We start from the raw sequence: 72,089 nt of genomic DNA, 5'->3' as shown, positions 1-72,089 counted from the left end.
TTCTATCTCAGACTATGTATAACTAGTATGCACTATGTGATTATAGACGTGACTGATAAGGATCACCCCCTATAAGTAATCATAGGATTAGACGCCTATTAATTATCTCCCCCACTCCTATTCTCGCACATATAACATAGCAAGATCCTACTTACCAGGCGACCCCTATTTTCCCAACCAGAGAAATGGTGGATGGTTAAGAGAAGAATCAGAACCGGAACCGGAGGTAATCAACCCTCTATGCATAGTCAGGGTTCCCGCGAACCGTTTCGACTACATCGGACCTGTGCCCCGTTGGGCAACCGTGATCGAGGGTTGGAGTCGACGGCAATGACAGCAATCACCATGTGGAGACCAACGAGGGTGCTATGACCTCAACCACGGGGGACCGACTGACAGATCCCTCCCGGCAAGGACCCGGCGGATCGCGAACATCGGGGATTAAAACAGGGAGACTGCAAACCGAGTTCAAAAACTGCGCGCTACTACAGACCCTACCGTCTCACGTACCCGAGACTCGGAAAGAGACTACTATTTTAGAGACCAACTCTCTTTTTTTTTAGACCTTATCTCCGCTCGGGCAGAGGCAAAAGAGTAGCAGGGTAGGCATACGGCATTCGAAGAGAGAATGGTTGCAGCCAAGCGTCGATTGGCAGAGCTGCAAGGTGCATCGACTTTGCCTTAGGCATCGCAAGGGACGGATCGTCGTGAGTAGAGTTCATACCGCTCACAAGACCTTGTAAATTAGGTTCATGAGTATGCATTGGTGCTCTTCTATTCTATGTGTAAGCACAACACTGCGATTTAAACGGTTATACTAATCGAGAGATCTATTTGCTATCAAAACTTTTCCTTGCATGGATGTGAGGTATACCTGCATCGAGGTCAAAATTTTCTCCGAAACCATAATTACTAGAATCATATCAACAAGATAGGCTTAGGACATACCTAACCGACTCGAAGGTATATTTAGTCTTAATTATATAACTAAGCATACATCAGTTGGTCGTAAGAAGGACCTAGCTTGGACCAAATTACAAGATTTCACTTGGATACAGAACTACTAAAATACATGAGTTTATTATATATATACTTTCATTATGAACTGTTTGCAGAACACCATAAACAACCGGAACACGATACACTCAGAACTAAGATAAATAACTCCCGACGTATAAACCCTTACTCAAGACTCACTATCATCTCACCTTTTTAAGCCTCATAGTTAAAAGGTGCCCTTCTTCGTAGACCTATAGGGTGCGATCATACGAGCGCTAATACACCGGATCCCATCAAAACTCCTCAGCTAAGTGTGTTGGGACAAACATGATCCTAAGATGAGTAAAGCTTAACGCCTGTACGAAACCTACTTCTACCCACTACCATAACTCCGTCTCAGGAACGTTAGCAGAAACACTAAGAATAGTACAGCAATGTGCAAAAATTTATATATGTGAATATAAATCGTAAGAATGCACTTGGAATAATTATCCCCACTCACGAAGTCATTTTTCATCGTGAAACAGAGCTATGTCTTCACCAAGAGGCAACCAACCAACTAGCAAGGCGCCAACCCTGGAGATAGACTCTGCTACTTTTCAAGCTGCAGTCACGGCAGCCGTGACAGCCGTCATGGCTCAACTCAATGCTAACAACGCCAGAAGAGATGGAAGCGGTACCGACAATATAAATCGTTGTAACGATCAGGAACACCGGCGGGTGTCTGCCAATGGAGGCGCCTCAGGCCGCAAACCTACGAACAAGAAGCGAAAGTTTTGGAACAAAAAGGAGCGCAACCAATCTCAAAGATTTGCTAAAAGACGACAACCCATGGCCGCCCCTGCCATTACAACACCAGTCACGACACATGCCCCGACACTAGCCACAAGGTCTGTCACCCCCGCACCGGTCAGACCATATATGGGAACACTCCCAAAGTGTAACAAGTGTAACTTCCACCACAATGGGGCTTGCCGAGTGATGCACTGTAAAAACTGCAACGAGAACGGACATACTGTCCGCTTCTGCAGAAACCAAACCCAGCACCTCCCTTCAATCACCAACACCAAGGTAGGCCCAGTATGCTACCTATGCGGTAAAAAGGGGCACTTCAAGAGGGAATGTCCAACTAAGAAGAATGACGGGGGAGCAGGAGGAGTGTGACGAACAAACCAGCAGGAGCAACAAGGAAACCTTTTTAGGACTTTTGTAATGTTTCCAACGGCAAAACGTTTAAGTACCATAGGTTTGTAATGAATTTGGTATGCTTACTAAAATTTCCGTCTTTCAAAAGTAGTTAAAATACTCTCTCGTTCAAATCAAATCAAGGACAATCATATATGACCTTAGGATCATTACCTGTAAGCTGTGATGACTTGGTGCATACATCGGGGTTAATTATAATCAAAATATTAAAGACTTAAAGCGAATAATTCCGTCTTGACTCCTGTTCCATGTCTAGTAATAGGATTAGGATGGAGCCACCCACTCGACGATTTCACCAATATCAAATTTCATGCGACGTACATATACCGCTCGATCATAGAGTGACCTGTCAGGGATCATTATATCAAGTATCATTGCTAGCTATCAGAACACACTCACTACCAGTGCTAGACGCTGTGGTAGGAATCATCTGCAGTAATAATAACATCGAACAAAACGGAACACACTGAAAAGAAACACAAGATACTCTATCACCCTAATGAGCACTTCTTACGAATACAACTTAACACATATCGTACCTAAAAAGATATTGTTGTCATCATTAGATTTCGATCGGTATAGTCCTCACCTTCCCGATTTAACGACTATGAAAAGACCCTTCACCTAACCCGCTAAATATCGGAACCTTCGTCTCTCATAAACATAAATCCGACACGGACCTCCGGGTCATCTCTCGCTGTGAAACCCCAAACACTCACCAGAGGAGTATTATACCTTCCGAAACCTTATCACAAGTATTTCCAGAAGACCCTTCGGGAATGTCACGCATACAGCAGATAAGGTTCAAGCACAGAAGCTTGGGTCGAATACGGTTAGCCTACCACTACTACGTGTATACGCGAGGATAATGTATAAATAATATTCTACGGACATTGGATGTGTGCTTCCGCCCTATTTCCTGTTCCTCGTCTGGTTGTGAACTTGGGGCAGAGTCACCCATCCAACCACCTTACCAACCTTAATTACATATGACCTATATGCGCAAGTAAATGATGGATGGACCAGGTACGAGTCCTACCTCGAACTGTGGGACAAGGCTACCCAGGAGTACGAGTGAACGTTCTATCATCCGAATAAGTTTAGCCGTGTAAACCAAACCCATATGTTCCCTACCGATCTAATCAAACGAGAAACACTAAAGCAGACCCTAAGCAGTGCTCCGAGGAGAAGTTATCACTTATGACTTAGTACAAATTCGAGAAAGGCTGAAAGCATCTCGAGAACACGGCAAAACCCGAATAAGTATTATCCTCTATATAAAAAAAACACAGGGGTTTTTACTAGTGAATCCATGATAGCTAGTGTAAACATTATGGTCATATATCATTAAGATTCTATGGACTTAAAATGTGTGATTCCGCCTCATTTCTTGTTCCTTGTTTGGTTGTGGGCTTAAGGCGGGGTCACCCATCCGAATGCCCTTGCAATCTTAATGATATACGACTAGTTTACACCAAGCGATTATAAAAGAACTGGTAGGACTTATAATGCAAATTTCATCACAAATTGTTGAACCATTTGTAATGCTGGAACTCGCTAACTACATTATAAAATATTCATAATGGTAATACCAAGTATAAAGCGGAGAGCATAAAGGCACACGTAAAATACACTATCATTCCAAAACAATAACTCCTTTAAATCGACTCAACTCAAGTTACAATAAGAAATTCCAAGGTCGTCACTTAACATCAAGCGGGTTGTTCCCCACCATATCAATTCCTTATACTACGAAAATTTCCCCCATCTTTCCTCCAAATTCTTCAAGTCCTAGTCGAAACGCTAATTTCGGGATGAAATTCCTTCTAACGGGGGATGATGTGACAACCGTCAATTTTTGGCCAAGTCAAAGTCAACCAAAGTCAAAGAGTCAAACCGGTCAACTCATCTAACCCTTGTACATTAGGGTTTCCATTATGTTTCTTATTGAACAACTCACAATCTTAATACAAAGTATCACTTAGAGTTTTCACGTGTTCGGAAATTCTAAACCCTAATCAGGGCAAGTGATGAAACTACTCGATAAAACATTATTCCTTAACCCTCAGGGGCATATAACAATCATAACGAGACTTAACGGGATGTACAAACCTTGCGTTGCAAAGCCAAACACTCAAAAAGGTCACAAAAGAAGTCTCTCCCAATCTCTTTCACTCTAACTCTCTAAGTAAGACAAATCTCACCAAGTATGTGGAATCTCTCCCAAATCTCTCTTTGTATGAGAAATCTCTCCAAGAATGTCAAATCTCTCCTAAATCTCTCCAAGTATGTGGAATCTCTCCCAAATCTCTCTTTGTATGAGAAATCTCTCCAACAATGTCAAATCTCTCCCAAATCTCTCTCTGTATGAGAAATCTCTCCAAGAATGTTAAATCTCTCTCAAAACTCTCTAAGTAAGACAAATCTCTCCAAGAATGTGAAATCTTTCCCAAATCTCTCTGTATGAGAAATCTCTCCAAGAATGTCAAATCTCTCCCAAATCTCTCTAAGTATGTGAAATCTCTCCCAAATCTCTCTAAGTATGCCAAATCTCTCCAAGTATGACAAATCTCTCCCAAATCTCTCTTAAAATCTCTCTCAACTTCTTATAATCCCTCAGGGTATCCCGACCCTCGAATTTGACGAAAACAGCTCGAAAACGGAAGTCTACGTGAAAAACAGCCTTAAGGAGCCGAAACTCCTCTTTGGAACCGAAACTCCTCTTAGGAGCCGAATCTCCTGAGAACCGAAACCCTCTCAACCGAAATGGACCGAGCGGTCGGTCTATTTCGGTCCCATGAAAATTTCGAGCCGAGACCTGACCTTCGGCTCTCCCTTCCTACCTTCGGTCCGAGAAGACTTCCCACCTTCTGTCCGAGGAGCGAGCCTGCGCAGCCGAAGCCCTCCACTCTCGGTCCCTTCTGATGAGCAGCCTGTGAGACCTCTCGGTTCCCATGCACAACCGAGCCTCGCCTTCGGTTCTATGCTCCTAAGGAGCCGAACCTGCGCACCTTCGGCCCTGAAGTTCGGATTTCAGCAATTCCTACCCGGTTTTCAATATTTTTAGCGTTTTAAGCCCGTTTTTCGTGATTTTAACGCGGCATTTTCACCAAAACTCGTATTTTAACATAATCCACCCCAAATATTCATATTTTAACTATATTTTGGGGAAATCATTGCCTAAGAATAAAATCTAATTGGTGAGATATTTAGGTGGAGTGTTGACTTATCCTTTGAACAAGGACACAAGCAACCTCCCCATACCTTCATAATACAACCCCTAGTCACTATTCACCCATACCTAGTCAATCATTGTCCTTTTCCCACTCTTTTTCAGCCATAATCTTGAACAAAAGCTGGAGATATCCTCCTCTCTCCTCCCACTTTATTCACTCTTTCTTAAGAAGAACAAACACCTCTCTTCCACTTTCTCTCTCTAAAAATTCGAGATTCAAAGGCTGGTCTTGGGTTTTTCCTCCACATTTGGTAAGTATCTTCCTCCTACACTTAGATATTCTACTATCCTTCATCCAAATCATAGATTGCTTACACAAATATTGTCATATTTGTGTTAGATCTTCAAATCTTCAAGCATCTCCCAAGTATTCTTGAGTTGAACACTACCTTTCTCCATCATCCATCTACTGAAATCACTCAAGGTGAGTTCATACCCCTATCTTTTCATGTTTTCTTAAGTTTTAAGGGGGGGGGGGAATACAAGTTAAAACACCAAGAACACAACTAAACTCATTTAACAGCCTTCATCAGAAAAGTTCAACTCCATTCACGGACTGTTTTGGTCAACTTAAACATTTTAGTCTTCAAAACTGTATTAGGTACAAATATTTCAGGTTCATACCTTTAAAATGACTACTTGCACATCACCATACGATTTTTCTACGATTTATGGTGATTTTTACAAAACTGCCTATCATTTCAAAAACGAATTCGGATCAGTCTGTGAATATGAACATTTTAACACAAGTTAAAGACTTCCAAAAATCATAATAAAAATTATGAACAAACTACACATATTTTATGAACTCTCAGAATTTACAGATTCAGTTTTTGACTTCGTATGATTTTTCTATGATTTTTCTAAAACACTGCAGAACGGTTAAAAACTAGTTAACAGCTTATAACTTTCATAACACTTTGTAATATGTTGAGCAAAGTGCATAACCATAAGTTCTAAATATTGAATGTATTATCTTGTTAGTTTATCATCTTAAACTGAAATTTAGTCATTCATGATAAGGTTTACTCATTCGCTTCGAGCACATATAATAAACTTCAATAAGTATAGTTTATGGATTTTACTACACGAAAAAGGTTTTACTCTCAAAACAAATGGGTTTTTCATATCCTACGTGATAAACTATAATAGTAATAGTTTAAGGATTTCATATAACTATTTATTCAAAGAAGGTGATTTTTCTTCTTCCACGGAAGAGGTTTTAATATCAAACTATGTGTAAACTAGTTAACTTAGGTTGTGAGGCAATTCTCTCCCCGTACGTTCGAGTACGGGATCCCAATTCCTGTAAGTTATAACCAGAGTCTCTTGTAGGGAGAGCGTGATAATTGTGTATAGATCTATATTGGGTTTGACACCCCACACCTTGCTGCTAGCTACAGTGGGACCTGCAGGTCTACGGGTGACAAGAGTCATAGTATCTTAACGTCTGAAAAACGTTGTGGATGTTATTTCTCGTCATAGTATGGTTATAGCGACTCACATAGGTAGTTAACAATCATTCAAGTTTACATGGAAATTTCTACTTTGAAAAAGGGTTTTACTTCTAAAACTAAACGAGTTTATGTCGATTTAAACTTGTAAAAATTACTTTAAGTGTGGGAAAATACTTGTTCATTTTCGGTCCTGGGATTTAGGACTACCTAACTTTAAAAAGGGTTTTATGCCGATTTAGAACCACTTTTATATCTTTAAGTATGGAAAATACTTGTTCATTTTCGGTCTTGGGATTTAGGACTACCTAACTTTAAAAAGGGTTTTATGCCGATTTAGAACCACTTTTATATCTTTAAGTATGGAAAATACTTGTTCATTTTCGGTTCAGGATTACTGCCCGAGTGGGAAAGGTGGCTTATCGCTTGGATCTGCCGGACGAGCTTAGCCAGATACACAACACCTTCCACGTGTCCCAGCTTTGGAAGTGTGTCACAGACAAGGCCGCGGTTGTTTCTCTAGATGTCATTCATGTGGACGAGAGCCTGAATTACATTGAGAGGCCCGTGGCGGTTCTGGATAGGAAGACTAAGGTCATTCGCAATAAGGAATTGAAGCTACTGAAGGTGCAATGGCAGCACTGAAGAGGCTCCGAATGGACGTGGGTGCCGGAAGATGAGATGCGAGACCACTACCCGAATTTGTTTACACAGCAGACTTCGAGGACGAAGTCTAGTTTAATTGGGGGAGGTTTGTAACGCTCGTTTCAGGTAGCATTATTTTTCAAGATTTTTATGGTTTTGCACCAGGACTCGACGACTTGGGGAGCCCCAACTCGACGAGTAGAGATCGTTTTGGGGACGCGGGACTTAGGGTCTACTCGACGAGTTGGAAGGCCCCAACTCGACGAGTAGACACTGTAAAAGATAACCCTAATTTTTAGGGGTTTATACCCTATTTAAGGAACTTATGGCTCATTTGTAGCCTCCCTCATCGTCCTTACAGCCAGAGAAAACCCTAGTTCGAGCCTTATACCTTCTTGAGTGTGTGAGAGAGCTTTAGAGAGTGATTTTGGTGTGGTTGTGAAGGAATTTGAAGCTTGAAGAGCTTGGAGTAAAGAGAGAGGCAGTAGATCCGACATCCACTCTGTTTTAGCAACCTTCTTGAGGTATAAAGTTGCTACCTTGACCTTTATTTGCTTAGATCTCATCTTATGAAAGTATATGGTCATTTTTGGTGCATAATGGTGTCATTCTTGGATTTGGACTTGTCATGAGGATGTGGTTCCAGATCTGGACACCTCTAGGCCTCCATGGACTTAAAGTTGCTCACTTTAGCTAGTCTAGGCCTTTCTCCATGCCCTAAACCTTGTATGAGCCTTAGTTTTAGTGTTTTAGCCTCTTGAGCCCTTGCATGTACGTAAAGTTTGCAACTTTATATGGTATTCCAGTCCTAAGGGACTGGATCTGTAGTTTGCAGCTTTAGTTTCGACTGGAAGGACTGAATATGTGAAGTCAAGGGAAAACTCGACGAGTTGCACCGAGAACTCAACGAGTTGGAGCGGGTTTTCCCGTTTTCGGTCCACACCGAGAACCCGACGAGTTGGATCGGGTTTTCCTGTTTTCGGTCCGCACTGAGAACCCGGCGAGTTGGATCGGGTTTTCCTGTTTTCAGTCTGCACCGAGAACTCGACGAGTTGATAAGATAACTCGACGAGTTGGTTAGGGTTTTCCCCGGTTTTCTGAACACTGAAGGAACTCGATGAGTTGCTAGATGCACTCGACGAGTTGGGTCAACATGGACTGTTGACCTTGACTTTGACCATGGTTGACCAAGTTTGACCTTGAGGGTACTTTTGGTATTTCGGGATGTTGACAAAGCTAGTCACCCCGGCTCATTATTTGTTATGTGATATGCTAGTTGGTTATGGGATATGTGGTATGCTAGCTAATTGAGATACTTTCATGAAAGACCTCGGGGGGTTCCCGAGGCATTTAGGTGTAAGACCTCGGAGGGTTTCCAAGTCATCCTTGGGCTAAGACCTCGGGGGGTTCCCGAGGCACCCATAGTAAGACCTTGGAGGGTTTCCAGGGCATCCTTATATGTTTGTATGTATGCTTTATATGGTAGTGGGCTAAGACCTCGGGGGGTTCCCGACGCACCCAGAGTAAGACCCTGGAGGGTTTCCAGGGCATCCTTGGGCTAAGACCTTGGGGGGTTCCTGAGGTACCCGGAGTAAGACCTTGGAGGGTTTCCAGGGCATCTCTATATGTTGTATGAGTGTCTTATGTGGTTTATGTAGCTTTTATAGCTATTATGGATTATGTGATTATGTGGATTGTGTGGGGTATGCTCTAGAGAACTCACTAAGCATTAGCTTACAGTTTGTTGATTGTTTTAGGTACTTCTGAGCCTAAGGGCAAGGGCAAGGTTTGATGGCACAGCATGCACTCTCTCAAGCATTTTTATGGGGACACTCTGATATTTGAAATATAATGTTGATGTTATGAATTTGAAAACAATTGTCATTGAGATTTTATGGTTTATGGGAATGTTTTGATTATTTTAAAAATGAAAATTTTGTTTGGAAAATTTGGGTTGTTACAGTATTCCCCAAGATACCCACACTTGTTTTTGTGTATTGATGATATGATAGAATTGTTGGATTTGGTGTCTAAGCCCATAACTATAACTGGTATGTACTTGACCCAATAATAGCATGGTCCTTTTGGGTTGCCTTCACCAGTGCAATTTGATAGGATGGACTTTTGAGAATAAGGTTATTTGTGATTTATTAATATATTATAAGTATAATATATTAATTGAGAAATCATATTATTTAATTAGTATTAGTCAAGAATTAATTTAGTGATCAAAAGAGACTAATTAAATCTAAGGGGTTGATTATGTAAATCAATCATTCTTATAGTGTGGGCCAATGATCCATTAGGATGGGCTAAGTGGTTCATGGATAGTCCATGGAGCTTTAACCCATGGAGCCTAAGGGATATGGAAGGTCATGGAGCTTTAGGGTTTCATGGATGAAACCCTAACCTTTGCAACACTATATAAAGAGCCCCTATAGTCAAAATCGGGCCTAAGTAATTCTTAAAGAGAGAGAAACGATTTTATGCAAGATGACCTTATTCTCTCAAGCCTCCTTTTGCATATGGTGTTTGTGACACATTAGAGGCATCACACTTGAGGTGCTAAAGCTTTCAATTGCCAAGAACTGCAAGTCCAAATTAGAGGTAAGTCATCTAACTAGTTGAATTGTTCAAATTGTCATATTGTATGCTAGTTGTAGGCTTAAAGCTTTGGAAACAATATTGCGTGTATAATTAGAGAAAACATAGATCCAAAGCTTTTAGGGTTTTATCTGCACCATAGGATGTTGTCGTACTCAAAACCCAACAGTGGTATCAGAGCCATGGGTTGTTTTCTGTTATATTTGATGCATGGCAAAGTTTCAAAGTTGAAAAAATCGACTTTTCTGCATTCTGATAGAAGAACTCGCCGAGTACATGAATAGAATCGACGAGTCCACTCAGTAAGGCATTCACTCGGCGAGTCCAGTTCATGTACTCGACGAGTTGGTGTTCCTGTGTGTAGAAATTTCGAGTTTTTGGCCAGAAATGGATAGGATCGTTACCACAAACTGTTTTGTAATCATAAAAATTGTATTTTCTGAATTGGTAATGATTGGCTTCATCCATCTAAAAGGCAATTTTCAAATGTTTAGATAATAAAGTAATTATATGTAGTATTTGATATGAATTGTCTTGTTATGAGTTAGTTTCGATCAATAGGAAGAATTATATGATAATTGTGCTTGATCTAAAAATTTGATCTAATTATTCATGTTATGTGTTATTGTAACTTGTCCTTAAGTTATATCAAAAGTCACATTCATGGATATTAAAACTCATAATGGTTCATAAGTTATGAAATACCAAGAGTCATGAAAAGTTCATAACTTGTCGTCAAGTTATGTAATTGGAAGGGTCTCATTTATGCAACTTTAAATCCATAAGTTATGAATTTCAAAAGTCTTGACAAATTACAAAACTTGCCCTCAAGTTTTGGAACTTGAAAAGTTACATTAATGAAACATTAATTCCAAACCCTCGAGTTTTAAAAGTTAAAATTCAAACCTTATGGATTTTATTAAATTAATTGAAGTGTTTAATTAAAGGAGAATTAATAATTCCATAATGACATGGTTTAATTTTAATTAAATTAAGAGCATAGTTTAATTAATAGATTAAACCTCTAAATATTTTAAATGTGTAAAATACACCCTTATACTATTATAATATTAAAAGTTAATACTTATATATATATATATATATATATATATATATATATATATATATATATATATATATATATATATATATAAGAATAAGTCAGTCTTACCGTTAGTAGGCCTCATTCACAAAGCCGGTCTATAAGGGGTATAAGGTTACTGCCTATAAAATGGCAGTTTAATGGGTGTCCACTCTCACCCACCGCTTCCTTGACTAGTGGAGGGTCGTTAGCCGAACGGGTAGGACAAGACACTAATCCTCATCATAAGTATAATGATAATTATAAAGTAACTAAACTTTTATTAAATTCCTAATCTTAGTTACTTTAAGAAAAATGTGGAAAATGGTGTTACCCCATGAAATTGCACTTAGCACCTTGTTAAGTCGTTAGTGGAGCGTGTGTGGTTAACCGACACACTAATCTGGGACTGACAGTGCGTGGCTAAGGGTAGCTTGATGTTAATCATAGATCAATGGATTGTGTGTGGTTAACCGACACATTGATTAGGTGATTTGTAACATTAAGAGTACCAAGTATATTTGCATGGTTATTCACACCTTGTTTGTGATCCTCGGCATCCCAGTCACAAACTTGAGAGGGCACAATCGAGATTTAAACATGTCATTGAAAAGTTCAATGAATCTCAAAGGATCTAGGAATTTCAAATCCAATTAAAACTTAATAATCAATTTCGTTTTTCATGGTGGAAATTGGTAAATCGTCATTTACCTACCTTCAAATATTTTACAATTGGATTACGGCATCCCTCTTCGCAATTGTAAAATATTGTGATGGGTCCTAGCCTTAATATTTCTTTTTGGGTGTTATATTAAGGACTTAAATCAACTAACTTGAATTTCCCTCATAGATGTCTAGTTCTGACAACTATGGTCTTCCTTATCCTTTTGGAAAAAGGGTTTCCTAATGAAGATGATATCCCACATGGAAACCAAGGTGAAAGATTAATCCTTTTGTTATACATTAATGGGACTGGAAATCATACTTCACTTCCTCCACCTCCTCCAATTATTCTCCCTAACCCACAAGTTCAAAAAAAACTTGAAAAAGTTCAATGTCACTCAATCCCTATTGGCAAGCAAACACAAAGATGGAAATTATGTATGTGCTTACATATTGACAAGCCGGGAGACTTGGGTGTCGAAGTCTCGGGAAAGTTGGCTGTTGACTAGGTTCTTCAGTCACTTCCTGAGTCATATAGTAGGTTCTTTAAGGACTACTATATAACAGACCACGACATGACCCTTATTGATCTAACATATTTGCTTGTTGCTGCTAAATCATAAATGGTTTGGCGCACTGGTAAAACAAATTTGATTGGAAGATCCACTTCCCAAGTTTCCATGCCTGACCACCTAAGAGATCTAAGAGATGGTAAAGTAAAAATGTTTGACTCTACTTCAGGAAAGTTCACTATCTAACTCTATTAAGTTCCTAATTCTTAATACATGATGTGATGAGATTACATTTGGAAGTTTTGTATAATCAAAGGAAGCTTAAAGGAAGAGTATGCTGAGTCTAATCGCGAAGAAATGAATTTCGATTGCATGGTTCGGTGATCTGATTTATGAGCTGCTGCTTAAAGAGTTATGATAAATTGCTTAGGAATAGATAACAACATATGTTTCACTTGTATTTGCATTGTAAGGACAAGTTTTCCGCAGTTTTATAAATAAATAAAATTGTTTTTATCTTATTTTAAAAGTATCCTTACAATGGCATTTGTGAAAAATTGTTGCTTATGTGTTTCCATTGATGGCAATATTGGAAAGTGGATTTGATTCTTTCGTTTGTGGTAGTGTCAAAATTTACCAAATAAGGAAAGATTCTCATCACCCAAGTTTCAATTGGATAGAAACTTGGAATCATGCAACTTTTATTGTATGATGAATGAGAATTTTCATCTTTGGAAAATTAAGACTAATTCATTGTTCACATGAAAATGTGAGTCAAGTGAAGGACTGGGAGAGCTAGTGCACTTGGTTGTGTTGGTTAGGTCCACCACAAAGATCGATAAGACTATTCGTCATGATTTACTAAAGTTGAGTAAATATGGTTGTACTTACAAGTTTAAGTATAATTCTGAATCATTGGAAAAGTTTCAATGTATAGCAGGACAAATAAGAAGAATCAAATTAGGCAGAAAGATAAAAGTTTCTTCAATCTGAAAAGATGGGAGAGTACTTTAGTATCATGTTTTACGATTATCTTAAGGATTATGGAAAACCATATCACAATTGATCCTCTAAGGACATCTTAGTGCATTTGTATGGCTAAGAAGAGGAATCGTGAATTGTTGGAATGGTTAAATCTAATAGATGAATCATACTTCGTTCCAAAATCAAATCTTAGAGTTGTACTCCAATATTGTAACTTGAGTGACATAATCTTAAGAAAGGTTTATAACACTTATCAAATGTAGAGTAAAATTTTTCTTACTATTGTACATTTGAAAATTGGTAAGATGTGATGTTTTGGATAAAACAAAACCCAACTAAGACCAATTGTTAGAAGTGTTAGTCTTGATAAGAAACCGCACCAACTCTTGAATATTTGTTTTTCAAGTAGTGTTCCGTGACAAAATGAATCTTATATGTCAAGAGGTCAATGGGAGTCCTTAAGATTTTGAATAGTTTCAAGTACTAATCAAGAATAAAATTGTTAGTTAACACTAGCACATGACTTGAGGTTTATAACCTATCGTGTTGACATATTCTTGTTTATGTTCCCATTCCAATCAAAGTTGAATATGCAGGAGAGTTCTATGAGTTCTCATTTGTTTGCATAAGGCAAAGCACCTTAATCAATGGAAGGTACATTGATCTGTACGGGTGAGATGCTAAACAACTTGGAAGACATGGTAGGCCCTTGTGCTACCAGATGGCAAGAAACTAAGATTAAACAAGTTCAGTCCATATGAGTTTGGATTTTTCATAAACCTTATCTTGGGATAATGGTTGAAAATGACAGATTTATATGGATAGGAACACATACACCAGTAAATCTAAGTGTCATAAGGTTTCTCTCTAATTCATGAAAATGATTGTAAGGAAACGCTTTCACTAAGTAGATTTTAAAGGATTAGAGTTAGCAATTGTGATAGTTGCATTCTCAAATTCGTTTATGATTATGACATCCCTTTTCGTAGTTCGAGTTGTGAGAAATGGAAAATAGATTGAACATTCGGGACTTATTAGGTTAAGTTCTGAAAAGTTCAAACACACACTTGTGCTATTTAATCTAAAAGGTGTATGGGCTTGAGAAGTCTGGTATAGACTTATCAAAGCACCGAGTATCGGAAATCTGAAATTTGGTAAGAAAGTCAATAAGTATTGATTTCTAAAATTCCAACTAATTTATGGGTACATGTCAAAGCTAGTGGGAGCATAAGTGTTATGCTGGTAAAAATATAATTATCATGTTAGTGGGAGCATGATTATTATGGTAAGTGTTGCAAGTTAGAAATGCTAATTATATAAAACAAAAAGTTTCAATTTGCAAAGATGCAGGGGTTGAAAAGTTGTTTTGCTATAATTAAGGGAGAGAAAATTATACTTCATTCCAATTCTAAAAGCTTAGATTGAGATTTTATTCAAATTTAGTCATTTATATATATGAATGTTATGTTGGAATGGTTCAACATAATAAAATTCTATATATGGAAATGTTAATTGCATTCTCAAATTCGATTATGATTACGACATCCCTCTTCATAGTTCGAATTGTGAGAACATGGCAAATAGAAACATTATAGCAAAAGACTGGTCAAGGATCATGTCTTTATGTGAGACATTATGAGTCGCATCCCATATGCTTCGACTATAGGATCGATTACATATGCTATAATATTTATGTGTTCTGAATTTTCCAAATGCCTAGGGAATTAAGAGGGAAAAGGGAGCAGAACTGGATATAACTAAAATGGTTAAGTAATTGTCGAGGACAATCTGAGGTTTACCAAAGATTGGTTGCTTATGGACAGTTGGAAGTATAAGTTTTAGAAGGTCCATATTGACAGGTTCTGAGAAAGAGGTAACTCTTGTTCAGAAGTGCTAGTCATATGGAATTATGGAAATGTTCCATAAGTGGAAGTTAGTCATAAAATGTGTGTAAGATTAGAAACCTTAATGCAAGAAGGATGTTCAAAGGAATGTACTTTAAATATGAGACTTCACTCCCGTGGAATTGGTTCAGTAACCAATGTCAAAAGGGAATGCTTTGTAATATCATTTGTGACATTTGTGCATTGACATTACAAAAGGATTATTTCATTTAAGTTTAGAATCTAACAGATTATAGTAAAAGGCAAGAATTTGGTATTCTTACACTTACTATAAGGATTTGGAATTGTGAAATGAGCATCATTGAAGTGTTTATAATTGATCTATTTCACAAAGAAAGGACTATAGATCAAAAATAAAAAAATAGTGTGCATGCTTGGAGCATGGGATAACTATTGTTTTAATTCAAGTATAAAGTTGATAATTCGAAACATTGTACAATGAAAAATGAGTAATCAATATGGCGATTAAATAAAAGGTGTTTTATTTACACTCAAAAGTTTTGGGGCAATATAGGATTATGTATTATTCTTGTGTTTCACTTTGCATGTTTTGACTTCTCAAATAATAAGATTATTCAAACCATCCACAGTCGATCATACTTTGGAAGTAGGTATGAAGCAAGACTGTCATGAGTTGGCTTGTAGATGTCTATGGTGTTAAACATAGCAAAAGTCTGCTACACCATTCATGAGTGCTTGTGAAATAAGATTTAAGCATTGGATCAACCCGCACTTACCTGAATCACTTCATGGAATTTATCACGAGTGATTGTGAGATGATAATATCATATAATCTTCAAACCAAGATATATGAGTTGTTGACTACGAATTGGTTGTACATTGATGATACGAAAACGCATCAATAACTTGATGTTATAAAACGTATCGTTGTGCATGATTTAACGAGTAGTTAGTACAAGCATATAATGTCGAAGTTTATCTATTCCTTTTATCCCAAGAGGATTTAAAGCGATATCTGGGCCCCTCGATGATTTGTTTTGACCTATGTACCGGCTGGTCAGAACTAAATTGATGTGTTCAATTATGTTCTATGTCAAACTAATCGGAAATCGGGAAACAAACTGCAGGACAATAAGTATGACTATGTTCCATGTATTTGTCCGTTGATTTCTTGAAGAACAGAGGAATATATGATCACTTATCTAAGGACAGTCACTGACTAGGTTAGAGTTAGACAGCGGCTTTTGAAATCTTACGATTGCTAATCGGTTCTTGAAGTCGTATTTGCAGTTATAGTTATTAGACTTATCCAAGTGGGAGACTATTGGATTTGGTGTCTAAGCCCATAACTATAATTGGTATGTACTTGACCCGATAGTAGCATGGTCCTTTTGGGTTGCCTTCACCAGTGCAATTTGATAGGATGGACTTTTCAGAATAAGGTTATTTGTGATTTATTAATATATTATAAGTATAATATATTAATTGAGAAATCATATTATTTAATTAGTATTGGTCAAGAATTAATTTGGAATTAATTTAGTGATCAAAAGGGACTAATTAAATCTAAGGGGTTGATTATGTAAATCAATCATTCTAATAGTGTGGGCCAATGATCCATTAGGATGGGCTAAGTGGTTCATGGATAGTTCATGGAGCTTTAACCCATGGAGCCTAAGGGATATGGAAGGTCATGGAGCTTTAGGGTTTCATGGATGAAACCCTAACCTTTGCAACACTATATAAAGAGCCCCCTAGAGTCAAAATCAGGCCTAAGTAATTCTTTGAGAGAGAGAAATGATTTTATGCAAGATGACCTTATTCTCTCAAGCCTCCTTTTGCATATGGTGTTTGTGACACATTAGAGGCATCACACTTGAGGTGCCAAAGCTTTCAATGGCCAAGAACTACAAGTCCTAATAAGAGGTAAGTCATCTAACTAGTTGAATTGTTCCAATTGTCATATTGTATGCTAGTTGTAGGCTTAAAGCTTTGGAAACAATATTGCATGTATAATTAGAGAAAACATAGATCCAAAGCTTTTAGGGTTGTATGTGCACCATAGGATGTTGTAGTACTCAAAACCCAACAAGAATTGCATGCTAGTTTGTAGTCTATGTATCTTCAGGAATTATATAATACAATTGCCTGATTTATGATGTCTGATAGCATGGGATGAATCTCTTGACATGGTATATGGAACTGACATTATTACTATGGTTACTTAGTGTGTGTATCATAGTTGTACATAAGTAAGATTTTATAGCTTAAAAATGTTTGATTTAGCCTTATTTCCTGTTCCTTGTTTGGTTGTGGGCTTAGGATAAAATCAATTATTCGACTATCTATCAAATCCAATGTTATGTATGATTGGCATACACAAACAGTTTCAGGGTAAGTGGAAGTTTCATGATCGGGTATGGTTGTTAGGAAGCCGGAATAAGGAGCGATTAGCCACTCTTGAGAGAGTGGTTACAGGATGTATACGTGTCCTAGTTGTTTGGGTTTCATGGCCAAGAGGTCTGTGATGACCCTTTGAGACAAATACGGGTAGGTGTGAAAGGTAGTATGGGTCCGTACTATTGGAAGCACAGGACCCATACACGTATCAAGGGAGTCACGAACCCTGAGGATTTAGTGATCTCATAGTTATGTTTAGTATGAATTGTGGCTTTTCTTATGTATTCTGATTTGTTTTTAGTATGACAATCACTAGAGGTTTGGGATCAGGAGCTGACGGCCCGAAGAGGCCATCATTGACTGATAATGAGATTCGTCCAAATATATTTCACATCCTTCAAAATCCAGGTAGTACCCATTGAAGTTTTTAAAGCTACATCTCCAATACCAGTGATCTTTAGAATTTTACCATCTGCCAAAGGAACATTACCACTGTAAGGTTTGAGATTTCTTATGATTTCTTTGTTATGTAAAGCATGAAACGATGCTCCTGAATCCATCACCCAATACTCGACTGAATTTTCTACACAGCAAATCAGAGCATCATCATAGTCTTCGGCCACACTCATATCCTTCATGCCATTATCTGCAGGAGGTTTAGGACATTTATTTCTGAAACATCCTATTTCATTACAGTTCTTGCAGACAATTTTTTCTGCTTCTTCACTGTCCTCTCTTCCTTGACTTTGATATTTTTCTTCCATATCCACCTTTGTTTTGTTTTCTGCCCCTCTCTTCCGTATTCAGTAAACTGGTGGAACCTTCTCCTTCTCCAAACTTCTTCGCTAAGAATCAGATCTCTGATGCTTTCGAATGTGAGTTTCGTAGTTCCTGAAGAACTACTAACTGCAGTGACTGTTCCAACCCAGCTTTCGGGCAACGAAGATAATAATAATAAAGACTGGACTTCGTCTTCGAATTTAATTTCAACAGATCCTAACCTGGATAATATCAGTTTGAACTCGTTGACATGGTTTGTTACAGACACTCCTTCCTTCATCTTCGTGGTTACCAATTGTCTGATCAAGAAAACCTTGTTTGTTGTGGATGGCTTTTCATACATGTTGGGCAACGCCTTTATCAATCCAAGCGTGGTCTTCTCATTGACGATGTTGTACGCGACATTCTTCACCAGTGATAATCTGACAACGCCTTGGGCCTGTCCGTCCAGCAAGTTCCATTATGCCAAATCCATCTTCTTAGGTTTCTTTTCAAATAACAATAAATGTAATTTCTTCTGGTATAAGTAATCCTCAATCTGCATCTTCCAGAATCTAAAATCATAGCCTTCAAATTTATCGATCTTCACCTTATCGTCTTCAGCCATAGCTCTAATACCAGTTGTTAGCTATAGAAGAACACGATAAACAAAAACATATATGAGAAATAAGAGAGATCAAAAAAAAATCAAAGCACACAGAACACATGGATGTAAGTGGTTAACACTATCTTGTGATAAGCTACGTCCATTGTCGTACCAAAGAGAGATTTTATTCCATACATGCTTTTCTGCTACAATGTTATAGATACGACTATTCATAAATATATAAACAAGAAAATATGACCTAAACCTAAAAGGCCAAGCCCGACTGAAAAAACACAAAAACAGCCCAAAAAATTTCAGTCTTTAAAATTCCTGATCGAATGATAAGTCTCTAGATCTAACAGAAAGTTGAGATCTTCAATTGTCAGGCTTCAAGGATCGGTGTTGTATGAAAACATTGCTCCAAAACCACAAAAATTCCAAAAATGGATGATAGAGGAGATGGGAGGCTCAAAGTGGTGAAAAGGAGGCTAGGGTTTCTCTTAAAAGGCTTTAGGTGTGATGGAGGGTGGAAAAATATCCCAAAAACACGGAACCACCATTTAAATACCTAAAAAACCCTAAAATCGGTAGGCTTGGGTTGCCCAGTTCTCACCTCATGACAGCCTGCTAGTCATGTCGTGAGAACATGCTCCTCACGTCATGAGAATATGCTCCTCACCTTGTGAGAACGGTTTTTCACACAAATCCATTCTAACTTCAAACAATCATAACTTCTTTGTTTCCACTCTGTTTTCGGCGATCTTTATATGCACAAAGGGCATTGACGAGCCCCATAACCCTATCTAGTTACTTTTTACATAATACATATCGAACTAAAATCATAATCATTGCAAGAATCCCGGAATATTACTTTTCCCATTTTATCTTTTTTTTCTTTAAAGCACAAATCGAAGGCTTTAATCACTTAACCAACATTATCAACACCCAATAAGATTAAACCCTATTCGCTTGAAGTCCAAGGCCTTTACTCGATCCATTTATAGTCTACAATCTCGAAATAAGAAACCTCTCGAAACAGGATGTTACATATATCTATAGCCTTCAATCTCTCTATTACTGATCTACTTATTGCTGATTTGGAATAAGCTTCAACAGTACAAGTAGTAGTACCCCATAAAGTATTTGTGTACTCTTCTCCTTTACATGTCTTCTTAAAATTTATGTCTATATGTTAAATGCGATGTCTATGATCGACAATTGAAATGACTTCCTTCACTGCTTCAAGTAGCCCCTACAAGATCAAATTTACGTAATACATTTAGCAATATACTCTTATGTCACTAATATGCGATGATAGTTGGTTTGACACTTTTGAAGGTTAGTCTTATTTGATGTAATAAATTTACAGTGTACTTTTATGTCCCCTAATAGGGTTTGATAATTGGTTTGACACTTCTGATAGTTGGTCCCAATTGAAGCAATAACTTTAGCAATATACTTTCATGTGAACTAATATCGTTTGACAATTAGTTTGACACTTAAGAGAACTGGCCCCTACCTTATGTAATAAATTTAGAAAATGTACTTTCATGTCACCAAACACTTTGTCTAAATTCAAAGTACCTTGCAATGTACTTTGACATTTTCTTTGAGGCTTATGACCCAACTCAAAGTACATTGCCAAATGACAATAAGTTTGGCAATTATAAGCTAACCCTTAAAGTTATCGGAAATTACCTTATGTTGGTATGATATAATCGTAAGAACTCCACTTTGTTGTAGTCTAAGATCATTAAGTATCTCCAAAAACCATTTCCATTTTTTGTTTGTTCTTAATTTCCACCATATCCCAACATATATGATATAACTGATTGTTGGCATCCTTTCATATAGTTTTTAGGAGTTCACTATGTATATGGCCTTTTAAAAAGCACTCATTTATTTATATCACTGTTATACATCCATTTACACATCTAGTTTTCAATTCTTGAAAACAAAAATATAACATATGGAAGTAATGTATTTCAATCAGGGTTTATGTTTACATAAACTTTCACAATACTACATGGGTTGGATCCATCTACTTCTATTACTTAATCTCAAAATTTAGCATAGTCATCACTAATATCTCCTTCAGTCATTATCATTGGCATTTGTCTTGCTCTGTGATTTTTGCTGGTAGATTTGGTACACTTAAATTTCTTTCTAATGAATTCCTTCATTTCCCTAAGTTTAAAAGATGAATTCAAAATAAGCTCATTCATAAGATGAAAAATAATCTATTCAAGGGATACAAGGTGTCCAAAGGTGAAAGTTCACGAACATGAGTTCTTATTCTTGATCCATTTGTATTCATCTATGATGCATTCATACAAACCAAAAGGAAATTCAAGCTTCATAAACCTTAGAGACTACCCATTGACCACATATGGAAACTAACATGTTCAATCTTCTCAAACCTTAGAGGTGCCCATTGGTCACAACATAGTTGATAATGCATAGTTTCAGTTCTTGAAAAATCTCATGCTTCTTACTAACCTATGGTTTCTTGAGATTCCAGTATTTGGTGGGATTATAGACAATAACTTCACCACCATTTTCATTCTCATCATCATCAATATGGGCTATGATCTCATCATCATCAAGATTGGTTTCTAAGTCCTCTAAAACTCATATTGATCTTGAAAAGGGATTGTAAGAAATGTATCATTATAAGATCTAAAGGTTTCATGTATTGCCTCTTCCTTTTTGTAATCCATGGGCATATTTTCAAAAAGTACCTCATCCTCATAGGACTCCACTTATAAACAGGATCACCATTCTTAATTCTATTATCCTTCTTCCTTAACTTGCTTCACAATTTGATCGCCTTCTTCGATTTCAAAACATTAATGCATGCTCTAAGAGAGTACACCTTTGCTTGCAATATTTACTTTTTCAACTCTTTCGAGTGTGTTTGAGAGAGTGACTGGCCGTTGTGTTCTAAATATATGCACACATGCATATGTTTATTTGATGCATTGATTTAAGTTTGAGTCCTTTTTTATAATTATGAAAACAGTTTTTGCAAACAGCAAAACTAAATATATAACTTATTTTTTAGTGAGAAATTATATATCTTCATACTTATTCTTCCAACCCATCCTCCTACCACTTGTAAATTATGACAAGTGTAATAGAAATTTATTAATTTTATTAAATATGGAAAAGGCCACAATATTAAGTGTGTAGGAAGATGGTAGGAGAAAAAAGTAGGAGGATATTTTATTTCTTTTTTGAATTTTTTATAATCTATAAAAAAGAACTTATTATTTGATTTAAAAGATGTGGAGTTTATTAAACCGAATAAAGCATTGTTTCTACTGTTATTATGAACTTACATGTTGTGTGAAAAATCCATTTTAAACTGATTTGGTTTTGTTGTAATGTAGTAGAGAATTCATGTTTACAAGATAAAAGATAAACACAAATTACCTTTTTATGACCTAGAATACTAGAAACAAGGTTGTCTATACAAATAAAGATACCCCTATAAACGTGGGCGAAGTTGGATTCAATACAAGATCTTACGGTTATGTTTGACAGAAAGAAGCTAATTTATTATAATGTAACATTTAGGTGAGACCAAAATAGCTTATAAATTAGTTTATAAGCTAGTTTTTTGATAAACTAATGGTATAATTTATTGATAAGCTAAGTTATTAGCTAAAAACTAGGTTTTAGTAAACATACCAAACAAAACTTAAATAAAATTAAGGTCCAGTTTGATAGTTGTTATAGTTGATAATTGTGTTAGAACTTCTAATTGAGTCCATATAAACCATGTTGTTTGATTATATCTTTGATTGATTGTGGTGAATGATGAAAAATAAACATATTACCCTTATGTTGTCTCTTGTTCCGGATAAAATAATTATAAAAAATGGTTAATTTGGTATTTAATGTTTATGCTTTCACAGCCATGATACATCATCTCATTATACTATTATACTTTGTTCAAGATTACTATTGATTTGTCAAAAGATTACATACACGATCTCTCTGAGATATCATCCCCCGCTACATTAAAAAATAGATTAGATTAAACAAGTTAGATCAAAACAACAAATAGATCTTGAACAGGGACATAAGCTCTTCCGAAAATGTTACACCAATAGGATTATCATATTTGACAGTGAATATGACATCAGAAGCAAGATGAGCACAGTAAATGTGGAAGGATTCATACCACCTTAGGTTCTCGACCTCATTCTCAATCTTCCTAGTCCTTCCAGTTCTAACTTTTTCTAGATCGATTGTTGTGACAACCGTCAATTTTGGCCAAGTCAAAGTCAACTAAAGTCAACAAGTCAAACCGGTCAACTCATCTAACCCTTGTATATTAGGGTTTCCATTATGTTTCTTATTAAACAACTCGCAATCTTAATACAAAGTATCACTTAGAGTTTTCACGTGTTCGGAAATTCTAAACCCTAATCAGGGCAAGTGATGAAACTACTCGATAAAACATTATTCCTTAACCCTCGGGGGCATATAACAATCATAACAAGACTTAACGAGGTTTACAAACCTTGCATTACAGAGCCAAACACTCAAAAAGGTCACAAAAGAAGTCTCTCCCAATCTCTTTCACCCTATCTCTCTCTACCTCAAATCTCTCCCAAATCTCTCCAAGTATGTGAAATCTCTCCCAAATCTCTCTCTGAATGAGAAATCTCTCCAAGTATGTCAAATCTCTCCCAAATCTCTCCAAGTATGTGAAATCTCTCCCAAATCTCTCTCTGAATGAGAAATCTCAACAAATATGTAAAATCTCTCCCAAATCTCTCTCTAAATGAGAAATCTCTCCAAGTGTGTGAAATCTCTCCCAAATCTCTCTCTGAATGAGAAATCTCTCCAAGTATGTGAAATCTCTCCCAAATCTCTCTCTAAATGATAAATCTCTCCAAGTGTGTGAAATCTCTCCCAAATCTCTCTCTGAATGAGAAATCTCTCCAAGTATATGAAATCTCTCCCAAATCTCTCTCTAAATGAGAAATCTCTCCAAGTGTGTGAAATCTCTCCCAAATCTCTCTCTGAATGAGAAATCTCTCCAAGTATGTGAATCTCTCACAAATCTCTCTCTAAATGAGAAATCTCTCCAAGTATGTGAAATCTCTCCCAAATCTCTCTTTGAATGAGAAATCTCTCCAAGTGTGTGAAATCTCTCCCAAATCTCTCCAAGTATGTCAAATCTCTCCAAGTATGTCAAACCTCTCTCGAAATCTCTCTCAACTTCTTATAATCACTCGGGGCATCCCGACCCTCGATTTAGTCGAAAACCGCTCGAAAACGGAAGTCTACGCGAAAAACAGCATTAAGGAGCCGAACCCTCTTAAGGAGCCGAACCCTCTTAAGAACCGAAACCTCCTGAGAACCGAACCTCACCTTCGGTCCGAGAGCTTGACCTTCGGTCCGAGATCCTGACCTTCGGTCCGAGAATGCTACTTTCGGCTCCTACTCCACTCTTGGTTCCAATGCACCAGCCGAACCCTACCTTCGGTTCTAGTGCTGCTAAGACCGAGCCTTCGCGACCTTCGGCCCCAATTTCGGATTTTCGCCTTTTTGCCCGGTTTTCGACCACGACTCCATTTTAAGCCCGTTTTTAATTATTTTAACGTGGGATTTTCACCTAAACTCGTATTTTGACATATAAAACCCTAAATATTCATATTTTAATCATATTTTGAGGAAAATCATTGCCTAAGAATAAAATCTATTTGGTGAGATATTTAGGTGGAGTGTTGACTTATCCTTTGGACAAGGACACAAGCAACCTCCTCATACCTTCATAGTACGACCCCCAGTCACTATTCATCCATACCTAGTCAATCATTGTCCTTTTCCCACTCTTTTTCAGCCATAATCTTGAACAAAAGCTGGAGATATCCTCCTCTCTCCTCCCACTTTATTCACTCTTTCTCAAGAAGAACAAACACCTCTCTTCCACTTTCTCTCTCTAAAAATTCGAGATTTAAAGGCTGGTCTTGGGTTTTTCCTCCACATTTGGTAAGTATCTTCCTCCTACACTTAGATATTCTACTATCCTTCATCCAAATCATAGATTGCTTACAAAAATATCGTCATATTTGTTGTTAGATCTTCAAATCTTCAAGCATCTCCCAAGTGTTCTTGAGTTGAACACTTCTTTTCTCCATCATCCATCTACTGAAATCACTCAAGGTGAGTTCATACCCCTACATTTTCATGTTTTCTTCAAGTTTTAAGGGAGGGGGGGGGGAATACAAGTTAAAACACCAAAAACTTAACTAAACTCAAACAACAGCTTTCATCAGAAAAGTTGAGTCTTATTCACGGACTGTTTTGACTATCTTAAACTTAATATCTTTCAAAACTGTTTCATATGCAAATAGTTCAGCTTCATACCTTTAAAATGACTACTTGCACATCTCCATACGATTTTTCTACAATTTATGGTGATTTTTACAAAACTGCCTATCATTTCATAAATGAATTCGGACCAGTCTGTGAATATGAACATTTTAACACAAGTTAAAGACTTCTAAAAATCATAATAAAAATTATTAATAAACTAGACACCTTTTGTGAACTCTCAGAATTTACGGATTCAGTTTTCGACTTTGTATGATTTTTCTATGATTTTTCTAAAACAGTGCTGAAAGGTTAAAAACTAGTTAACAGCTTACAACTTTCATAACGCTTTGTAGTATGTTGAGCAAAGTGTATAACCAAAAGTTCTAAGTATTGAATGTATTTTCTTGTTAGTTTATCATCATAAACTGAAATTTAGTCATTCATGATAATGTTTACTCATTCATTTCGAACACATATAATAAACTACAATAAGCATAGTTTATGGATTTTTACTACATGAAAAAGGTTTTACTCTCAAAACAAATGGGTTTTTTCATATACTACATGATAAACTATAATAGTAATAGTTTAAGGATTTCATATCACTAATTTATTCATAAAAGGTGATTTTACTTCCTCCACGGAAGAGGTTTTAATATCAAACTATGTGTAAACTAGTTAACTTAGGTTGTGAGGCAATTCTCTCCCCGTACGTTCGAGTACGGGATCCCAATTCCTGTAAGTTATAACCAGAGTCTCTTGTAGGGAGAGCGTGATAATTGTGTATAGATCTATATTGGGATTGACACCCCACACCTCGCTGCTAGCTACAGCCGGACCGGCAGGTCTGCGGGTGACAAGAGTCATAGTATCTTAACGTCCGAAACACGTTGTGCATGTTATTTCTCGTCATAGTATGGTTATAGCGACTCACATAGGTAGTTAACAATCCTTCAAGTTTACATGGAAAATTCTATTTTGAAAAGGGGTTTACTTCTAAATTAAACGAGTTTATGTCGATTTAAACTTGCATGAATTACTTTAAGTATGGAAAAATACTTGTTTATTCTCGGTCCTAGGATTTAGGACTACATAACTTTTATAAGGAAAATATTGGATTTTCTTTGGAAACATATTTCTATTAAAACTACATTTCATCTAGAAATGTTAGACTTCAGCTATAATTGCTAAGTGTATATGCTAGAGTTATATAAGAATTTAGTCACAATCGACTTAGAATTTATGGGCCTGCCTTATCTCATGTTCCTTGTTTGGTTGTGGACCTAGGGCAGACCCATTATATTCAACGGTTTATTTAACTTAAATTTTATATAACTTATGTACGTTGGGCGATTATAGAAGGAATCTATGGGTCCTTCTAGGTTTCATTATCGCATAACATAGGAGCATTCATTCCACACTTAACTAAGAAAATATTGGATTTTCTGGAAATCATACTCTATCGCTTTTACAAGGAAAACGGTTTCTTCCTCAAACAAAACTCTTATGAACTCACCAACTTAATTGTTGACACTTTTCAAAACTACTTGTATTCTCAGGAAATCAGTGAAACAGGAAAACATCAGCACTTTGAGGATGGGACGTTAAATCCTCAAACAGTTTATTTTGTCATCATAATGTAATTGATTTTGAAACATGTAAACATATACTATGGTGTAACCTTTTCAATTATATTTATGATGGTTGTATTTACTTTGAGCACTATTATACTCGTTGTTGTGACACTATACATGAAGTCCTCCACCCCCGGACGTTTCCGCCATCCTTGGTTTAGGGGTGTGACAGATTGGTATCAGAGCATTATTTATAGTGAACTAAGTATATCGAACCACATAAGATATACAAACTATAAATGCATTGGGACTAAAGTCTCTGATTAAACATTTTCAAATAACTATACTTTTAGAAATAAATAGTTTCTTGTTAAAAGTACATACATGCATACCGGTTTAGTGTCATGTCTAAGGAAAACGCAAAAGTTAAAATAGAGGAGTTGTGCAATGTGAATATGCCCTGGGATATGCAATCAAGTCTGGGAGGGATATAGCCTGATCAATTATATTCGTCCGAGAAATGACTAGCATGTGCCGGGGGATAGTCATGGTGGACAACAAGTCTATCAACTTACCAACACCCATACAAGAAAATCGTTAAGAACCAAGCATAATATTAAAATACTATAGGAGTATTTGGTGATACTATAATCAACTTATGTGAAAACTAAAGACCCCTATTAGTAGGTCTATAATGACTGAGTGAACCTTGCGGAATAATACTTCGTTTGACTAAACTATTCCCGTCTTGAGTGAACCTTTAGAATGCAAACAAATAGGATATTTTCACTTGCAACAAATCATCCCCAATGCAAGTTATATGATCAATATAATCAACCCAAAAAAATAAGTAATCAACCAATAAAGACACCAAAATTTTAGCATGGAAACCTCTAAAGAAAGGAGCGTAAAACCACGGGACTACTAGAGCCACTTCAAATCCAGTATCATCAATATTAGAGAAATACAAAGTCTTCTCTAGATGTACTAGAGGTATACAATAATCATCATATACTTGGAACTAAATCACATCAAGCATATGGAATCAAATAAGCAAACACAAAGAATAATATCACCAAAAACGTTCCTGATTTCTACAGCAAACAAAACCGACAATTCCTGAGTCTCTAGAGCTGATCTCAACAATTCAACCGTTGGATCTGAAGGCCTCGATGTTAGGAAGCGGCTGTCCAAAAATCAAAGAAAATTGACCGTCGGATCTCCGAAAATTACCAAACACTGAAGGTGTATCTTCAAAAACGGGAATTGAGAAAAAACTCTCTTTTGCTTCTTACTCTCTCTAACTCTCTTGGTGGCTTAAAAATTTTGTGTGTTAAAGAAATTAGGGCATGGAACACACACACACACACACATATATATATATATATATATATATATATATATATACATGGGCTAAAGAAGTGGGCTTTCCTCATGGGCTAAAAAACCCAAGAGAAAACCCAACAAATCTCCCCCTTTTTGGTCTATGAGGACGAGTTCGCCATCCCGACGATCGAGCAACATATCTTCAACTTCTCCCTTGCTAAAGATTTAGTCAACATATCGGAACCATTATCATCAGTATGAACTTTCTCAAGTTCAAACAAGTTTTCTTCAAGAGCATCTCTAATCCAATGATACCTCACATCGATATGCTTTGTTGTTTTGTGAAACATAGAATTCTTAGCAAGGTGAATGGCACTTTGATTATCACAAAGAACCACGTAGCGTTTTTGTATAAATCCAAGCTCTTGCATAAATCTTTTCAGCCACAATAACTCTTTGCATGCTTTTGTTGTTGCCATATACTCAGCCTCAGTGGTGGACAAGGCAACACACTTTTGTACTCTTGACTGCCATGACATAGCTCCCCCTGCAAAAGTCATCAAATATCCAGAAGTGGATTTCATGTTGTCTTTATTTCCTGCCATATCAGAATTTGTATAACCAACAAGCATAGGTGCTCCATTTCCAAATGTTATACTTAATTTGGAAGTACCACGTAGATATCTGAAAATCCACTTAACTGCTTCCCAATGTTTTTTTCCCGGATTTGATAGAAACCGACTAACAACACCAACTACATGGGCAATATATGGCCTTGTACATACCATGGCATACATCAAACTTCCAACGACTGATACATATGGAACTCTATCTATCTCTTCAATCTCCTTCTTAGTGGAAGGGTAATCTCTATCAGTCAGCTTAAAGTTGGTAGTTAGAGGCAAACTAACCACTTTAGCTTTATCCATGTTGAATCTGCAAAGCACCCTCTCAATGTATTGCTCTTGTGACATATGTAACTACTTTGAAGCTCTATGTCTAGTAATCCGAATGCCAAGAATTTGTTCTGCTGGCCCCAAGTCTTTCATAGCAAAAGACTTGCTCAATTGTTTCTTCAACTGAACAATTCTCTCTGCATTCTTGCCAACAATCAACATATCATCAACATAAAGCAATAAAATGATGAAATCATCATCACCAAACCTCTGGAAGAAAACACGGTGATCTGAAGTAGTCTTGTGGTAGCCTTGTTCATCCATGACTGACACAAATTTCTTGTACCAGTCTCTTGGTGCTTGCTTCAACCCATAAAGACTTTTCTGAAGCCTACACACATAGTCTTCTTTGCCTTTAACCTAAAAACCTTCAAGTTGCTCCATATAGATTTCCTTGTCCAAGTCACCATGAAGGAAAGCTATCTTGACATCCATTTGCTTAACCTCAAGATCAAGGCTAGCAGCCAAACCAATAATCACCCGAATGGAACCCATCTTCACGACTGGAGAGAAAATCTCATCAAAATCAATACCCTTTCTTTGACTGAACCCTTTGACCACCAATCTATCCTTTTACTTAGGTTGTGATGTATGTTCTTCAGTCTTCACTTTGTAGGCCCACTTGTTCTTCAAAGCTGTCTTGCCTTTAGGCAACTTCACCAACTCAAAGGTATTGTTTTCATGTAAGGAATTCATCTCATCTTTCATAGCTTCAACCCACTCTCTTTTATGCTCGTCTTCCATAGCTTCTGCATAACAATCAGGTTCTCCCCCATCAGTGACTAAAACATACTCATTTGTAGAATAACGGGTGGAAGGATGACGATCTCTCGTAGACTGCCTAAGTGGGACAAAAGGTGGTATATCATGTACCGACAACTCTGGATGAAGATCTTCATCCAACTCCGACTGCTGTAGAACATTATTGTCATCAGTACCATGTTGTTCATCATTCTGAACATCTTCATTAATTGGCTCAAAATGTTGAGGGGGAACCGGATCCAAATCAACACGATCATCAGTAGATTGAGGAACTATCTTTGTGTTCTCAATATCTTTTAAACTCTGATCTTCAACAAATACAACATCACGACTCCTTACGAGTTTCTTCGGAACTGGATCATATAACCTGTAACTGAATTCATCTTAGCCATAACCAAGGAATATACATGGCTTGGTCTTCACATCAACCTTTGATCTTTCATCTTTAGGAATATGCACAAAAGCCTTGCATCCAAAGACTCATAAATGACAATATAAAACATATTTGCCACTCCAAACACTGTCAGGAACATCAAAAGACAAAGGAACACAAGGAGTAAGATTAATAATGTGTACCGCCGTATTCAAAGCTTCTCCCCAAGAAGAATCAAGCAATCCTGCATGTGAAAACAAACATCTAACTCTTTCACCCAATGTTCTATTCATCCGTTCTGCCAAAACCGTTCAACTGTGGTGTCTTTGGAGGATTCTTTTGGTGTCGAATACCTTGCTCTCTACAATAAGCATCAAAAGGATCAATGTATTCACCGCCATTATCTGTCCGAACACACTTCAATTTCTTCCCAGTTTGTCTCACAACCAAGGCGTGAAACTGCTTAAACACATCCAATGCTTAAACACATCCAATACTTGATCTTTAGTGTATAAACCCAAGTGTCCTAGTCTTCATGGGACCACATACATCGGAATATACCAAATCAAGTATATTCACCTTCCTGGAAGGAGGATGGCTCTTAAAGGAAAATTTATTTTGCTTACCTGCCAGACAATGAGAACATCTCTTCAAATTCACATTATGCACATCGGTCAACACATTTTTCGTCAACAATAAACACATCCCCTTTTAACTCATGTAAACAAGTCTCTTATGTCACAAATCGGTCATGTCACAATGTATCGATGCATGGATCGATTCTTTGGAGATCTTCGGATGTGTCATATATAATTTTCAGCCTCTTTCACCTCTTGCCACGATCAAAGAACCACGAGTGAGTTTTCAAATGCCACCGCCATAGGTACTATGGTAACCGTCATCATCAAGTAAGCCAGCGGAGATCAAACTAAGTCTAATATCTGGAACATGTTTTACATTGTGTAAAACCAACTCCATCCCAGTCTCATACTTCAAACAAATATCTCTAACACCAAAAATCTTTGATAACCCATTATTACCCATCTTAACATTCCCAAAATCACCAGGAGTGTAAGATGTGTAAAAATCCCTTTTTGATGTCACATGACTAGTAGCACCACTTTCAATAACCCAACTCGAATCATCATGTGCAAGATTAACCATATCATAATCACAGCAAATAAAGAACTCTTCGGTAGTAGTGTTAACTTCAGCAGTATCATTACCACTATCATCTTTCTTGTGGTTGTTCTTTTGATTGTTGTAATTTGCCTTCTTGTTCTCCCTTTTCAACTGTCTGTAGAATCGTATTGTGTGCCCTTTTCTACCACAATGATTACACTCATAGTCAGCAAACATTCCTTTAGATTTACTGCGATGCTTCCCTTTGTTATTCGGACCTCTACTTTGACTTCTCCACCTGCTTTCTGTGACCAAGACTTCTGAATGTGAAGAGGAACCTTGTGAATTTCTTCTCATCTCTTCATTTAAAACACCGCCTTTAGCTAATTCCATGGTGATAATACCATCTGGTGCAGAGTTGGACAAGGATGTCCTAAAATTTTCCCAAGAATCCGGTAAAGTGACAAGGAGCCGTAAACCTTGTAACTCATATTCAAACTTGATACCCATTCCTGCAAGCTGATTAATAATTCCCTGGAAAGAATTCAAATGATCACTAATAGGATTTCCATTATGGTACTTCAAGCCAATCAACTGTTTAATCAAGAACAATTTATTGTTCCCGATCTTCCGAGCATACAACTGCTCAAGCTTGTTCCACAAAGTACGAGCATAAATCTCCGCGCTAATATGGTTCAAAACATTATCATCAACCCATTGTCGAATATACCCACAAACCTTTCTATGCAAAATATTCCACTTTGCATCTATTTTATCTTCAGGTTTTTCAGTATTAAACACAGGCATATAATAACCATTCACATAAAGAAGGTCTTCCATCTTGACTCTCCAAACTTGATAATTGGAACCATTCAAATTTACAATCCTATTTGTATTAGCTTCCATTTTTCAAGCAAGTAACCTAATAACAAGAACCAGGCTCTGATACCAATCTGATGGGAAAAAGACAGCCACAACGGTAACTAACAATGCGGAATAATACTTCGTTTGACTAAACTATTCTCATCTTGAATGAACCTTTTAGGATGCAAACAAATAAGATATTTTCACATTCAACAAGTCATCCCCAATGCAAGTTATATGATCAATATAATCAACCCAAAACAATAAGTAATCAACCAATAAAGACACCGAAATTTTAGCGTGGAAACCTCTTAAGAAATGAGAGTAAAACCACGGGACTACTAGAACCACTTCAAATCCATTATCATCAATATTAGAGCAATACAAAGTCTTCTCTAGATGTACTAGAGGCAAACAATAATCATCATATACTTGGAACTAAATCACATCAAGCATATGGAATCAAATAAGCAAAGACAAAGAAGAATATCACCAAAAACGTTCCTGATTTCCAACAGCAAACAGAAGCGACAATTCCCGAGTCTCTGGAGCTGATCTCGACAATTCAACCGTAGGATCTGAAGGTGTCGATGTTAGGAAGCAGCTATCCAAAATTGAAAGAAAACGCACTGTTGGATCTACGGGAAATTACCAAACACTGAAGGTGTATCTTCAAAAATGGGAATTGAGAAAAAAACCCTCTTTTGCTTCTTACTCTCTCTAACTCTCTTGGTGACTGAAAAATTTTGTGTGTTAATGAAATTATGACATGTAACATATATATATATATATATATATATATATATATATATATATATACACACACACATGGGCTAAAGAAGTGGGCTTTCCTCATGGGCTAAAAAACCCAAGAGAAAACCCAACATTAATTTCATTTAAACTCTACAAATTTTCATGTTTTGGTTTAAAAAGTTCCTTAACTTTTTTTTTTAGCTTTATAAGGGTTTAAACTTAGATTTTACATGTTAGTTTAGTCTTTTTACCCACTATAGTCGGTTTTAATGGAACGTAAGCGAAATTGAAGCAGGAACACGAGGCACGTGAGGAGGAGCACAAGGTTGGTGATTGACAGTGGCATCCTGTGATTACGAAAACATGATTTTTGAGTTTCTAAAATCAATTTCTAGGGTTTTCTGATATCACGTGTTTCTGAAATCGTGTGTTTTGCATTCTAGGATTTTTCTGATATCGTGTGTTTTTTAATTCGAGTTTTGTGTTCTAGAGTTTTTTGAAATCGAGTTCTAGTATGGGTGAGCAAAAACCGCACCGCAACTAAAATTAACCGTAAAAACCACAACCGATAAACCGCAACCGCAATAAAAAACTTATGGTGAGGTTTTCTGTTTTTCAAAAACCGCAAATTTGCGGTGCGGTGCGATTATTAGTTTTCAAAAACCGCAAAAAAACCGCACCACACCGCATATATTATCTATATATTTTTTTTATTAATTATTAATATATTAAAGGGATAATGACTTGAAAGAGTAACGAACTTTTGACTTTGTTCACATTTAGTCACTAAACTTTTTTTCGTTATCTATTTGCCACTGAACTATTGAAACTGTTCACATTTTACCCTTATGACCGGTTGTTACCGGTCATAAGGGTAAAATGTGAACACTTTCAATAGTTCAATGGCAAATAGATAATGAAAAAAAGTTTAGTAAGTAAATGTGAACAAAATCGAAAGTTCGTTTCCCTCTAAAAAAAGTTTAATGACTAAATGTGAACAAACTTCCTCTTGTATTATGTTTTAGCAAATTATTTATTTTTGTTAAATTCTAGCAACATTTGTTGATGAAGAAATCTATGAAATAAATAAAACAAAACCCCAAAAAATATATTTAAAAAAAAATGAAAAACCGAAACCGAAATAAAAAACCAATGTCTCTCTCTCTCTCTCTCATATGTCACAAGGTTACTTTACCACATGCAAGTGAGTCTATAAAAGTCAAACCATTTATAAAGTCATACATGGATAACTTTGTACCCAACATTCTCCCTCTCAAAGTTAGGAATGGATAACCCGCTTCAAATCTTCCAAACTCGAGAAACTTCACGAACCGAGCCTCAAACATGACACATGTAGAGATGAACCTCAAATCTTCAATTCTTCCATGACTTTTCAATCTAGGTTCTAGAATGTGAGACCATACAAACCGAGCATCAAAAGGTAATTAGGAGTTTCTCATTCTCCAAAAAATTACCCAAAATTTAAGTCCAAACCCATCATGAACCGAAATCAGTTCCGAATCTCCAGTCGAATCATTTTATAAACTTCAAATACTCGAGGTCACTTCGGTCTTCAAGTCCGCATAATATGAAATTTTCAACTTTCGAATTTCCATATCTAAATCTCTCCCCCTTTTTATAATCAAAAAATGATTATAAAACCAAAAAGGGAATGAGAAAGCGCTCAATTCATTGAACTTTTTTAGAGGGAAACAAACTTTCGATTTTGTTCACATTTAGTCACTAAACTTTTTTTTCATTATCTATTTGCCACTGAACTATTGAAACTGTTCACATTTTACCCTTATGACCGGTAACAACCGGTCATAAGGGTAAAATGTGAACAGTTTCAATAGTTCAGTGGCAAATAGATAACGAAAAAAAGTTTAGTGACTAAATGTGAACAAAGTCGAAAGTTCGTTACCCTTTCAAGTCATTATCCCTATATTAAATATTGAAAGTAAGACAAGTTTCATGGATGAAAGATGGATAAAATACTAGAAGACAAAAGTGTTGGTTTTTTGTTATGTTTAACTTTGAAAAATTGTGAAATTAGACAATTTTAAGATATTTATTGTTAATTACTATTGATTTGACGTTTTTAAGATATTAGTTGTTTGTGATTTAAGTTAATTGTCTTATACCTTATGATTTTTTTTATCATTACAAGTAATATGTTTGAACTTTTAAAACCGTTTGAGCTCTAAACTGTGGTTAAAAACCACACAAAATAACTGCACCAAATCAATGCAGTTAATAACCACAACACAAAAAAAACAAAACCGTACCGCAAAAATAACCGTCAAACCGCACCGCAAAGATAACCGCCTAACAGCAACGCAAAAATAACCGCACTAAGCGGTTTTGAAAATGGATTAACCGCATTTGCGGTTAGTGGTGAGGTTTTGACTAATAACCGCACCGAACCGCACCGAACCGAACCGCACCGCACCTGCCCAAAGTTCTAGGATAGACCACGTTTTCTGAAATGGTGGATGATGAACAAAAACCAAAATATGAAAGTCGTAGTCCACAGTGACATAACCCTTCGTGAATTTATTTCCTCCACCACTCGAATGAAGATTAACTTCGTAGATTGTCACATGAAGTTTGTCATGGAGCAGTATCTGAGTCATTATGTATCCTGCAGCATAAGTTACAAAACGAGTCAATAACTTGAAAATAGCTTGATTATACAAATATGAACTGAATTAACTTAAAAGTAATCAGAATCGAGTGATACGGTGTTGCAAATCAGATTATATTCCTATCAAATATACATAGAAAATTGCGTATCTGGTGAGATAATGCCATAAGTGTTGGTTCCAAAATCCATGTGAAACAAAAGCATCTTCAAATTCCCAGAAATTAAAAATGTTAAACTCAAATCCACATAAAGCTATATATTAAAAACAAAACAAAAAATTTCGCACATAAGTCGAAGGAAGGGTGGTTGAATGAACAAACATTTTTTTGTAAAAATCGATTCATCAAGCTTGAATGAACGATTGAAAGAAATCGATTCAGAAATCAAATCACACATAAGTCGGAGGAAGGGTGGTTGGAGGCTGCGTGGTCGGAGGAAGACGATTTTCGCACCTGAGTCGGAGGAAAGGTGGTCGGAGGCTGTAAAGTCGGAGGCTGATATGTGGAGCGACGATTAGGGCAAAATGGGAATAGTCGATATTTGCCCAAGTTTGTCCAATGTTGCGTAGGGGATCGAATCAGCAAATGGACCAGGTCCAAGGTTTGGACTGACTATCAAACATTTCAATTCCAATTGAATATTTTGGATCCAGCCGATATTTGGATCCGATTAGAAGGCAAATCAAAGTATCAAACACACACTATTTGTATATTATGCCATGAAAGCCACGAGTTAATTAAAATATTCAAGCGTTCCTATTTCTATATTATATACTATGAAAGCCACGAGTTAATTAAAATATTTAAGCGTTGGGAAGTGGATATTAACACGGGTAGTAGACATATCTACAATTATGCAGTCGTATAATGGTATTGACCCGGCCAACTCCATATATCCAAGCCTGGGTATGTGCTGCCAGTTAGTTCACTTGGCTTTTATCTCTGGGTTATGTTTTATGAAAATCTTTAAATCTTTTTCTAAAATTTCAATCAACAATCAACATAAAAAAAACATTATCATTAATGTTTTTTTATTATATTTTTAAATTAAACTCTTATTAAATTATTATTTTTTTGAACGGCGAATATAATATAAAAAAGCTAGCCCGGAAAACAAGATGTTGAAAGGGGAGTAGTAGTTACAAAATAGATTGTTTTAGAGAGAAAATGGGGAAGAACAAAAAATTTCCCAAGAACAGATAACTTTTTTGCTCACATATTTCAACTACATTAAAACCATTGCCTTGATGGACTCCACCACTTTAGTTGGATTTGTAAATTTTGCTTGAAATAAACGATCATTCCGAGCCCTCCATAGTAATCCATAGCAAATTATTGTCAATCTCTCCTTTTTCTTTTGATTAGAACTCCAATTCACAGTAAAGGTTAGTAACTCTGCTATATTTTGAACATGTACATTCGTAATACCACACCACCGAAGAGTATTGTTTGTGATAGCTTAGCAAAAAGGACACGATACCAAAATATGGTTTGCATCCTCAATATCATCATTACAAGAACTGCAAGCACACATGTCAATATTTATACCCCTGTTTGCGAGGGCGATGGCGATGTCTGATGGAATTCGATTCAATAAGGCTCTCCAGATAGGAATCAGTTTGCACCGGTTGATTATGGTGGGGTTATTGGTCACCTCAGTTTCCGCCTCAATTTTCTTTCTCATGATGTCAACTCTGTATGAGCCATCGGGTGCAATAACGCATGAGATGTGATCGTCACCTGGAAGGAAGCAAATTGATGTAGTGACCGCTAATAGGTTCTCAAGATCAGTGGTGAGACCAGCGTCAGCTGGGTTGGATGACCATTGCCAATTGTTCCTATTTGAATTGAGTCTTTCAGCCACTTTACATGACTTATTTCTGTCTAGCTCGTACAACCTTGGATATGTGACTTTTAATTTCTCCGCTCCAACCCATATGTCGTGACAAAATTGCGTTTTATTACCCGTTTTTACAATCTGTTTAGAGAGATCATTGAGTTGAATTCCCATTGTCTCAATGTTGTTTTTCACTCCAGTTATGTTCTTCCAAACACTATTAATGTTCTTTTTGGCAAGATAGTCTGTAGGTTTGTTCTTCAAATTGTGATTGTCTATTATTATTTTTGCCCATAAAGATGTAGGTTCAGTTTTAATTCTCCACTACCATTTGATTAGGAGTGTAATGTTGAGCGCACGGATGGATCCTACCCCTAGACCACCGTTAGCTTTGGATGCAACCACCTTTTCCCAAGAGACCTGATATATTTTTTTTCTTTCAGAGTTACCGCCCCATAAAAATTTTCTTCTAATTTTTTCCAACTCTTCAACGACACCAATGGGGTCCCGAAATAATGACATGTAAAAGGTGTGGAGATTTCCAAGTACCGCCTTTATTAGGGTTAAACATCCCCCAGACGAGAGGGTTCTAGATTTCCAATGGGAGAGCTTGTTATGAAACTTTTCAGTGATAGGTTTTGTAACATCCCAAATTTCGAGTCCAAAAATTTCATTTTAATTAACGGATTATAAAACATTCATAAAAAAACTGCGTAACAATGTATCATTTTGTGAATCAATGTATCATGTCTAAAAACCCAAAACATATAATAGCAACATGTCAGAGTACAATCCCAGAATATCTCAAGTGCGGAAAATCAATGCATGTGTGTATGATGTGCCACTACCGCGCCAGCTCTTTCCCCTTCGTTGAAAAGGTAGCTGAAACCAAAACTGTAAACTGTAAGCACGAAGCTTAGTGAGTTCCCCCCATCGTACCACACATATACAATACATACTGTCAGGCAGTTCTGGGGTGCCTGACTACCCAGGTCAAGCCATTCTGGGGTGATTGACTTACCCAGGTCAAGCCATTCTGGGGTGCTTGACTTACCCGTCGGTCTGTTTCACCCGACTACCGGGGACTATTTCACCCCTACCACTACCACATAACACACATATACTGCCAGGCAATTCTGGGGTGCCTGACTACCCAGGTCAAGCCATTCTGGGGTGCTTGACTTACCCGTCGGTCCTTACGACCGACATCCGAGGACTATTTCACCTCCTACTACTACCACATAATATCATAGCATGAACATACTGTCAAGCAATATTGGGGTGCCCGACCTACCCTTCGGTCCTAACGACCGAACTTGGGGACTATTCTCCCCCTACTAACACTATCACATATAACACATAACATATCATGCTAGCACATAAACATATCAGGTAGCAGCAACCCTAGATGAATATCACAAAGACAATCATCTAACATACAACTCCTACTGGTGGGCCGCCATTGTGGTCGTACACCCACCGCTACTGAAAGGTAACTCACCTCGAACGAGTAGTCGCTGATAATCTGTGCGGGAAATCTCTGTCTGCTGCTGCTCCGGAAATCCTCCGGCTATAATCCCCACAAAACACTCAATCAGAGTCTGATAACTATTCTTAGGGTAAAATGACCATTTTACCCCTGACCAAGTCCAAGTCAAAGTCAAAGTCAACTTCCAGTTGACCCGACTCGCCGAGTTGGGCCGCCAACTCGTCGAGTCCCTATCTCTTCAACTGTCCTCATCCACGACTCTACTCGTCGAGTTTAGCAACGACTCGACGAGTTCTCCTTCTACACAACCCCTGATGAACCTTCATCCGACTCGCCGAGTTGTATGAACAACTCGTCGAGTCCATCTTCATCCTATGAACACGTCCTGTCCTCGACTCGCCGAGTTGTATGAACAACTCGTCGAGTTCATCTTCAAAAGTTGGGAGATTGCCTTGGACTCGCCGAGTCTGTTCATGGACTCGCCGAGTCCCATGAAGTCCAGGTTGAAGGCTAAGTCCAGTACGTTGGGTCACTCCTTTGGACCTTCTACAACCCTTCTAACACCCAACTGTGTTCTTTTGACCCTCAACAGATATGGGGACTTTCTGCCTTGGACTCGTCGAGTCCCAAGAACGGACTCGCCGAGTCGATAGCGTCCAAGTCCTATTTTCTCGATTTCTGATGTACAACTTTTGTCCAAATAATAGATCCAAGCCCCTAAGCTCGATCTAGCACATAAAGTCACGAACTTTACGTGCATGCATGGGACTTTTGAGCCTAAAAGGCCCTAAAATGGCTCTTATGTTGCATGGGGCCTTCCTTGAGTGCAAAAGCAACCCCAATCTGCCTTGTGACTCTCCCCAAGTCCTAGATCCGAAGTTTTGACCCCTAACCATGCTTGCAATCATGGTTGGTTACCAAGAATGGCTTATAAATGCCCTAAATCTCCCCAAAAAGGGATCAAACGAATAAGCAAGCAAGGTACAGACTTTATACCTTTCAAACACTGCAAATGATGCACCAAACTCGAATCCTTCAGTCTCCGCTTGATCCTTCTATGCTCTTCCTTCTTCCTTGTGGTCAAAACCCACAAAAATCACTCAAAAGCCTTAGATCTTGCACCAAAACACTTAGGGTTTGCTATGGAGGGTTTCTGGGAGCATAAAGGGGCGATGGAGGCTGTATAAGGTTGTTTAAATAGGGTGCAAACCCTCAGATTAGGGTTTTGTCCAAACAGAGCCTACTCGTCGAGTCCAGGACCCGACTCGACGAGTCCCATACTTAAATCCCGCGTCTCATCCCGCTTCTACTCGGTGAGTTGGGCCATCAACTCGCTGAGTCCCAGGCCAAAAATGTAAAATTACATAAATGAAATACATACCAGGAACCAGGTGCTACAAATCTCCCCCACTTATTTTTAGACTTCGTCCTCGAAGTCTGCTGCTCGATCCTGGAACAGCTCTAGGTAATGCTCCATCATTTCATCCACCGGCTCCCAGATCCATTCCGAGCCCTTCCGGTGCTGCCATTGCACCTTTACGAGCTCCACCCTCTTGTTCCTCAGATCCTTCGACTTCCGGTCGAGGATTGCTACAGGTCGCTCAATGTAATTCAGGCTGTCGTCGACCTGAATGTCCTCTAAGGGTACTACTGCTGAGTCGTCCACCAGGCACTTCCGCAGCTGAGAGACGTGGAAAGTGATGTGGATTTGGCTGAGTTCGGCTGGCAGATCTAACCTGTACGCCACCTTGCCCACCCGGGCTAGGACCCTGAACGGTCCAATGTACCTGGGGCCCAACTTGCCCCGTTTCCTGAATCGGATGACGCCCTTCCATGGCGACACCTTCAGGAGAACCATGTCCCCGACCTGGAACTCCAGGTCTGATCGGCGCTTGTCGGCATAACTTTTCTGCCGACTCTGAGCAGTTTGAAGTCTGCTCCGAACCTGCTGAATCCTCTCTGTCGTCTTGAGCACCACTTCGGTGCTCCCCATGACCCTCTGGCCAACCTCACCCCAACATATCGGGGTCCTACACTTCCTCCAGTACAACATCTCGAAGGGAGGACGATCGATACTCGCATGATAGCTGTTGTTATACGAGAACTCAGCCAATGGGAGGTAAGTATCCCAGCTACCACCGAAGTCTAGCACACATGCCCGCAGCATATCCTCCAAAGTCTGGATGGTCCGCTCACTCTGACCATCCGTCTGCGGGTGAAATGCAGTGCTAAAGTGCAGACGAGTACCCAACTCGTCATGAAACTTCTTCCAAAACCTGGAAGTGAACCGCACATCCCTGTCTGAAATCACCGAAACTGGCACCCCGTGCCGCGCCACCACCTCCTTGATGTAGATGTCGGCCAACTTCTCGGCCGAGATGCTCTCCTGAATTGGAATAAAATGGGCGCTCTTGGTCAATCGATCGACGATGACCCAAATCGAATCCACTCCCCGCGCGGTCCTAGGAAGCTTTGTGATAAAATCCATCGTGATGTCTTCCCACTTCCACAGCGGGATATCTAACGGCTGCATCTTGCCGTGTGGTCTCTGATGCTCGGCCTTGACCTTCCTGCAGGTCAAGCACCGCTCCACGTACCATGCCACATCCCGCTTCATGCAGGGCCACCAATAGTCCAGACGAAGATCCCTATACATCTTCGTCGCCTCGGGATGAATGGAGAATCGAGATTTGTGCGCCTCCTCCATCAGAACCTGACGCACACCCTTGTGGTACAGCACCCACACCCTGCGGTGGAGGGTCAACAGCCCTCGGCTATCATAATCGAAGGAGGAAACCTAGCCTACAATCCGCTCACTCTTCCGATGTTCCTCCTTCATGGCCTCCTGCTGGGCCTCTCGAATCTGCTCCAACAGTGGAGTAACCACGGTCATCCTCATGCAGGTATCCCTGATCGGCGCTGCCTTGCGGCTAAGCGCGTCGGCCACAACGTTGGCCTTCCCCGGGTGGTAGAGGATTTCACAATCATAATCCTTGACCACATCAAGCCACCGTCGTTGCCTCATATTTAGATTTGGCTAGTCCATGAGATACCTCAGGCTCTTATGGTCCGTGTAAATGGTACAACGAACCCCATAGAGGTAATGACGCCAAATCTTGAGGGCGAATACAACAGCCCCCAGCTCCCAATCATGCGTCGGGTAGTTCGCCTCGTGAGGCTTCAGCTGCCTCGAAGCGTAGGCGATGACATGCCCTCTCTGCATCAATACCGCGCCCAAACCTGATATAGACGCGTCGCAGTACACAACAAAATCCTCTACGCCCTCTGGCAGGGCTAAGATCGGCGCCTCGCACAACCTCTGCCTCAGTGTCTCAAACGCTGCCTGCTGCTCAGGCCCCCAACGAAAGACTACGGCCTTCTTCGTCAGCCGCGTCAAGGGTACGGCTGTCTTGGAGAAATCCTGGATGAATCTCCGATAGTAGCCGGCTAATCCCAGGAAACTCCAAATCTCAGATGGAGACTTCGGAACCTCCCATCTCATCACGGCCTCCACCTTGGCCGGGTCGACCAGAATACCGTTCTGGTTGACAAGGTGCCCAAGAAACTGCACCTCGCGCAACCAGAACTCACACTTGGAGAACTTGGCGTACAAGCTCTCTCTCCTCAGAGTATCCAAAACCTCTCGCAGATCCTCCTCATGCTGCTCCTACGTCTTGGAATAGACCAAGATGTCGTCAATAAAAACTATCACAGACATATCCAGCATCGGTCTACACATGCGGTTCATGAGGTCCATGAACGCGGCAGGAGCATTGGTGAGCCCGAAAGGCATCACCACGAACTCATAGTGGCCATAGCGCGTCCGGAACGCAGTCTTCTGTACATCCTCCTCTCTGACCCTCATCTGATGATACCCTGATCGCAAATCAATCTTGGAGAACCAAGATGCTCCCTGTAGCTGGTCAAAGAGGTCATCAATCCTCGGGAGTGGGTAACGGTTCTTCACTGTTACCTTGTTTAGCTCCCTATAATCTATACACATCCGATGCGACCCGTCCTTCTTCTTCACAAACAGGATCGGGGCTCCCCAGGGTGAACTGCTCAGTCTAATGAATCCCTCTTCTAACAGCTCCTGCAGCTGTGTAGACAACTCCTGCATCTCAGGAGGAGCCAACCGATACGGTGCTTTGGCTATCGGGGCCGCACCAGGGACTAGGTCGATCCTGAACTCCACCTGTCGCTCTGGAGGTATCCCAGGAACACATCTGCGTAGTCTCGCACCACCGGAACGTCACTCACCGTCGCCTTTCCCGCCTCCCGGGTATCCATGACATAGGCGACATATCCTGCGCAACCCTGCTGAAGGTAACACCTAGCCCTTGCTGCCGAACATAAAGTCGGTCCTCACTGTGGCCTCTCGCCCTGAATCACCAGCTCTCCCCCACTTGGGGTCCTGATCCGCACCAACTGCTGCGCGCAGTCGATCACCGCCCCATTGGGGCTTAGCCAATCCATGCCGATAATAACCTTGTTCCCCCGCAAAGGTATGGGAACCAAGTCTACCAGGTAGCGCTCCTCGAATAATCTCAACACACAATCTCGGAATACCGCTGATGCTCGCACCGATCGATCATCGGCAATCTCTGCCTCTAAAGGGCAATCCAACACGCCTGAAGACTTGGGAAACCTCTTGCTGAGCGCAAGAGAAACAAACGATCGGGTAGCACCCAAATCAAACAATACCTGAACTGGGATACCATTCACATGGAACGATCCTAAACAGAGCACATATCAATATCATAAACATCATATAAATAAATCAGAGGGAAAGAATCATACCCGTCACCACATCGGGTGCGGCGCGTGCCTCCTCGGTCATCAACTGGAAAGCCCGGCTCCTCACCACTGGAGCCTCTGCCTTGCCCTGCCGGCCATCAGTAATCCGCAGGGTCGCTGGACCTGGCGCCTTCACTGGCACTGCTGCTGACAACTGGGGGCAACTGGCCTTCTTGTGGCCCCTCTGGTTGCAGTGGAAACACAGCAACTCAGATGTCTGAATAGTGGGTGGAGGGGCGGTACAATCCCTGCTGAAGTGCCCCGTGTTGTCGCACTTGTAGCAGCCCAACGATCCCAACCTACATGCTCCCTCGTGCTGCCTTCCGCACTTCCTACAGCGGCCCTGTCCTGGCTGGCCTTTCGGCCTACCATCTGGTCCCTTGGGCTTCTTCCCCGAAGCCCCAGTCACCTGCCCCTCCTCTACCTTCCTCTTCCGGATGTGCTCCAGATCAATCTCCCTTTCCCTTGCCCTGGCAATCATGGAATCCAGGGTAGGGCAAGCTGAAAAACTAACATGCTCCCGAATGTCGGCTCGCAGCATGTCATGGTAGCGGGTCCTCCTCATATCCTTATCTCCCGCATACTGGGGCACTAGCAACGCCTTATCCCGAAACTTGGCGGTGATCTCCGCCACAGTCTCCGTAGTCTGTCTCATATCTAAGAACGCCCTCGCCAACTGTTGGAGCTCCACTGCAGGTGCAAACTCCGCTCTGAACCGAGTCACAAAGTCCGGCCATGTCATAGCCTCAACCGTCGGGGCTCCTAGAGAGTCACCAACCGACTCCCACCAATCCCTGGCCCTATCTCTCAAGCATCCTGCTGCATATCTCACCTTCGACCCCTCAGGGCAGAAGCTGGTCAACTGTGCAGACTTAATGTCTGCAATCCACCGTCTGGCCACAATGGGGTCCTTCGCCCCATGGAAATCTGACGCACCACTGCCCCTGAAGTCCTTAAAGGACAGTGTGCGTGATCCCGACTGGCTGGTCGCCATGTCGCTCCTGAACGCTCGGAGGCGATCCTCCATCAGCTCGACAATCCCTTCCTTGATCGACCCAAAGATGACCGGGGTCGCATCAAGGATGCCTCTAGTGATCTCGGACGCGATAAACTCGCGTAGCCTATCATCCACTGGTTCGGAACCTGAGCCCGAACCCGATGCCTCTCCTGAACTGCCAACTGCTGGCCTCGGACGTAGTACCACCATTCTGCAATACATAATGACAACCGTCAGTGATACTGATACATCTAGAGGGATCACATCCATCACGAGCTCCTTGGTCTTGCCTCAGCCTTTCTCGATTCAAGTACAAATCCTCTGCTTTCAGTAGTACGGGCCCATACTACCTTCCACATCTATCCGTACTTTCCTCAAGAACCGCCTCGACTCCACCAAGTCACTACTATTGTTACTGATCTCTACTACTCTCATCCTAGGCTTACCCTAGGGAAAATCTCTGACACCACCCAAACCGGTCCTCAGCTGCTGAAGGCCTCCTTGTAATGCCAATTAGCCATTACCTGAATACCATCACATGTAACGAGACTCAGATAATCCTTCGAGTAAAAGACTCGTCCCTACAACGGTTAGACTCAAACAAGAGCTGCGCAATAGGGTTAAATCCAATCCTCTAAGATTATCCAACCCTTATCACATGTGACTTAACGTATTCACCTAACAGCTAACTCCCATCACTCAAAGTCCCACAAAACACAAAGCAAGCAGCATTCAGACCAAAAGGGATCGATCTCAAGCAATCCTATCCTCAGAACAGGAAACTTTACTAGCATACAATGCTGAGCTCATACTACCAGGCATAACCTAAACAGACTATCCTATTACTGTCTACTCAATACTAGCATGCAATTCTCATAAGCTGAAGCACATAAAGCAGGCACATAAGGCATCATTCCTAGATCCTTAGTCCTATTCTAACATGCTATTCTACTGAAACTGATAAACATAATATAAACTTGTATGGGTACTTTGGGGAATACTTACTTGAGCTCGGCCGGTCGCGCACATCACACACTTCGTTCTTTCTCAAAACTCTTTTAACTTAGCTTTTAGAAAACCATTTTTCTTGTAAAAATCTTTTAAATCCCTTGATTTAAGTTCAGACACCCCAAAGGTGTGTCCGAATCCCTCAAACCAGGGCTCTGATACCAACTTGTAACATCCCAAATTTCGAGTCCAAAAATTTCATTTTAATTAACGGATTATAAAACATTCATAAGAAATCTGCGTAACAATGTATCATTTTGTGAATCAATGTATCATGTCTAAAAACCCAAAACATATAATAGCAACATGTCAGAGTACAATCCCAGAATATCTCAAGTGCCGAAAATCAATGCGTGTGTGTATGATGTGCCGCTACCGCGCCAGCTCTTTCCCCTTCGCTGAAGAGGTACCTGAAACCAAAACTGTAAACTGTAAGCACGAAGCTTAGTGAGTTCCCCCCATCGTACCACACATATACAATACATACTGTTAGGCAGTTCTGGGGTGCCTGACTATCCAGGCCAAGCCATTCTGGGGTGCTTGACTTACCCAGGTCAAGCCATTCTGGGGTGCTTGACTTACCCGTCGGTCTGTTTCACCCGACTACCGGGGACTATTTCAACCCTACCACTACCACATAACACACATATACTGCCAGGCAATTCTGGGGTGCCTGACTACCCAGGTCAAGCCATTCTGGGGTGCTTGACTTACCCGTCGGTCCTTACGACCGACATCCGAGGACTATTTCACCTCCTACTACTACCACATAATATCATAGCATGAACATACTGTCAGGCAATATTGGGGTGCCCGACCTACCCTTCGGTCCTAACGACCGAACTTGGGGACTATTCTCCCCCTACTAACACTATCACATATAACACATAACATATCATGCTAGCACATAAACATATCAGGTAGCAGCAACCCTAGATGAATATCACAAAGACAATCATCTAACATACAACTCCTACTGGTGGGCCGGCATTGTGGCCGTAGACCCACCGCTACTGAAAGGTAACTCACCTCGAACGAGTAGTCGCTGATAATCTGTACGGGAAATCTCTGTCTGCTGCTGCTCCGGAAATCCTCTGGCTATAATCCCCACAAAACACTCAATCAGAGTCTGATAACTATTCTTAGGGTAAAATGACCATTTTACCCCTGACCAAGTCCAAGTCAAAGTCAAAGTCAACTTCCAGTTGACCCGACTCGCCGAGTTGGGCCGCCAACTCGTCGAGTCCCTATCTCTTCAACTGTCCTCATCCACGACTCTACTCGTCGAGTTTAGCAACGACTCGACGAGTTCTCCTTCTACACAACCCCTGATGAACCTTCATCCGACTCGCCGAGTTGTATGAATAACTCGTCGAGTCCATCTTCATTCTATGAACACGTCCTGTCCTCGACTCGCCGAGTTGTATGAACAACTCGTCGAGTTCATCTTCAAAAGTTGGGAGATTGCCTTGGACTCTCCGAGTCTGTTCATGGACTCGCCGAGTCCCATGAAGTCCAGGTTGAAGGCTAAGTCCAGTACGTTGGGTCACTCCTTTGGACCTTCTACAACCCTTCTAACACCCAACTGTGTTCTTTTGACCCTCAACAGATATGGGGACTTTCTGCCTTGGACTCGTCGAGTCCCAAGAACGGACTCGCCGAGTCGATAACGTCCAAGTCCTATTTTCTCGATTTCTGATGTACAACTTTTGTCCAAATGATAGATCCAAGCCCCTAAGCTCGATCTAGCACATAAAGTCACGAACTTTACGTGCATGCATGGGACTTTTGAGCCTAAAAGGCCCTAAAATGGCTCTTATGTTGCATGGGACCTTCCTTGAGTGCAAAAGCAACCCCAATCTGCCTTGTGACTCTCCCCAAGTCCTAGATCCGAAGTTTTGACCCCTAACCATGCTTGCAATCATGGTTGGTTACCAAGAATGGCTTATAAATGCCCTAAATCTCCCCAAAAAGGGATCAAACGAATAAGCAAGCAAGGTACAGACTTTATACCTTTCAAACACTGCAAATGATGCACCAAACTCGAATCCTTCAGTCTCCTCTTGATCCTTTTATGCTCTTCCTTCTTCCTTGTGGTCAAAACCCACAAAAATCACTCAAAAGCCTTAGATCTTGCACCAAAACACTTAGGGTTTGCTATGGAGGGTTTCTGGGAGCATAATGGGGCGATGGAGGCTATATAAGGTTGTTTAAATAGGGTGCAAACCCTCATATTAGGGTTTTGTCCAGACAGAGCCTACTCGTCGAGTCCAGGACCGACTCGACGAGTCCCATACTTAAATCCCGCATCTCATCCCGCTTCTACTCGGCGAGTTGGGCCATCAACTCGCCGAGTCCCAGGCCAAAAATGTAAAATTACATAAATGAAATACATACCAGGAACCAGGTGCTACAGGTTTCCAGTTCTTTTTCACTTTTTTCAAGTTTAAATTTGCTCCAACCGGGACTCCAAGATATGCGAAAGGTAGAGAACCAGCATCACAATCGAGAAGGTGAGCGCATTGTGATGTTTCAAATGCGGAAGCGCCAACACTAATTACCTTTGATTTTTGAAGATTAACATTCAATCCGGATGAAACCTGAAAACATTTGAGAGTGGAAGAGAAGTTTTTGAGATCTAAAGGGGACCATTCACCAATGAATAGTGCATCATCAGCATAGAACAGATGGGATAAGACTGGGTCGTTTCCTAGGACTTTGATTCCTTTGAAGATTCCTTTGTGTACCTTGGTTTTCATCACATAATTTAGTCCCTCCATCGCTATTATGAACAACATTGAGGAGAGTGGATCTCCTTGTCTGGTGCCTTTCGTGATGTTGAAGTCCTCAGTTAGAGAGCCATTGACAACTACCAAAGCACATGAGGAGGACAAGCAACCACAAAACCATGATCTCCATTTGATACAAAAACCCATATGAGAGAGCACCGAGTCTAAGTACCCCAATTTAATGAGTCGAACGCTTAGAATTTTTTGTTTTACTACAGATATTACTTACTTGGTAAAAATGTAATGATTTTATAAAGTTTTACATAAATTTCGTTTAAAAGCTCAATACCTTTCTTAGATGTCATTAATCAGGTAAAGTTATATAAAAATATTTTATTTTCATTAGCTACAATGTATATATTTTATACAAATTTTATATTTATTTTGAAAAGCATTTAAATATAAATTTTATATGATCTTGATTATCATGAAGAAACTTATACTTACACTAACATGTAACATTTGACACCATTAGCTTTCGGTACAATTTGTATTTGTGGGTGGTAGTTGTACAATTTTAGTTGTAGGTGAAATGTCATATCTATTCTATCTATCTAATAGAGTAAATTACGGTTTTAGTCCCTGTGGTTTGTCCCAATTCTCAAGTTTGGTTCAACCTTTGGAATTTTGATAGGACCAATCATTGTGGTTTTAAAAAAATTGCAGTAGCCATCCTTGAGGCATATGGCGTTTATTTAAGCCATCAAACACCATCACATGCCCCTCACATGAGGGGTATTTTTGTCAATTTGCTTGTGCGTTTTACGTTGCCGCCACCCTCTTAACTTCATTAGTATCCATCATTATCCTACTCTAACGTACCTGCTCAAGCATCCCAAGAAACCCCATTATCCTTCCTTCTTCCTCATCTGTTTGTTAGGGTTACTTCGTCTGAAGATTGAGAATGGGTCCAACGTTATGGAGTATACGACCTAGAAGTTCTCCCACTGATGTCGACAAAGTGTATGGTAAGGATTCATATTTCTTCAAATTACCATTCATGATCGTTCTTTTTCTTTTTTTAGGTTTTAATATGAGGTTATTTTGCCATTATGCATAAGGTTTGCCCCATATTTTCGTAATGTGTATTTCACATGGGGGGATGTTCTCAAAATCACCTGGTAGAAGATACGTGCTTGGTAAGGTTAGTTATGTTGACTTTATTGACATCGACGAGTTCTCAGTGCACGAACTCGATGTGATATTCGAGGAGTTAGGATATGGTAGATAGGATTGTATTTACTACCACTATTGCTTTCCTAGGATTGACTTGGACTGTGGACTTCTACCTTTAGGTAATGACCAATATGTCATTAGGTTGTCAACATATGTTGGAAAGAATAAGGAAATTCGATTTTATTCAGAATATGGGTCAAGTAATCTAAATACATATTTGATGTCTCCTACAAAAGTGGTTATTAAGGAGATTGGGGATAACCCTTCACCAGAATTACATACAGGAAGGAAAAAGATGAAAGAGAGTGGGTCATGTAGTAAGAAGATCGATTTTGACATCAATATCCCAAATCCAAGCTCATTAGCATTAGTTTTCTATAATAACCAAGAGAAACAAAAAGCCAATACTTCTGACCCATTTGAAAATTTCCCACATGTACAACCTATAAACGAACCTGAGTAAGTGGAACAAGATTAAGGAATTGGTAACATTGAAATGGATTTCCTTGATCCATTGTTTGATATTGGTAAAGAATATGAGCCTTACAATGGTAATATAGAAGAGGATTATGACATTGATTTTGGAGCGAATGTGGAAGAACATTTGGACAACCAAGATGATATGGACGTGAATGATGGTTCTAATTCTGAGAAGGATGGTGGGTCTAGCAATGATAGTGACTTTCTTATGGATGAAGAAGACCTAGTGGTTGACTATGAGGTTGAAATGTCATAGTTTCATAGTGTGGTTGATACAAATGTCGAAGGGATAGAAAATAAGAAAAAGAAAAAGCCAATGGATGTAGATCATGAGGAAGAAGAGATGGAAGTAATTGATGAAGACAAATTTAAGTTTGTTGGGTATGAAGAGGATAAGAGAGAAAGGTTGTTGAAAGACTTGAGTAGGCCAAAATATTGTTCAGATGGTAAGGTGCATGGGAGTGAATTTATGGTGGATCAAACTTTTCAAACAAAGAAGGAAGTCACAGGCTTGGTGAAGGAACATGCTTTACAGACTCGGAGGGACCTACACATAGAAAAAAAATGATAAGATAAGGGTAAAGGTAGTGTGTAGAGGTGTTACTCCAGAATTTAACTTTAGTGGGTTGCTGGGATGTAATAAAGGTAAGGGTAGTTCTGTCAATAAAGAAAAATGATCTTTTCCTTGGGTTTTGTTGGTTTCTACGCCATCAGACTTAGATATTTGGACTGTGAAGATTTATGAAGAGAAACATTATTGCTTGCGTACAACAGATGTTAAGAGTTGCACCCAGAGTTTCATAGCTAAAACAATTGCTTCTCAAATAGAGATGAACCCTACTTGTCCAACACATGCTTTATAAGAGGAGTTTCAAACGAAATATGTGTTGGGGTTTTGAAAAGCAAAATTTTCAGAGTGAAGTCCATAGCTCAACAAAAACTACATGGCGACTATGAGAAGCAATACTCAATGCTTAGGGGATATGTCTTGGAGCTACAAACAACAAATCATGGGACGACAATCAAGATACAGGTTGAAAGTCAACCAAACATTAATTTGGAAACTAGGAAATTCCAAAGAATTTATTTTTGTCTTGGTGCATTGAAACATGGTTTCAAAGAATCTCAAAGGGAAATACTTGGTCTAGATGGGTCATTCATGAAAGGCCCTTACCCATGCCAACTCTTGACTACAGTTGGTGTTGACACAAACAATGGTATGTTCCCTGTTGCATATGCAATTGTTGAAGCAGAGAATTTGAAGTCATGGTCATGGTTTTTAGAATGTTTGGGTGAAGATCTGGACGTACCCACAAGAGCCAACTTTACCTTCATTTCAGATAGGGTTTAGGTCATTTTTGGTCATTTAACTTTTGGTTTTGTGCTCATTTAGCCACTTAACTCTTTTTAAGTTTTAAAAGGTCATCAAAGTTTTGACTTCGTGCTCATTTAGTCACTTAACTTTTGGTTTGGTCACATTTAGTCAATTAACTTTTAGATTTGTGCTAATTTAGTCACCTAACTTTTAAAAATGTGCTCATTTAGTCACTAAACTTTTGAAAAAATTTAAAATTTTAGTGACTAAATGAGCACAATTTTAAAAGTTAGGTGACTAAATGTGACCAAACCAAAAGTTAAGTGACTAAATGAGTACAAAACCAAAAGTTTGATGACCTTTTAAAACTTAAAAAGAGTTAAGTGACCAAATGAGCACAAAACCAAAAGTTAAGTGACCAAAAATGGCCTAAACCCTTTCAGATAGACAGAAGGTACCCTTTCTATACTCTGTTTTTTCTTATAATATATGTTTTTATGGATATATTATAATACTCTATATTGTTATTTAGGGGTTATTACCAGCTATTGCAAAAAACTTCCCATGTGCTGAGCACATGTTTTGTCTCAGACACATACATGAAAACATGAAACTAAAGTGGAGAGGAAATCAATTAAAGGAGATGTTATGGAACTGTGCAACTACTACAACTGTAATCCACTTTGAAAAGGCTATGAATAAGCTATCTTTATTCAATAAGCATGCATATGAGTGGCTAAAAAAATTCCACTAGTTCATTGGGCTAAGAGTCATTTCATAGGTCTGATGTATTCTGTATTTTTTCTTTAATGTTGCCATATAATTACCATCTATTGACTATTTCATTTCACTGTGTAATAGGTAGGTTTCATTGTCAAATGTTGTGACAACTGGAAAATTTTGGAACAAGCAAGGTCTAAGTTGTAACTATGTATAAATGAAATCACAATGTAACTTTGCCTTGTTGCAATGAAACTTTGAAAGCCAAAATGGCCTTAGTTGTATAAGTATATATATATATATATATATATATATATATATATATATATATATATATATATATACACACACACACACTTGGGAAATCATATTTGTAATAAACTCTCGAAAGTCAACAACTTATAGCAAGTCAAGACAAGTCAAATAGTTGGAACATAAATCATAAATTGAGACTTTTCTTTATAGTTTAGGCCTAGTACTCTGTGACAGTCGTCAAAATTCGAGTCGGTTTTAGATTTGACTAAACTTAGTTGCACATATAGGCACTACACATATTAGACTTAGTAACTAGAAGCTAAGTTATAACTTACTAGAAACTTGGAAACAATTAGAATCAATGGATAGTGTGTATAGATTTCATATTGATATGTGAATTCTATAACTACTTAACTGTAGAGACTATCCATATTCGGGTCATTCTTTGACTCGAACACCATTTCATGAATCATATTCACACATCATGCACTTGACCTAGAAGTAGAAATTAGGTCAAAGTCTCATAGAAACTTAAGTCAAAGTTGAAGAGTAGGACTAGTATACTTGATTCCTCAATTTCGTTTGAATCTCGGAATGACTACATAGAATGCCAATAAACCGCTAAAAATAAATTACAAACAATATTTCTAATTTGAATAAGAGTTATGAAACTCTAAAATAGTTTGAAGTCTCAAAATTCAAGTAATTTTGATATCCAAAGATTTACAAACTCTCAAAAACCCTAAATGCCCTAAAAACTCACATTTATAAACTTTGACCTTAAAAATTCTATAAAAATAATCATGAACCTTATAATATGATCTTATAACAATTAAAATTATGAAAATGCATTCAAGGAAAATGAAATTTAACTCATTAACATTTACCCTTAATTTATAAACCAAAAATCAAGAGTTTTATGCATAAAAACTAGGTTAAGGTGCACATTTTATAAAAAGTTGGATATTTTTATAAAAGATTTGAATTTTTATAAAAGAAACAAGAGAGAGGGAGCCTCTCCTCCCCTAAAATCGGATCCCTCTCTCCCCATATCTCTCTCTCTCACACTCTCATTCTCCAACACACACATCTCTCTTCTTTCTCTCTCTAGAAAACTCTCTCTACCTTCTCTCTACTTTTTCTCTCCAAACACCACTCCATTCTCTCTTCCTCCCTCTAAAGAACCAAGAAATATTCCAGAAAACAAACCCAAGAACACTCCTCAAACTCGAAATCTTCATCATCTTGTGGTATTCTTGAAGGTAAAATCGATTTCTACTTCACTTTTCCTTCAAGTTTTGCTCTTTTCTTACACTTTCTCCTTCTTCATCTTCTTCAAACTTGTTTTCTTTTTGTTAAAATGGTTTTTAGAACATGATGGATGTGTTTTAACACCATGCATGTATGATAAACAAGGTTGCATGTTCATGATCTTAGTGCAAAAATCGATTTTAAGGATTAAAACATCAAACTCAAGTTAAGAGTTTTTGAGAAACAAAATTTTCTTCATAAATGCATGTATACATTTTGATAAGTTTTAATCTTTTGATCTTTGGAAACATGACCAAAATATGAGGTTATCATGATATATTTAAAATACTTCAAAAGGTTTACTCAAGGAAATGATGAAAACTCACTTTTCTAACCAATCATCATGCATGCAATCTGCCAGATTTCTTTACCTGACTTTAAACTGTCATATCTCACCCATTTCTTAGCCAAAATTCGTGATTCTTTTTCTAAAATATAATATTTTGAGTTAGCTTTCAAACCCATCTGACCTCACTGAAAAATTCCAAAATTTCGATTTTTACCAATTTTTACAAAACTGTTGCTCAAACAACACTTTCCTTATAAACATTTGTTTTGTGTTGCATGTTCAAAGGACTTATTCATCACTAAAAATCATTCAAAAATTATTTTGAACTCTTAATATCATGTATTAATAGGTACAAAAAGATCTTGATTCAAAAGTCTTTGTAACATGTTGCAAAAATTGTCAAAGTAACATCACTAATCTTTACATAAATCACAAGACCCAAGTTTTCTCTATAATTTATTGAGCCTTTAGGCATGGTGTTCAACATCAAAAATAAGAACACAAATTGTCATTGTTATCAAATTGTATGAAGATGCATTCTGGAAATTTTCAGCTCAATATATATTTTCTTTATTTTTATATGAAAATAATAAGAAAATAAGGTGTTAAATCATATAAAATACTTAAGCTAGTAAATAAATTATGGAAAAATTCTTGGATGATCCTTTAAGTTAATAAACATCTCCCATTAAGTTTCATCCATTTTTGTTACTGTTTAATATGGTTTTGAATTTTCTTTTTGTTTAGCTCTAATAAATCATAAAACCACATTAGGGAATATAAAAATGGTATCTAATAATTTTCGCAGCTTATACTCTCTGTGGAACACTTAGAAAAATATTTTCAGAATTTTTCATAGTGTATTCCTATTTTTCTCCGATTTTTGTATTTATAATGGACTAAAAACAGGAAAAATAGTTTTACTCATCCAAACATTATGAAAATTTACCAGAACACCTTTTAGTACATTAGGATGCTACATAAAAATTTTGATGATTTTTCTCTTCTGTATACTATTTTTCTTCTATTTTCCCAAGATTAAATACACTTAAACCCAATTTTTATTAGAATACATACACAAAAATCATAAAATTGGGATAAACAGTTTAGAAATTCATTTTTATATTTTTCCTAGCTTAATAATGACTAATAACAGCGTTACAAAAATTTTGGACAATTTTGGAAACTATTTTCTATTTATTTCAATTTTTATTAGAATAAATGCTCAAAAATCATAAAATTGGGTTAAATTGTCTGGAAATCTATTTTTATATTTTTCCCAGGTTAAGTACGTGTAATGACATTACTATAAAAAGTTTGGGGCATTTTCTTAACCGATTTCTATTTTTCATGAATTTTTATATATTTAGAGAATTAAATATATGAAAAATGGTTATGCATATCCATAATCCATGAAAATTTATCTAGAAGTCTTTTAACATAAGTCGAAACCTATACCAATTATTCCTCAATACCTCTTCATCGTCTTCGTACTAGAGTTACAACTATGAAAAAGTGTTTCGATATCGACACGAATGATAATTGGAGCATCGCGTAAGGAGGTAGATGAGTCGCTACTAAGTAATCATTTGGATACCATTGGTGGGCATTCGACTCACGAGGAGACACGGAGGTTTAACCCATACGTGAGACCTTATTACTACGCTACGATTTAGCTCTAAGTTGTTTCCACCTTGAGCTTAAAACTTAACATTGGATATCCATTTGACCTCTATAAAAGGTCGTAAACTGTATTGAGACCATAAAACGTTTTTCAAACAATTTTTCTTGTCCTTTATCTTGGGGGAAAAGACATCGGCACTCGCCTTAGACTCGCATTAGTATTTAGGTACGATCAGCTACACTAACATACTTATTCCTTACTTCTTAATCTTCCATCGAAAAATTATTTCGCTTCATCGGTTTTATTTATCATCGATAAAATATTTTATAACCACTTCAGTCAACTTAGTAGACATTTCCTAACAATGTAAGCCATATTCTCGCTAAAAAAAAATATTTTGACAACTTGCTTTAATTTAACACTTTTCTTCAAAACTCAATTTAACCAATATTGGTTTTAACATTGCTATTTCAATTTCATTTCAATCCATTTCAATGGATAGATGTGCTTTTAAGGGCATATAAACCATTTTAAACCTTGATTACCATTTTGACACGTTTTCGAAAAACTTAGAAACATTTTCTTTTATAAAAGTGTTTAAATTATATGCTATAAAACTTAGACATATGACATTGAAGTTCATATTACGTGTAAAAGCTTCATCGGATCTTTCAAACGAGTTTTGTTTTGGCTCTTTTGACCATTTTCTCATTTAGGCATTTTACTTTACTTAAATGTGTTTTCCTGAAACCCAACATGGTATTTTTACAACTTTCTAATTCAAACATGTTTATAAGAAATCTCTAATTCCTACATTTCCAACATACCTCATTTATTTATTTTATTTCAAATTACTTTTATACTTTGTAAAGTTTCTAAAATTTAAAGCATTGCAAAACTTAGTGTTCACTTTTAAACTTCCAGTAACGCACTTTCGACAATGCACAATTATTCATCTAAATATGTTAAGTCTTTACCTTATCCGTTTTAACCATTGTTGGACTCTAGTCTAAAAGGTCAACACTATCAGATTTTCAATTACCAATTGTAGTGCTTCTTCTTTTTCACAAATGGATTTTAATTTAATAGATAACTCATGAATTTTTAGCAAACACTTTAAAACTCCCACATGACTATGTAACCATCAACATACATCAAATATTGATGTTTGAAATATATCTCAACCTGGTTTTAAATCTACCTATATGTATTATTCTTAAAAGTTTAACAATAGCAATCATTGTCGCTGGTACCTTCCTTTCTATCCCCCACACTTGATTTCTTGCTCTCCTTCTAATTTTAGATATTGCACACCCACGATAATAACATAATACATTGACTAACTTTGTTTCTGTCTATTCTGCTTCTCGTGGTATCATGTTCGTACACATACAGACTAGAAGTCTACCCTTTCGTTTTGAGCGATTAATATGTGTATAGTCGTGACACATAATTTTGATTTAGTCAACTTTGATATATTCAATTACGCCTTTTATCATATACATCTTGTTTTTATTTTGAAATCTACTATAAACAAATGATCCTTATTTATATTTGCTCTTTCGTTCTAAATTCAAAAACTTGATATAAAATGCAATTTTCATTGTAAGTTTTCCTTATAATTAATACACAAGATGAATACTCGTATGCTTATCATTTTTCTATATTCAAAAATTATATGTGAAGGATATGTTTCCTTATGTTTTTCTTTTCTTTAAAATACATCAAAAGCTTTGAATTTTACGATTATCTATTCTCTAAATGATTGTTTTTTTAGAAACACTAAACTAAGAGTGTACTATTTTCAAAGATTGACATTTTTACACATTTCTTAAAATAGTATTTTACTTTGCAATTTTCAGTGAGTTCCTAAACTCTCAAACTTGTTTTCATAAGTATTCCGACTCCTCGTAAACTTGAATTTGTCCTGACTTAGACAATTGGACAATTTCTCAAAAATTTAATACAAATATTTCTATACAAATTCCTTTAATGGCGACTTAAACCTTTAACCTTAATTAATCTTTATATTATTTTACTACTTCGTTGGATCGCCACACATGTATCTTCATTATCTTGGAATTATTGAACATTTTGATAACAATGAGATTTTTGATCACTTCTAAACACTTAAAATGCTATATACACAATGTGATTTAATTTATCATAAATTTTCTTCGCCTCCATTTGCACCAATGACTCTCTAAATATATTTATTCTTCGAATAAGGTTTTATTATTGTAAGAGTAACCGTAGTGGTAATTATAGCCTCGGAGATGCTCAATCATTTCGTAATTTATTTTGTCGACGACACTTAATTAGCCTTTACATTTGAGATGTACCAAAACTTCGTTGCCTACCCTTAGTACGTATTTTTAAGAACTTACCCTCAATCGCTTCTCTTTCATTCATGCCACCCCTTCTTATTTCAAAATATATCTTTTCCAGATGTAGTAGCCAACCCGGAAGTGAACAAATTGTTCCTAATCTCTTCTTTATTAGGCGGCAAATTCACACTTAGTGCTAATTTAGAATGCAACTTAAAGATCAATGCGGATTTAACGCTAAATGCAGTTGGTGCTTCGGAAAAAAAAATTATTATAACTCTCTTGATTCAGATAATATCTAATTAAATAATCTTTTTCAACTAGGTCGCCATGGTTGGATCATGATTTCCATGATCCTAATTTCTCGCAATCTAGACTGTAGAACTCGAATTAAGGAAACATTACTTTGATTATAGCTAAAGAACTGGGCTCTTCCCTTGGAGAATTAACCCAAAATAATCAAAGAACACTTCAAGTCACCACCTCCCGAATGATACAATTGTATTCGGCTGAGTTCTAATAGAATACGTCACGAATTTAATTTCGGGACGAAATTCTTTCAACCGGGGGAGACTGTGACAGTCGTCAAAATTCGAATCGGTTTTAGATTTGACTAAACTTAGTTGCACATATAGGCACTACACATATTAGACTTAGAAACTAGAAGCTAAGTTATAACCTACTAGAAACATGGAAACAATTAGAATCAATTGATAGTGTGCATAGATTTCACATTGATATGTGAATTCTATAACTACTTAACTGTAGAGACTATCCATATTCGGGTCATTCTTTGACTCGAACACCATTTCATGAATCATATTCACACATCATGCACTTGACCTAGAAGTAGAAATTAGGTCAAAGTCTCATAGAAACTTAAGTCAAAGTTGAAGAGTAGGACTAGTATACTTGATTCCTCAATTTCGTTTGAATCTCGAAATCACTACATAGAATGCCAATAAACCGCTAAAAATAAATTACAAACAATATTTCTAATTTGAATAAGAGTTATGAAACTCTAAAATAGTTTGAAGTCTCAAAATTCAAGTAATTTTGAAATCTAAAGATTTACAAACTCTCAAAAACCCTAAATGCCCTAAAAACTCACATTTATAAACTTTGACCTTAAAAATTCTATAAAAATAATCATGAACCTTATAATATGATCTTATAACAATTAAAATTATGAAAATGCATTCAAGGAAAATGAAATTTAACTCATTAACATTTACCCTTAATTTATAAACCAAAAATCAAGAGTTTTATGCATAAAAACTAGGTTAAGGTGCACATTTTATAAAAAGTTGGATATTTTTATAAAAGATTTGAATTTTTATAAAAGAAACAAGAGAGAGGGAGCCTCTCCTCCCCTAAAATCGGATCCCTCTCTCCCCATATCTCTCTCTCTCACACTCTCATTCTCCAACACACACATCTCTCTTCTTTCTCTCTCTAGAAAACTCTCTTTACCTTCTCTCTACTTTTTCTCTCCAAAAACCACTCCATTCTCTCTTCCTCCCTCTAAAGAACCAAGAAATATTCCAGAAAACAAACCCAAGAACACTCCTCAAACTCGAAATCTTCATCATCTTGTGGTATTCTTGAAGGTAAAATCGATTTCTACTTCACTTTTCCTTCAAGTTTTGCTCTTTTCTTACACTTTCTCCTTCTTCATCTTCTTCAAACTTGTTTTCTTTTAGTTAAAATGGTTTTTAGAACATGATGGATGTGTTTTAACACCATGCATGTATGATAAACAAGGTTGCATGTTCATGATCTTAGTGCAAAAATCAATTTTAAGGATTAAAACATCAAACTCAAGTTAAGAGTTTTTGAGAAACAAAATTTTCTTCATAAATGCATGTATACATTTTGATAAGTTTTAATCTTTTGATCTCTGGAAACATGACCAAAATATGAGGTTATCATGATATATTTAAAATACTTCAAAAGGTTTACTCAAGGAAATGATGAAAACCCACTTTTCTAACCAATCATCATGCATGCAATCTGCCAGATTTCTTTACCTGACTTTAAACTGTCATATCTCACCCATTTCTTAGCCAAAATTCGTGATTCTTTTTCTGAAATATAATATTTTGAGTTAGCTTTCAAACCCATCTGACCTCACTGAAACATTCCAAAATTTCGATTTTTACCAATTTTTACAAAACTGTTGCTCAAACAGCACTTTCCTTATGAACATTTGTTTTGTGTTGCATGTTCAAAGGACTTATTCATCACTAAAAATCATTCAAAAATTATTTTGAACTCTTAATATCATGTATTAATAGGTACAAAAAGATCTTGATTCAAAAGTCTTTGTAACATGTTGCAAAAATTGTCAAAGTAACATCACTAATCTTTACATAAATCACAAGAACCAAGTTTTCTCTATAATTTATTGAGCCTTTAGGCATGGTGTTCAACATTAAAAATAAGAACACAAATTGTCATTGTTATCAAATTGTATGAAGATGCATTCTGGAAATTTTCAGCTCAATATATATTTTCTTTATTTTTATATGAAAATAATAAGAAAATAAAGTGTTAAATCATATAAAATACTTAAGCTAGTAAATAAATTATGGAAAAATTCTTGGATGATCCTTTAAGTTAATAACATCTCCCATTAAGTTTCATCCATTTTTGTTACTGTTTAATATGGTTTTGAATTTTCTTTTTGTTTAGCTCTAATAAATCATAAAACCACATTAGGGAATATAAAAATGGTATCTAATAATTTTCGCAGCTTATACTCTCTGTGGAACACTTAGAAAAATATTTTCAGAATTTTTCATAGTGTATTCCTATTTTTCTCCGATTTTTGTATTTATAATGGACTAAAAACAGGAAATATAGTTTTACTCATCCAAACATTATGAAAATTTACCAGAACACCTTTTAGTACATTAGGATGCTACATAAAAATTTTGATGATTTTTCTTTTCTGTATACTATTTTTCTTCTATTTTCCCAAGATTAAATACACTTAAACCCAATTTTTATTAGAATACATACACAAAAATCATAAAATTGGGATAAACAGTTTAGAAATTCATTTTTATATTTTTCCTAGCTTAATAATGACTAATAACAGCGTTACAAAAATTTTGGACAATTTTGGAAACTATTTTCTATTTATTTCAATTTTTATTAGAATAAATGCTCAAAAATCATAAAATTGGATTAAATTGTCTGGAAATCTATTTTTATATTTTTCCCAGGTTAAGTACGTGTAATGACATTACTATAAAAAGTTTGGGGCATTTTCTTAACCGATTTCTATTTTTCATGAATTTTTATATATTTAGAGAATTAAATATATGAAAAATGGTTATGCATATCCATAATCCATGAAAATTTATCTAGAAGTCTTTTAACATATTTAGAACCAAAATCTGAAGTTTGGTAATTTTTATTTGTTTAGTATTTTTCATGATTTTATGGTTATTCAAGAAACTAAAATGGTGAAAAATAGTTAGACAAATCAAAAATTCAAGAAAATTTATCTTGATGTCTTTGACTTCAATTAAAACTGAAATGCAAAGTTTGGGAACTTTTAGAACTAAATTGATTTAGTTTTGAATATTTAATCATTGGAACACCTCTAAAATGTTAAATATTAACATTTCAATAATGGAAATTTTCCACTTAAATTGTTATATAACAATTGATTCTTTGAAACTTAATTTCCACAGAAAAATGTTTGTAACTTATCAATATTAAATTTTGACACATTATTGGCATATTTCTATTGTAGTAGTAAGTATACTAGTGTTAGATTTCGATTAGAGACTCACTAGCGAATACCATTATTGTAGGAATCGGTAGTGGTACACGTGGAACGTAGTTCAAGGCACCATTTGCATCATCTAAATGTATTGTGAGTATTCACGCATTCCCTTATTTTTGGTTTTTATGTTTTGGGGTGGAAAAGCATGTCCCGAAAAACTATTATTTGAATGTTGTATTTAAATTGATTTGTATCAAACATGATTGTTATTTTATTACTATGTCTCTCTATGTATGTCTATGCAACACGGAACATGAGAACTTATCGTACTAAGGCCCTTCCCTTATCTCTAACCATTAACTCTTTGAGCCAATGGACATTATGGATAGCGCTATTAGGAATTGACAACTCCTCACTCGCCCTATTGCTGGAGTGCATGATACCATATTCATCTATGGAACGATAAGCATAGATCTTGATAGGGCTTTAGTCATAGGTTTGGTTGAGACTCATTATTTGCTCATACACATACAAACTCGTTTCTCGTTATAGCAATAAACTTGTTATTAATTATAGCAATGAACTTTGTTTCTCATTACAACAACGAACTTTTATTACTGAAAACTTATATACATGTTTTAGCAATGAAATTGTTTGCTCCTTGTAGCAACGAAATTGATTGCTCATTTTAGCAATGAAACTTGTTTACTCGTTTGAGTAACGAACTTTATCTTCCATGAGAATATGAATGTTGCATCTTATTTGGGCAACATACTTTATCTCTCATGATGACAAAGAACTTTGTTTTTACAAACTTATTTACTCATTTTAACAATATACTTTTATTATTGGAAACTTTTATCAAAACTTTGATTTCAATTCATGGAACCAATATTATTTTGTTTATCTGTGAGTACTCACCAACTATTTTTATAGTTGACGCTCGTTTTACATGCTTTTTCAGGAATCATCGACTAAGTGGCACTTAGGGACACTTCACTTTTAGGAGCATTCGCATGTGTTGTATTTCAATTTACATTGTAATTTATTTTAAAAGTTGTTCAAACCCATTGTAAAATTGTAATGATTTTTAATACTATGGTTGGTGTTGTCTTTTAACTTTTGCTATGAAACCCTTTATACTGCCACGCCTCGTGTTTCCGCTTTAGCGGGGTGTGACATACCCCAACACCTTAGTGATTTCAGTTGCTTAAGGCCGAAATAACCTCTTAGTGGGTGCTTCAAAACCGAAAATACCCAAGAATCCAAATCACTAGGACCGAAATCACCTTTGTGGGGGAGTTAGGACCGAAATCAGAAAGGGTACAAGGTGATTTCGGTCATGCCTTGGCCGAAATCACCACCTTGATTCATTCCTACTGTGATTTCGGTTTAAGAGAAGTAAAAGATAAGGATAGTTGACTTTGTGATAGGATATTTCATCAGTTTCCCATGAAATGTTGTCCAGCAGTATCCCAAGTATTAACCAACATATAACAAAGTAAACATCACCTCATCTCTTTTCCTTTTTATACAAGACAGAAAACCACTCCCTATCTCATTCTTCAACTTCTTTCATTTCCCTTCATCCTTTCCCACAAAGAATGAAACCCAAGCTTCCAAGGATTTAAATCTCCAAGATTATTCTTAGTATTTTGGTAAGCTTTTCTCACTAATCTAGTGTTTTAACACACTTTTACACTAGTCTTATTTTATTTATACACATTATTATGTGTTAAAACTCTTAGGATAATATCATTTCCAAGGAAGTTCATCCACCACATTCAAGTGTCTAGGCTTGGAAATCTTCACACCATCTCCTTAAACAAACCACAAAATCCACTCAAGGTGAGTTCATACCCCCACATTTTCAAATTTTTCATGTTTTAGGGGGGGGGGGGGAATACAAGTAAAACTTTGTTTATCACACAAATATTTACATGTTTTCATCTTTATGTTGAATATAAGATATTATGTGCATAAGATATGGTTATCACTAGCTTTTCTACAAATATTTGTGATATATATTAGTTTTGAAATGCAAAACTAACAAAACAAACACACTCTATGATATAAAATCATAAGAAAATTTATGATTTGCAAAACTACATGGTTTTTGGAGCTTTTTACTAAAATATAACTTTTATAACAAAAAGGAATACATTCTAGTTATTTCACTATTTTGTGGGTTACAACCCAAAAATATAATGTTTTGACCTTACATTTTGAAACTAGACAAGATAATTACTATATATTTATATAAATGATTATATAAATGTTCTTGACAAACAAACATGATAAACTATAATTAGTTTAGTTTGGGAGTCACAAAACTACACTGTCATTTCGGTAGAAACATATGATTATTTAAAGGTATAATTATTTCATTCACAAGAAAACGAGTTTTCAGTACGGTAGACATAAACTGGTTGATACTGGTTGTGAGACATTCGGCTTCACCGTACCCACCAGAGTACACATACTAAGACCTGCATTATAACCAGAGTCTCTTAGAGGGAGAGCGTGAAACTTTTGTATAGATCTATACGGGATTGACAACCCGGCACCTAAGTTGTTAGCTACAGTTAGACCGGCAGGTCTGGGTTGACAAATGTCGTAAACAGTACCGACGTCCGAAGCACGTCATTCAGGCAACTAGTCGTATTAGTATGGTTATAATAACACATGGAGTATTAACAAACATTTGGTTTATGGGCTAGCGTACACTCAAATAGTTTCACAAAAAGATAAATCTTACTAAAAGTATTTTCCAATACCACACCTCTTACACTTTAGTCTTGGGTTAAGACTCACAACGAGGATAACATGCATCCAAGTAGTTTTATATAATGATAAAACTTACTAATACTACTTTCCAGTACAACATTACTTACATTTTTAGTCTTGGGACTTTAAGACTTACAACAAGGATACCATATATTCAAGTAGTTTTATATAAAGATAAAACTTCATAACACTACTTTTCAGCACAACATACTGACATTTTTAGTCTTTAGACTTACAATTCATTGTAAAGAAAATATTGGGTTTTCTGGAAGTATACATTATCATTTTACGCGAAACAGTTACAAAATCATTCTCATACAAAATGCTTATGAACTCACCAACTTAATTGTTGACACTTTTCAAAATCACTTGTATTCTCATGAAATCAGTAAACAGGTAACCACAGTTTTTTGGTGGATGGGACGTTGTCGCATCACGTTATTTACTTTTGTCATATGCATATGATCTCATGTAAACAATGTTTTTGAGTACAATGTAAACATATTAAATATTCAATACAATGGTTGAAATGTTTTGATCTCTATTATTCAATTGTTATGATACTGTACATGAAGCCATCCGCCCCTAGACGTTTCCGCCGTACTGGTTTGGGGTGTGACAGATGTTGCTTAACAATATGTGTGAAATCATCAATGGAAAATTGATTGATGGGAGAGATAAGCCAGTAATATCAGCCTTAAAGTACATTAGGGAGTATCTGATGAGGAGAATGTGCAGTGTCCAAAAGGTCCTAGATAAAAGTATGGGTCCTTTAACACCTACGACGACACAATTGTTAGAAAAAATTGAAGAACAAGAACAACAGCTGAAGGTAATATTTGCAGGCAATGAAAAGTACCAAGTGACAGGGGTATGAAATGATCAATATGTTGTTAACATGAGTGAAAGATCATGTACTTGTAGGAAATGGGAGTTGATTGACATACCATGTAAGCATGCAGTGGTAGTAATTTGGGATATGATACATAATGGAATGGTTGTTGAGAGAGTGGAGCATTGGGTTCATCAATGCTATTGGTTGTCTACTTGGAAAAAGATGTACGCAATGAAAGTGCATCCTATAAATGGTAGAGATATGTGGCAGAAATCAACATGCCCAACAACAATCACCCCAACAACTCATCACAAACAAGTCAAATCAACTAAAAAGTAGATTAGTTGTTTATTAGTATGGTTGTTCACATAATTAGATTAAGGTTTATCAATTTTCAGGTGGGAAGGCCAAAAAAGAAAAGAATTATGAGTGCATATGAGGTAGCAAGTCAGGTTTTGTCCCAAGGAACCAAGCTCACTAGAAAGTTTATCACTGTTACATGCAATAAGTATAACAATAAGGGACACAATTCTAGAAGCTATAAAGGTCAAGGAGGTGAAGGTAAAGCCAGTAAGGAAGGAGGAAAAAAGAGCAAGAGCAAGGAGAAAAGTGCAGTAGTTTAAGAAGCAAGAATAAGGAGAATGATGCATCAGTCTATCTTTATATTTCCCTGAAAACAATGGGTTTTTTTGTGTAATGAATTATTTTTAACTACTATGTTTTTGTTGTTTAATGATCAAGTGATGTACTGATGGTATTAGGAACATTAATGCTTGCACTTTTATGGTTTTAAGTTATGGTGTGATTAATGTAGCTTTCTCTTAATGATCTTAATGATCTTAATGGTATTAAGAACATTAATGCTTGCCCTATTACGCCAAATAAACCTTTATATTAATACCAAAGACCAATTAAACATTACAGTCACAAATCAAGTCTAAATTGCAACAAGCCCATACATTATACAACATTACTGCTTAAACATTACAGTCAAAAGCATGGCTTAATGCCAACAAAACAACACATGGATCCTACCAAAAGAAACAACACATCTAATAACCAAAATAAGGGATCCCACCAAAATAACCAACACATGGACTACTTCAACTCTACATCATCGTTACCATCACACATGAAGAACACGGTTCCAAAAAAAACCAAGACAGGAAAAAAAAGGTATTTGTAAATCCTTTTACTAGCTTCCAAGTTGTTTATTGCCCTCAGTAATCCTGGGATGATATCGACAGACCTGCGACACATCGGTGGGTCAAACCAGCCGATAAATGGACACCGTGAGCCATTCGAGGGACAACCCCAAAAACGCATGCTTGGATTAACATCTGTCCACGACGTGAATACAATCGCAGGACGACCACAAGCACATATTACCGTTCTTTGATTTTTCACAGCTAATAAAGGGTTTTATGATGCTTTATTGAGAAAGAAATAGTGTTTAAACAACTTTGATTCCTGCGTTCATATAGACGTTAGGAAGAAGACAAGCAAATTGACAAAAATGCCCCTCATGTGAAGGGCATGTGATGGTGTTTGACGAATTGATATAAATGTCGTATGCCTCAAGGATGGCCACTGCAATTTTTTAAAACCACAAGGATGGGCCCTATCAAAATTTTAAAGGTTGGACCAAACCTGCAAATTAGGACAAACCACAGGGATCAAAACTGTAATTTACTCTATCTAATAAAAGAGTACATCCCTATTCTAATAAATGAATAGTTCTAAGACAAAACTGCAAAATTGGTCCCTGTGGTATTTAAAAAACTTTGGATAGGGTCCAAAAAAAATTTCACTTGCATAGAAGGTCCAAAATCAAGGTTTTTCTGTGTTTTGGTCCAAAAACTTTTAAAAAGACGATTATACCCTTTACTTTCTTTTTTATAGTATATTTTTAGTTTTTCAAATACTATTTTAATTAAAAATAATAATAATTATCCCCAACCCCCCTGCTCTCTCTCTCTCTCTCTCTCTCTCTCTCTTTCTCTCTCTTTAACAGAAGATGGGAACTCATGTGGGATTGAAGCGGTTACCCACCATCGTTCTAATACTATTGTCAATCTTCCTCCATGGATCCTCTCAATCCGACACCAACGATGCTAAATCTATGTTATCACTCAAGAAGGTCCACATCCCTCTTGTACAAGCTCCATCTTTCTCTCCTTTACAATCCATCGGAAATTATTGACAATCAACCAAAAAATCATCACCATGCTCGTCGGATGCAACCGAAAGTCATCCCATGCTCGTCGGCTTCAAATATGTTCAAATATGTGGCTTGATTTTTTCTGTCGTTTCTATTTCTTCACCGGATCCTACTAGGGGTTGTCCTTCTTTTCTGGCATCGCTGCTATGAAAACGAGTTCGGCTTGTTGAAGTAGCCACTCAACGGTTTCTCCTTTAGACTTGTGTCTTAGTTCCTGAGTAAGTTGAAAAGCACACAACCTCAAATCTTGAAGACGAAACAGATTGGAGATGGACCTTGTGTTTGCAGATCTTCATCACAGACCTTGTGCTCCAGTTTCCAAAGTGACATTCATGGTAGATCTTGACACAGATAAGGTTTATGCTAAAATTTGTCTTCTCCCCTTCAGATACCTTAACGATTTTGATTCTGATGATAATAGGATTTTAGGGTTTGATCAAAAAAATCAAAATCAAGAAAACTCAATCAGATGCTAACATCGATGGTGGATTATCAGTCCCGAGGTATTGTGTATAAACAATTTTCCCTAGTCTCAGTTACACTGCAGATCCTCCTATTCAAAACATCTTAGCCAAGGATATTTATTGGCAAATTTGGAAATTCAGTCATATTTACAACAGAGGGATTCGATTGTGTTTCTTAAATCTGATAATGGTGATGGGTGATTCATAAAGAAGATGATGAATAGTGGGACCCCATTTCTTTCTCAGATGAATCATGTAACGAGAGAGAGAGAGAGAGAGAGAGAGAGAGAGAGAGAGGTTGGGGATAATTATTATTATTATTATTTTTAATTAAAATAGTATTTGAAAAACTAAAAAAATACTATAAAAAAGAAAGTAAATGGTATAATCGTCTTTTTAAAATTTTTTGGACCAAAAACACAGAAAAACCTTGATTTTGTACTTTCTATGCAAGTGAAAAACTTTTTGGACTATATCCAAAGTTTTTTGAAGACCATAAGGACCAATTTTGCAGTTTTGTCTAGTTTTAATCTTCTTTTGCCAAATGTCACTCTAATACAACTACTCATTAATATTATATAATGTGTCATGTACATAGATTAGGCAACTCATTTCAAAATTCAAATTTACATTTTCAAATTATATATTAAATTTGAAGTTATAATAACTTTAAAATTTTAATATATCTCTTAATTAATAATTTATTTAAAATGACTTATTTAAAATAATTGATTAGTAATTATAAATTTTTATTATAAAAATTTAATTAATTTTATAACCGTGATTTCCACGGGTTATAAACTAGTTTTATCCATATATGACATCTTCTTAGGCCTTCATACACGTATATTTTCCCGCCTTTTTCATCTAGAAGTCAAATTAAACATTTACCCTGTCTAACCTAATCTACGTAATAATCTCCAAATGCGACAGTTATTCTTAATCCTTTAATTAAAGTACATCTAATATGTGTATCTAATATGTATATGTTTGGCAATTATTTGAAGTTAATATCACATAATTACAGGGAAAGAGCTCACGCGCTTATTTCTTTCATTTTACCCTCATTTCTTCTTTTAATCCATTATATTTTTTTTTGATATTTAATTACTAAAAAACAAAACTACTTACTTGACTATCAAACCAACTAATCCATTCTAAGTTATTTTTATCAAATTTAATTGACATGTTAGTATAAAATAAAACTATTTACTTAATTGTTCGAAAAGAATAATAATATATCTTCTATATAAAACACACGTGTATAATAAATTGAGATGAATCTATATAAAAACAATTTAATCAATGTGAGTTTGATGCAAATTTAAACCCGTCTGATGCAAATGGTAAGTCTTAGGTATGTTAAATTACAAGTTATTTTTAAAAGTTGAAGTTTTGTTATGTTATTGAAAAACATTGATCAGAAAAATGATGTATGTATATTTAGACAAACGTGTTATTAAGACAATTATCATATCTACAAGTAATAATAGAAATCAGACTTTTATTACAAAAATGTCTTTAAGTCTTTCTGAAAAATAAATCATTCAAATTCCAAAGCAGACAATATTCATTAATAATACATTTTGCAATGACAATTAATAAGAGTAAAAAACAGTTATTATCGAATATTTGTTTGTTTTTCAGATAATATTTTTTTTTACATATGACAAACTGTATGTTACTTTATCTAAAATTCAAAATAAATAAAAATTAAAATTATTAATATTAGATAAGAATAATAGACTTACAAATAAAACTTTCAATGTTGTGTATAAAAAAGGTTTTTATAAAGTAATAAACAATTTGTAGAATTTTATTCTTTCATACATCTTTTATTTATTATTTTTAAAACATAGTTTATTCATCATTTTAATTTGTAATTTATTTTATTGTGTTCATTTATGAATCTTACATTACCTTACTTTATAATTGGTTACATAAAAATGATATTTATATGATTGATTGTGTTTGTTTTTTTCAAACTATTCAATTTTATATTTCATTGTATAACATCATCACTTTTTTCATTGATTTATACATAAAGAATGTCATTTGTATAAACTATTTTACATATTATAGTGTTACGACATAGATCTAACTTTGTAACTTAATAATTGTTTGCAAATCTATTAAAACATACATTTTATTGTATACTATCATGATTTTATCAATAATCGTAAGTTAAAGAAACATTGTTGATATTTTGAAACCATTTTACATATTAATTAAAAATAAAGATGATATACATATGAACAAAATTTTCTATGTTGTATAAAAATAACTGTTCGCAATTTTATTGTAACACACCTACTCCCAGGTATAAGTTTTAAAACCTTATATACATGTTTATGGACCTACTCGACGAGTTGGTTGCCCCAACTCATCGTGTAGAGGCGGGTTAGCCCGCGGGGATTATTGGACCTACTCGGCGAGTCGGAGGACCCTGATTCGACGAGTAGGAGCTGGAAAATGAAACCCTAATTTCCGGGGTTTTGCACCCTATTTAAAGGGTCATTAGCCTCCCTCAGCCTCCCTTACTGTCCCCCTTGAGTCCAAAAAACCCTAATCTCGAGTACCTTCCATTTGTGTGTGTGAAGAAGCTTGGAAAGTGGTTTTTGTGAAGAAGGCTTGAAGTCTAAGGAGCTTGGAGCAAATAAAAGCTTGTGGATCTGACTCTACTTCTTCTTGGCATCATTTTGAAGGCAACAAGTCGTTACCTTGGCTTATCTTTAGCAATATCTCTCCATGCTTAAGTTTAGGGCCATTTTTAATATATTTGGGAGTCATTTCGGGTATTAGGCATGTGTCACACCCCCCAAACCGGAACGGCGGAAACGTTCGGGGGCAGAGCACGCCATGTTTAGTATCACAAGACATGCATCATAGTAATCAAAGTAACACACCACCATTGCATTAATATTAAAGTGTTTACAAAGTATGTAATTCACAAAAGATTGACTTCAAAAGTAAATAGCAAAACAAGACATGAAGCTACTATGCTCCACCTTCTGATTCCCAGCACGCGTACCTGTCTACTAGTTTCTTGAGAATACAAGTTATTTTGAAAGAGTAGATCAGCATTTAAGCTGGTGAGTTCATAAGTATTTTAGTGATGTATAGTAAGTTGAAAGTTCTTTTTAGAAAAGTTCGCCTGTTCCTCCAGAAAATCCTATATTTCCTTATATGATGGAAGATAAGTAAAAATGACTCTACAATCCCTTCTATGAGTACTAAATGGATACAAGTTATATAAAACACAGAGTAAACAAACAATCAATTGTGTGAATCTGCCCTAAGCCCACAACCAAACAAGGAACAGGAAATGAGGCGGAAGTCACACATCCCATTGTTTGTTAGATCTTCGTTTTATATAACCCTGGCGTATTCAATTGGTACTCACGGAGTTAACTGTAATAGTTCCTTTATATTTGATGAAAACATTCTTTAAGAAAAACCCTTATTTCCTTTAGTAAAAATGGTAACCACAATAGTGCTGGATAAGGTGTCTAAGTTCATAACTATTTCTGGGTTGTACTTGACCCGGTTGGCATGGTCCATTTGGGTTGCATGGCATTGCAACACTTGGATAGACTAAATGAGAGAAAGGACACTTAAGGATTATTAATATATTATAAGTTCTAATATATTAATAATATTATTTAATTAGTATTGATCAAAAAATTGATTTGAAATTAAGTAAGTGATCAAAAAGAGACTAATTAAATATATGTGGTTGATTGTGTAAATAATCTATTCTTATATAGTGGGCTAATGATCAATGGTTTGTGTGGATTGGGCTAAAACCCATAATGTGCTCCATGAATAATCCATGGAGGTTACAAACCCATGGATCATGGAATATGAAAATTCATGACAATTAGGGTTTACATGGTGTAACCC

The 72,089-nt window shown here is 36.9% G+C and overlaps 1 protein-coding gene and 1 long non-coding RNA gene across 2 annotated transcripts; both read right to left on the bottom strand.

Annotated features, from left to right (window-relative positions):
* Positions 1-35,255: 35,255 nt before the first annotated feature.
* LOC145114139 (uncharacterized) lies at positions 35,256-36,448 on the bottom strand. Its single transcript, XR_013710942.1, has 2 exons — positions 36,180-36,448; positions 35,256-35,724 (listed from the first exon to the last, which is right to left on the bottom strand). It is a non-coding gene; the product is annotated as an uncharacterized LOC145114139 (long non-coding RNA).
* A 737-nt stretch (positions 36,449-37,185) lies between these two features.
* On the bottom strand, positions 37,186-48,634 carry LOC145112250 (uncharacterized). The gene is made up of 2 exons (XM_079048436.1): positions 48,259-48,634; positions 37,186-37,838 (listed from the first exon to the last, which is right to left on the bottom strand). The coding sequence occupies exons 1-2, from the start codon at positions 48,632-48,634 to the stop codon at positions 37,186-37,188; spliced, it is 1,029 nt and encodes a 342-aa protein (XP_078904562.1).
* Positions 48,635-72,089: the final 23,455 nt, after the last annotated feature.

Source organism: Lactuca virosa, chromosome 5 (genome assembly GCF_052849685.1).
Source record: "Lactuca virosa cultivar CGN04683 chromosome 5, Lactuca_virosa_CGN04683_v6, whole genome shotgun sequence".
NCBI lineage: Eukaryota > Viridiplantae > Streptophyta > Magnoliopsida > Asterales > Asteraceae > Lactuca > Lactuca virosa.
The sequence above is the reverse complement of the archived record's forward strand: the minus strand, read 5'-3'. Positions and strand labels throughout refer to the sequence as shown.

Bases quoted from the DNA above. Each gene is read 5' to 3' on its own strand.
- LOC145112250 (XM_079048436.1), bottom strand. From the start codon at position 48,634: ATGGAGGGACTAAATTATGTGATGAAAACCAAGGTACACAAAGGAATC. The intron at 37,839-48,258 runs GTTCCTGGTATG...AAATAATAATAG, and splicing joins CTGGAAACCTGTAGCACCTG to ACAATCACAATTTGAAGAAC.